Below are 72,089 nucleotides of genomic sequence, written 5' to 3' on the forward strand. Positions count from 1 at the left end.
ATCCTTTAATACTATCTTAATCACGTATCATTATTATAATCATCATCTTCAAATATTTAACTCATCATCTTTATTTATATACTCGTTCCCATGACCATCATCAAATCGTTATCATAATTATACTTTAAAACCAAATAAAGTTTAGCTTGTTGTGTTTGTTTATGAAATGAGCTGGCTATCACTATAACTTAAATAATCGAATATTTGTCCAAGGTAATATCGATATCACTTGGTGATATTTTATTAGCACACTAGCACAAATGGGTCCCGATTTATATGAGTAGAGTTTGACATCCAAACGTAAAAGAAAGATTAGAGCAGTAGGTGGGGTCTTGATTGGTAATCTGTCTTCAAAAGGTTACAATCAAACGGCTAGTAAAGGGTAGCGATTGTATAGGAATTTTAAATAAGTGGATTTCGGTTCTTTTCTGGTTCGAACAGTGGAGTAAATAATAACATAGCAGCAATATTATAATTGGTAGAGTTGTTACTGGTGGTTGTCGAGTTATTCAGGAATTTATAGCTGTTTGAAGTAGCAGAAGGTACGAAGAAAACTTAGGATAGCGTGGTGGTTCATGACAGTTATATTGAGGTTGAACAAAATCAGGAAACGAAATAGTAATGAATGGTGTGCAGTCTTTCGAATGGAAGTAATGAAATGGGTTTTACGTTGGTGATAGATGAGGATGGTTGTGATTAAGGTGGTGGTTGTGTGGCGGTTGCAGACAAAACCTGAACGCGACAGAAAACAGCTGGTTGGGACCGGTGGTCGATGGTTGAGGTGGTTTGTTTATCTTCGAAATAACAACAGTAGATCAGGAGGATCTCGGTTCGTGTTCTTGCTGAATAGAAAACAGAAATTGAAACAACACAAGTAGTTATACAGAGATCAAGTGATGGTGTTGGGTATTTTTGGGTGTCGGATGATGGCTCGATGATGGTTTAGGGGGTACAGTGTACGGAAACTAGTGACTGTAGCTGTTCGAGTTGTTTAAATGGGTTGGATTGGTGTTTTTCGATTGGTGCTGCAGGTTAGTTTTACAGAAACAGGAAATCATAAACTGCAGTTCGTCCAGGGTAGTGGTCGTCATAAAGTAGAGAGAAGAAGAGAAAGGTAAACGAAAATCATGAAGTGACAATCGATGGATGAAAGATTATGGTGAACGAAGATGTTGAAGGATAGTGGTTGTTGTGGGTTGTAGTGGTTGATGATGAAGAAGAAATCAAGAAGTGTGGTTGTGTTGATGTCTTTGATTGAAACAAAACAGAAACAAATAACATAATGAGATGATGTGTGTTTTCGGGTGATGCGATGCTTGTCGTTGAAGAGGTGATCGGTTGTCTAGTGAGGGTTATGGTGGTTAACCGGAGATGAAAGATGATGGTTGATGTTCAAGGAGATCCATATATCTCTCCCCATGATACATATATATATATATATATCTAACTTAAGGTTAATAATTTATTGATAATAATAAAAGATAATACTTAAAGTCTTCAAGTGAAATAGAAAACAGGAATTCTCAATTATTAAAGAGAACGTGCAAAAACACAGTATAGACACTACATTTGTATTTTATGCCGACACTTTTTACATGTAAAGTATGTCGTGCTCCGTTGCTAAACAGTTACGGATAGAAAGATCCCATATTTTTAAATTAACTATAATATATATAATTATATACACATAAATGTTCGTGAATCGTCAGGCATGGTCAAAGGTCAATTAGATATATATAAAACAGTTCAAAATTTTTGAGACTCAACCTTACAGATTTTGCTTATCGTGTCGGAAACATATAAAGATTAAAGTTTAAATTTGGTCGGAAATTTCCGGGTCATTACAGGTGTGACATACCGGTTTCTAGGAATCCACCCGCAAGATAGTTGGCAATGTCTACAAACCATGGATCATCAATTTTCTCAACTCTCATGAGATTTTCATCAGGAAAATTATCTTGGATAACTGTCTCATGTAGAACCCCAAGATTCGGGTTCTCTAGTCGAGAAAGGTGATCGGCAGCTAGGTTTTCGGCACCCTTTTTATCCTTTATATCGATGTCGAATTCTTGCAAAAGCAAGACCCAACGTATTAAACGGGGTTTAGCATCTTGCTTAGAAAGCAAGTACTTTAATGCTGAGTGGTCCGTGTAGACAACCGTCTTTGCTAGCACTAAATAGGATCAGAATTTATCAAACGAAAAGACGATTGCAAGGAGTTACTTCTCGGTGGTAGCGTAATTAAGTTGGGCTCCTTGCAGTGTCTTACTAGCATAGTAAATGGGCTTGAAATGTTTTTCAATTCTTTGCCCCAAGACGGCACCAATAGCAAAGTCACTGGCGTCACACATAAGTTCGAATGGTATTGACCAATTCGGCGATATGAGAATGGGTGATTCTGTGAGTTTTGCTTTAAGTAGGTTAAAGGCGGTAAGACACTCGTCCGTAAAGACAAATGGAGCGTCTTTCTCAAGAATTTTGTTCATGGGGGTTGCAATTTTGGAAAAATCTTTAATGAACCGCCGGTAAAAACCGGCGTGCCCCAGAAAACTTCTAACACCTTTCACATTCGTTGGTGGTGGTAATTTGGCTATTACTTCCACTTTAGCCCGATCCACCTCCAGACCTGCACAAGAAATTTTATGACCCAATACAATGCCATCTTTTACCATAAAATGGCATTTTTCCCAGTTTAGTACAAGATTTGATTCTTCACACCTAATCAACATACGCTCAAGATTTTTAAGACATGAGTCAAAAGAATCACCGAAGACTGAGAAGTCATCCATGAATACTTCCATAAAGTCTTCAATCATGTCATGAAAAATAGCTACCATACACCTTTGGAAGGTAGCAGGAGCATTGCATAAGCCAAAAGGCATACGCCGATAGGAGAAAGTACCATAAGGGCATGTAAAGGTCGTTTTCTCTTGGTCCTCGGGTGCTATAGGGATTTGGAAGTATCCCGAGAAACCGTCAAGAAAACAATAAAAATTCTTTCCCGCTAATCTTTCCAACATTTGATCAATGTAAGGAAGGGGAAAATGGTCTTTTCGGGTAGCATCATTTAATTTCCTGTAGTCAATGCATACCCTCCAACCCGTGATAGTCCTGGTAGAAATTAATTGGTCGTCTTCATTTGTGACAACGGTCATGCCACCCTTTTTGGGCACGCATTGGACCGGACTCACCCAAGGACTATCCGAAATTGGATAAATAAGACCCGCATCTAGGAGTTTGACAATCTCCTTCTTAATAACTTCTTGCATATTGGGGTTGAGTCGCCTTTGTCTTTGTACACATGGCTTATAGTTATCTTCCATTTATATCTTATGTGTACAATAAGAGGGACTTATACCCTTGATGTCATGAATTTTCCATGCTAGAGCCGTTTTATGGGCTTTTAACATGGAAACAAGCTTAGATTTCTCACTTACAGAGAGTTTGGATGAAATGATAACCGGGAGAGTAGAACCTTCTTGTAGATAAGCATATTCCAAGTGACTTGGAAGTGGCTTCAGTTCTAAAACGGGAGGTTCTTCAATCGATGTTTTACATCGGTACTCATTCCCTAAATCCAACTTTCTGTACTCTTCATCATTTGGCTCATACCCGTTAGCCATCAAAGTGGTCAACATCTCCACTTCTTCCACCATAGTTTCATCATCACCTTCCACAAAAATGCATTCTCTTGTACCTTGCAATTCTGGAAATTCCTGCAACAACTCCGAATACGTGTCTATGGTTTGCAAATAATAATATTGATCATCAGTAGACTCGGGGTATTGCAAGGCATGGTCAACGGAAAAGGTAACCTTCATATCCTCAATACTAAGGGTCAATTTCTGCCCATGAACATCTATCATAGCTCTAGCGGTATTGAGGAAAGGTCGACCTAATATAAGAGGCACACGTGTGTCCTCCTCCATGTCTAGAATTACAAAATCAGCCGAAAATACTAGGGTACCTACTTTTACTAACATATTCTCTAAAATTCCACGAGGGAATTTAACAGAGCGGTCTGCTAGTTGGATTGCCATTCGGGTTGGTTTTAGTTCCCCGGGGTTTAGCTTAACATATAATGAATAAGGCATTAAATTTATGCTAGCCCCTAAATCCGCTAATGCTTTAATGCATTTCAAATCTCCCAGGAGACATGGTATGGTAAAACTTCCAGGATCTGCTAATTTCTTTGGTATTTTGTTCATCAAAATTGCTGAACAATTAGCATTCATGGTGACGGATGAAAGTTCCTCCATTTTCTTCCGATTAGTAAGTAAGTCTTTTAAAAACTTAGCATACTTGGGCATACCCGAGATTACATCAATGAAAGGCATGTTTATGTTAATTTGTTTAAACATATCTAGGAATTTCGACCTTTCGGCCTCTAGCCTTTCTTGTTGTTGTTTTCTCGGGTATGGGAGCAGTGGTTGATATGGTTTCACTACGGGTTTTTCCCGTTTTTCCTTTTCAACCACTTGTTCCGGCTCCTTAACCGGTTCATCATTTTGGTTCAATGGAACACTGAATTCAGAATTTTCGGGCATTTTTGGAGCATCGTATGCTAAACCACTCCGTGTGGTGATAACATTGGCGTGCTCATTTCGCGGGTTTTTATTGGTATCGCCCGGTAAACTACCTGGTTTTCTCTCACTCAACAAATTAGCTAACCCACTCATTTGTTTTTCCAAATTTTGAATTGATGCTTGTTGGTTTCTAAATTGATGTTCGTTTTTCTCGTTGGTTTGATTTATGTTTGTGACAAGCTGAGTTTGTGATGTAATTAACTTTTTCAACATACTCTCCAAATTTGACTTTTTCTCTTCCTGTTGGGGTTTTTGATAATAACCCGGAGTTTGTTGTTGGAACCCACTACTTGACCCTTGTTGGTAATTAGAATTTTGACCTTGAGGGTTGTAGGGGTTGTTAAAGTTCCGGTTAAATTGGGCTCTTCCCTGAAATTGATTGTTATTTCTTTGGCTTATAAAAGCCACTTCTTCTTTTTGAGCCATGGTTAAACCGGCATCACAATCTTTTCCTAAGTGGAGACCACCAGAATATTCACAACCTACTTTCATACTATGTATCTCCTTGGTGATTTTGTCCATGTTTCGGACAACACCGTCTATTTTCACACCTAGGGAGCTTAAGTCATCATAAGCACCGGCGCTTTGGACTTGAGCATTTCGAGTAATTGGGCGTTCTTGATGCCACTCATGAGAATAATCGGCTAGTTTCTCGATTATATCATAAGCCTCTTGCTCGGTTTTGTCCATAATTGAACCTCCGGCTGCTTGATCAATGGAAATTCAGGTTGCAACTTCGCAACCCTTGTAAAAGATTTGAACCTGTTGAAAGGTATCCAAACCATGGTTTGGGCAACTTCTTAGCATTTTGGAAAATCGATTCCATGCTTCGTACAAGGTTTCCATTGGCTTTTGATAGAATTGGGTAATTTCGTGTTGGAGTCTCGCGGACTTAGAAGCTGGAAAATATTTCTTAAGAAATTTTTCCAACATACCATCCCACGTTCCTATCGTAGCCTCGGCCAATGAATCTAACCAACTTCGTGCTTCCCCTTGGAGTGTCCATGGGAAAAGTCTTAAAAATATGGCCTGGTCAGTTTCTGGTTTAAGTTTGAAAAGAAGACATATCTCTTCAAAGAGACGAATATGTTCGTTTGCGTCTTCATTAGGACCACCACTAAATTGACACTTGTTATTAATCATTTGAAGAATAGGTCCTTTAATTTCAAAAGTTACCTCACCAGTAGGCGGAGTAATAGCACTACCTTGTCCGGTTCGAGTTGCTTTCATCCTTGCTGCCATTGATTGTCTTGGTACCAACGGTCTTTCTCCTTCCATTTCAAAATTTGGGGGTTGAACTGGTTTACCAAAGTCTGAATATCGAGGCTTGGTTGTACTTGATTCTGAATCAAAAGTTTCTTGCTTTGATGAAGATTCAAAAATTTCAAGTACTTCTTTTGGAATTTTACCAATCTTTCTATCAGGTTCTGTAAACGGTGTAAGTAATGGAGATTCTGAACTTCGGGTATGTGGCATATGCAACCTATAAACTGTCAATCACACAACTAATAAAAACTATTACACATACCGATTCTATAAAATTAAAAATCAAAGACTATTAATAATTTAAAATAATTAAGAAACTACTTAATCACAAATTAGTTAATAATCCTATTTTGACACAAAACTGTCCCCGGCAGCGGCGCCAAAAACTTGATGTGCAGAAAGTGTCGTATAAAATTGTCTTATAAATTAATATGGAAAAATACCGATTAAAGATTGCTACACACTAACGGGCAGTGTACCCGATCGTGTAGTAGTATAGTAACTGGTTTAGTTCCGTGTATCGTTCCAAGGACAGTTATATCAGTCAAACTAGAATTAGAAACTATATTATGATTAACTAAGTAAATTAAAGTTAAAAGTACAAGTTTTATGTTTTGGTGGCTATTTAACGAATTAGCCAAATCAAAGAAGGTTAAATGTAAAAACAATATTTTTGGTCTTTTAAGTTTATGAGATACAAATAAATAAAGCAAGTAAGATAGTTTGGATTTAAATCAAAGAGATGAAATGTTTATCTAGATATTTTACCCTCGGTATTGGATGTAAGTTTTGATATTAAGTCCTGATTGAATAATTATGTGTGTAGTCATCTAATAGGTTCACTAAGAGTTCTCTCGGATAAACACGCAAACACAATAACAAGATCAAGGGTTCCCTTTTTACTATGGTTCTTGTATTTGTAATCAAATAACTATTATAAGTATGCTAATCACCTAAATCGACTCGCCAAGAGTTCTCTTTAGCAAGTACTCAAACTAGAATTACTAAGTGAGGGTTCCCTATTACTTAGACCTTTTCGTTTGTGACTAGTTGATTAACAAGATCAAAGACTTGAATAACAATTGTCTTTGCGTTCGCTCTACACAATTCATTCCTATTTTGTTTAACCGTTTTAATCTAGTTTACCCCCTTGGTCCGGTTTAGCAAACGATCAATCTAAGACAAGTTGATTGTAAATCAATATGATACATCAACAAGAGTTCTCTTTATCAACAACATATCAATTAACTAGGTACAAATGATTTTAACAACAATAAGCATGGTTCTCAATTCAAGCTTCAATCTATCACGCATAATACATTCAATCAATAAGATTACATCCAATACCTTGGTTATTAATCTAGACAAACATTATAGAAACTAGCCAACAATCATGGTAACAGACAACAATACAATCAAATTATTAACTGAAATCATTGTTGAGAAACAAGGAAATAACCTACAAGAACAAGAAGTTCTTGGATGAAGAAGGATTTGACCTTTGATTCCTTGATGTTTTAGCCTCTTCTAAGAGCTTGGAGTTCTCCAATTTGCTCTTCAAAATCGTCTCTAGACTCTCTGGTACGTAATGATAATGAAACAGTCCCTCAAAAACTGAAGTTTTAAAGTGGAGAAAGTAGGTAAAAAGCCAAAAAGTCGGCCAAACCTACTACGGGACGGCGTCCCAAAAGGCAGGACGGCGTCCCGTTTAATAGATCTAGACGGCGTCTTACAAACCAGGACGGCGTCCCATTTCAAAGGGAAGGACGGCGTCCCCCATTCCCTAGACGGCGTCCTCATTCACTAAAATTGGCTGTTTCGTTTTCTTTTTAATTTCCTTTCATTTGGACGAAGTCTAACATATCTGAAACCTTGTTTTATCATTTTAGAGTGCTATCTTGACTCTAACTCGTATCGGGATCAACCAATGTCATAAATCATCAAAATTCTTTGTAAATCATTTTTTCGATACAAATTTGTACATCTTGGCCTATAACTTGTAGAACACTTTCATCATCCTTGATTCTAGAGTGTTTTTAACGATATTGCGATAGATATATATGATGTTATTGAGCAATATCAGACACTGAATGATTTCTCATGTTTTGGCTTTAGTGTTAAATCTCAGTGTTATGGAGGACACTGAAATTGAACACCGAGTTCGGTGTTACGTACTTAAATCTCAGTTTATGAAGTTTATCGAGGACACTCAAATTGAACATCGAGTTCGGTGTTACGTCCTTGTACTCTTAAGACCACAGATAACGCAGCGGCATCAGCCGCTTTGCCATCCACATGGCTCGACAAACGCCACCACAAACGCCGAAACTGGGCGTTTGTCAGCCTGCGTTTGTCGGCCGATCAAGGGGGTGAGGGAGGGGCGGTTTGGGGAGGTGTCAAGTTTTGGTGGATGATTTATACCCATTGGAGGCTAGCCGTTGGCCTTTTTTTTGTTTTTTTTTTTCTATAAATACATACACAACTCAATCCTTAATTTGCATTATTCATTTCACACATTTCTCATACTTTCTACTTATCAATTCAATTTATATAAACATAAACAGTTTAGTTTTTATGAAAAAAATGGAGTTTTTAGCCGGTAGTGCAGATTTGCTATTCGATAGCACCTCGTCCGATGAAGAGGAAGAAAACCCACCTAGAAGAACTCTAGTGCAACGAAACCCACGACGTTTTATTAATAGAGATCGTGAACAAGCGGGTATTAATTTGTGGAACGACTATTTTTCGCAAACTCCGACGTATCCACACGACATTTTCAAGAGACGATTTCGGATGCGAATTCATTTATTTCTCCGTATCAAAGACGTTATTCTCAATCACTCTTATACTAATAATGCTCCTAAACACTTTGTATTCTTCCAACAACGTGCGGATGCACTCGGACGTCTTGGTTTTACTACGTTTCAAAAAATAACTTGTGCTTACGCCAATTGGCGTATGGAACATCCGCTGATATTTTTGATGAATATATAAAAATGACAGAGAAAACGGGATATGTTTGCTTAAATAATTTTTGCAAGTGTATAATTGATTTATATGGTCGAGAATATTTGCGGAAGCCGACGGCAACTGACGTTGCTCGGTTGTATTCGGCGCATGAGGAGAAACATGGTTTAAAGGAATGTTGGGTAGTATTGACTGTATGCATTGGGCTTGGAAAAATTGTCATGTTACATGGAAAGGTCAATATACTAGAGGTGATCACGGTCACCCTACGATCATGCTTGAAGCGGTTGCTTCATACGATATGTGGATATGGCATTCGTTTTTTGGGATGGCTGGTTCAAACGACGACATAAATGTGTTGAATCATTCTCCGTTGTTTGATTCACTCAAAAAGGATAGAGGACCGTCTCCGTTTGAAGTAAACGGACACGTCTATCCCTTTGGTTACTACTTGGCGGACGGGATATATCCTGATTGGACAACCTTAATAAAGGGATATTCAACGCCTATTGATGAGCCACGAGTCAAATTTACTAGATTTCAAGCGAGTGCTCGAAAGGACGTAGAGCATACATTTGGTGTTTTACAAGGTAGGTTTGCAATTTTAAAAACTCATGCACGAGTTATGAGCGTTAACAAGACTCAGTTTATTGAAACCAACCGAAATAGGACAATCATTTACGAATGTCTGATGTACGCAGGTAATGTGCTCCATCAAATGCTCCAATGAATTCAATACGTAAAATTTATGTATCTTAAATTACGTTATTCACGTAGGTACGTAGGTCTGATGCTTTGGCCTCTCAATGAGTTTTTATCGGTAAATTTTAAGGGCTAATATGGCACAATGTAATCTTATATCAAATTATATACAGTATTAGATGTTGTTATCCATGATTTGGACTCCTGGTTGTTGGGTTTTGTATTTTAGACTGTGGGTGTTGTAGATTTTATTGGTTTCTTATCGCGACGGTTTTTGGTGATTGATTTTGTAAAAGAAAATGAAGAACGTAGTTGAGAGGAAATTTTTTGGTTAATTTTTTTCTGGGTTTACAAAAAGTTGTAATCTTTGGGACGAATGAGATGTCTAGATTTGAGGGTGTTCGTGTTTCTGATCAATCTCTCCAAAATCAGTTCTCACAAGCTCAACTTCGTAGCCTTAAACCAAAGGTAAATTAGTTGACTTACATTTTATTTTGTCGAATGTACATTGGTTAGATAACTCATGCTTTGGTTTGTTTATTTGGTTCACAGTATTTACAATGGAAAAAGGGAAATGGTCAAGTTATTGTTGGTGACCTGCCACCATTGCTTGTGAATTTGAAGCCTTTTAATGTGATCTTTAAAGAGGAGGAAATAAGAGAGATTTTGTGTGAGCCCGTACAGATGAGGCTAACAAACTCGATTTTGAAAGCTTTCTTAGGGTAAGTACAAGCATTCTTTTGTTTTCTTGTTTGTGTTTACTTTACTTTGTCTTTAGCCCCTTTAAACTTTTTCACTTTATGCCTTAATGGTATAAGTATAACGAATTTGTTTAACAATCATGAGATCCACAAAATAAAGATTAGAGGGTAGTTTGCTTTAGATATATTAAAGTAGAAATTGGCATGCATATTTTTTGTTTTATAGAAGTTTGGATTGACTATTAATGGATTGGATGGACAGGCTTACATAAATTTACAAACGCAAGCTGCTAAGAAATTGGGTAATTCAAAGAATGCATCTACGTTTCTTAAAGCAACGGGAACAACACCACACACGGTGCATGATTCTGAAAAAGAAGTTTATGTTGCTCATATTAACTAGATGTTGGTCCATTAGCGCTTCGCTGCTAGCTGCCGAGTGGTTTCGATTAGGTTGTTTTTCGATAGATGGTGCTAAGTTGCTAGTGCTATATTAATAGTTACAATAGATGACAGTAGTTTTACAAAAGATGGCAATAAACTGCTAGTGTTATAGTTGTAGTTACAATGCTAATAGTTAGAAAAAGATGGTGGTAGTTTTACAAGGGATATGCTAATAATTACAAAAGATGATAGTTATTACATAAGGTGGTCCATGCTTTACTAATGGTAGTTGCTGCAAAGCTGATCCCAGCTTGACTTAACGACAGTGGTTACAATAAAACACCTTCAAGCAAATTGTAAGCAAGAACTTCAAAGCCAACAGGTAATCGAACTTGCACCTGCAAAAAACGAACACAAAAAAAACAGATGTTCTTTGTAAGTCATTGAGTTTCCATCATTGAGGACAACAGAATGATATATATAAAATCATTCATTTCATTCTGGTTGTGCACACATAGCATTAACTTAATGTGGTCTTGCATAACATATTGTGTTCAACATTTTGTGAAAGCAAGTTCAAATTTTGTTCCAGATCAAACAAAAAGGAAGAGATCAAAATTGACCTACACTCTGTTTAACAACATACATTGTCCTAAAAGTTGTTTTATAATTGGCTCACAACTGTAACATTATATTTTTGTTTTCACATTTGACACATCTATCATTCAATTCAAAACATAATGACAAGAAAGAGGTGTAACCAAACAAAATTACCCCTACCAGTTTGACCTGAACTTATAATCAACCCATTTTGACACATTAGTACATTACCCAATGCGCCTATTATGCTACCTCTTATAATTTTGGCAACTGAAGATTGTTGATCAGTGTACGAACATCAATTTACAATTATTTTAACATATTGTCTCTCTCACACTTGCTTCTACGGTTCAAAGTTACATGAATCGCAAAACGAACAACTGGAAGCTCCGGTGGCGATAATCCCCCTAACATTTCAGGTACTGTGTTCCTAAATAATGGGAATTTAAATATAAATTGGTTAACAAACACATTCGAGCCTTAAATTAATTAAACGTATTTAAACACGATCCACACGATAATTTAGCACGATCAAAGACCGAATATACGCACCAGTGTGCGAAAAACAATAATTGATAAAAAAACCCAAGTCCCAACGTTAGGTACTAACTACAAAGATAAGAACTTCACATATATGTGAAAATTTTCGCATAATATGTTTGAAGTTCTCTCACAATTGTAGGCTGGTTCTTCCTTCTTTCGCATAAAAGTCCTCTACTCCCTCAAACTCATCAATAATCCAAATAGTAAATACTAAGAATCCAACTATTATACCTTATTTGTGAACACATTAAGTTTCATTAATGAATTGTAGTACTTCTCATAGTCAACGGTATAACATCGTAGTCATCACCTTAAAACAGTCAAAATATAAAACTCCAAACTTAAAACTGCACTTATCATTTTTCTTCATGAAGTATACTTAAATCTTCTAATCAAATAATACTTTATACAGCAGTGAGTATCCATCATTCAGCACAACAGATTAATATATAAAATCATATATTTGAATGTAGTTGTGTAAACAAAGCATTAACTTAATGTGTTATAGCATAACGCCAGTTTTGTTAATGTTTTCTAACTCGCAGATACCAAAAACAAAGATAAACAACTCACAAAATAAACAAACCTACTACCTTTACCAACTAAGATACCAAATTGCAGCAAGAAAAGCACCTCACAAACAGCAAACAAAACTACAACAGAACCAAGAAACCTGCAACAGCAACTACATTCGTTTAAAACAAAATCGATGACAAATGCCATAAAACTAAAACATCAACAACACACCTTCAAGCAAAACCCTAAGCAAGAACTTCAAAGCCAACAGTTACACCTGCAAAAAACGAAAAAAAAAAATAAATAAATAAATTAATAAATAAATTATTACAATGAAAGTAGAAACAACAACAATCTAACTCGTAAATACCACAACGCTTTGCAGGTGAAACACCTCAAAGTAAAATACAGCAACTGGTTTTTACTTGTTCACAAGTGAAAGAGGATTAAATTACATTCGGGGACACCGACTAAAAGTCAACGTTTTTCGTCCTCCTCATCAGCAGCAGATTCCTTGAAGTAACCCCGATAGCATTGGGCACGAGAACTACAATGAAATGTCAATAAAGAAAAAAAAAAGTATGATCGGTGATATATAAGAAAAAAGTAGAATAAGATAATGCTGGAAACATGATAAATAAAAACCGATAGAAAAAAGAAAAGAATACTCACGGGCATCTTAAAAGGAAATGCGCTGTCAGCCATTGTTGTCTGCAATACATACATTATGTTGAATTCGAAAGAGTTAACACAATTAGGCAAGCAGGGTTTATATGTAGTAGTAATATAATGTAATTGAAACATTAACCATAATAAACTCACCGTTGTTTATGGGATTGAAGGGAATGGAATTTCAGTTTTAATAAATTAGGATTCCAATCTACAATGATTCAATTAATTCAATTTAATAATAATAATAGGAAAATATTTTAACAACTGGGATTAAGAAATAAGTATGCATTACCTCTACCTAAAAACTCCAGACAAGTCAAGAGAACCTGTTTCATAAGATTAAATTTATCCTCACTATACTCTTTCAAGTTGACGTAAAAGAAGTTGTAAACCTTATCCTCCGTCATTTTGGTGGTGAACAAGTTAACAACTTCTTCCATCATCAGGAAGATGAGGCTTTTTATCTTCAAATCAAAAGCAACCTGAAATGAAAACAGAAAGTTATGAAGAAAATTAATTAATTAAAGAAGAAGAAGAAAAAAAAACAGAGATAAATAAGCAAGGAGGATAGAATGGAAAATTAAAAAAAACGGGTAAAATGTTGTTGTGTTCATGAGATAAACAAAGGCTTGGCACGACAAATTATTAATTAAATTAAATTAATGATCCAAGAATAAATCCCTAACTAGGTGGTATTAAGGTTAAGGTTGTTGTTAAGGCATATGAGAAGAAGAAGAAGAAATTATAATAGCAAAAAAAGAATAGGGGTGTACAGTAATAAGTTCCAAAGCATAGGTCTGATACTCTTGGAGAAATTTGGAATTAAACAATTTCAAGGGTTTTGCTATTTCTTTCAAATCCTGTAATAATAACTTATGGAAATCTTCAGGAGGAGCATATGAATCCCGGATCTTCGAACGTCCCTCACAAAACACCTTAACCCTCTCAAGGGTTTCACTACTGCTTTCGACTTCCATGATGCCAAAATAGCAGCAATTGTAACGCGATCGGACCACTCTAGAGTCAATTTTAAAGGGCTCGGCGTCAATCACTACCCCGTCTGAACATTCGAGATGCACGCTATTTATGACTTCGTTATCGCTATCGCTATCGCTATCTCTAACGGAAACGCCATCCATCTCCGCCGTATAATCTTTATACTCAAGATTCAGGAAATCTGCTACAATCAACGGGATCAATCAATCAATCAAGTCAAGTTGTTAATAATAATAGAAAGAGTAATAATCGATATTCATTCTTATTCAGCTCTTCATATTCATATACTAGTAGTTAGTTGTATAGAAAGAAAAAGGATCAAAACAAATAACTATTTTTGTATATCTATCATGTGCTGTCTGTCTATATGGATGGGTACCTATTCTTCTTTTCATCTATTTTTTGGTTTGGGGGTTGGGTAAAATCATGTGCACTTTATATTTATCCAAATCCAGTACCAATATTTACTTATTTTACTCATCCTCAATTTCAATTTCAATTTCAATTTTCACTTTTCAATTTTCAATTATTTTACATAAAAACGACAGATAATGGCTTTTGACAATTCGTTATGTCAAAAAATTTAGGTCATGTACAAGTTCTATTTCTATTAAGGTATAATCAAAGCTAATAATAATAATAATTAATAATGCACCTTCTGTTGAGATTATGCAATCATCAATATCTGTTTTTCCTCCTTTATCCTTTGATCCATCACAAATATTTGCATTTCTGCCACAATAAATCAATCAATCAATCAATTTCATGTGTTTGTGAGTAAATTAAAGGGCCGATAAGATTCAACAGAAAACTCTTTTCGATCGATCGATCGATCGTTCCTATACAGAGAATCACAAAACTTTATAAAGTTTTGGGGAATCGATTTCATGTATTTGTTTCGTCTGTTTAAAATCAATCAATCAATGAATTAAAGGAACGTACCTGTTGTCACTTATCCCGATTTCCATCTGTGAAGAGGCTCTAATCGCGAGTTCCATAGTGAAGAAGAGTCTTCTTGATCGAACGAACGATTCGAGGTTGGGGTTACGGTTAAAATTGGTGAATGAATGAAGTAAGGTTTTATAACTGACGGCTTGTAAATTTTAGTAATCAGCTATTGGGCTAATGAAGTTGTTGGGCTTAATTGATTATGGGCTTAATTTGTTCAATCACTTATAACCGGAAAATTGGTCAAAATGCCCCTGTTTTTGTAAGTCTTTAATAATATGCTCTCAGAAATTGATTGTCTGGGCTTGATTTATTCAATCACTGTATCAATATCCCCTCTATACCTTAAAAGAGAAAAATATTAACTAATAAATCTTTTCAAAACTCCTTTTATAACGTTTAGATCAAAAAATGACAACCTACCTCTTATCTAATGGATAATATTCATCATCTTTCATTATTAACTAATAAATCATTTATTTGTGTTTAACTACCTAAAATACCCTTCAAAAAATGCAAGCATATGTTACGATCTAAACAAATCTCAATCCCAATCTCACTATCATATTACAAATTACAATCTAAAAAATACTACCAGTCTTCGGACTCTAGTAGGGTCCTAGTAGGGTAGTAATTTTTTGATTTTTAATCGCGGGCCTAGATCTTGTTATCACTTTCTATGGTAGAAAAAGTAAGTTGACCTAGGGTCGTGTTTTTGAATGGTTTAATGAATTGAATTTCAAATGGATAACTGTCTTTGATTAAATTGACTGGATAAAGATAGTTGGTTGAGTTTTATCTATAGTTCCTAAGTACGGAAAGCAAAAAGGTGTAGGAGTACCGAAGTATGCAGATCAAGGGAATGTTGTCCAAGATATACGCTTAGGCTAGGAAAAGGTATTTATGGGGGTGAACCTCTAAGTAATGTAGTATAGATTTGATCAGATGAGCCAATCGTACAAACCTACCAGTCTTTGGACTCTCGGAATTATCTTTAAGCAATGGCTGATATGTTATTAGAGTTGCCATATCGGAGTATTTCTAAACCTAGGGGGTATCCTTAGTAAAGCACTCTGTTGTGTCAGAAGATGAGCTCTAATCCTAACCTCAGTTATCTGTTAGGAAACAAAATAACGACATGTTATGTTGAACATAATCACAATAGGGGGGACCTACCAGACTATGTTGACAACAATGTTTAAGAAACTAAATGACCTGATGTGTGTAAAAGTGTGTGCAGTAGTGATTAGCTTGTTCTCAACTTTTAAATTTATATTATCTTAACTTTCACTTTTAACACCCTAGCGAGCAACAAAACCCGATCAAGGTAATATAGGCTTAGTAATTAAACTATCGTCCTAAGAGAGTGTAGAAGCATACAATAAGTTGGATTATTATTTAGTCTAATTCTATTTAAGATATGATTCAACATATGGCGCCATCCGTTCTAAAGAATCACCTCATCTAACAAGACGACAAAGGAAATTCCCTGATGAATTAAATAAATTTCGTAAACATGTTGTAAGTATAGAATACTTCGCATATCCAATTCAGTATATCAATATATTTGAATTTATTAATTTTTTTGATTTAATTTATTTAGATCAAGATAACCAACCTCACATCAAAGAGCAGGCGTTGGATAACATTGAAAGTTTGACGGCAAACTAATGCCACTAACGCGGCGTTAAGGGGTTAAGGGTTGGTGTTAGTGGTTGGCGTCAATCACCTAGGTGACGAAAAAGAAAATTAGCTGTCAATTTTTTTCTATCCAATTAAAATGTGCCACATAATATAAATATTAACTTTTTTGAAAAAGCAGGACAATTATATTACATTAATATGAAAAGTGTAGAACGAAGAGGCTTCGCAATTATAGCCCAACCAAGCAGCTAGCAACTACCAAGCTAGAGAATATACATGCTTCGTACATAATACACGAAGTATAAAACATGACATGAAATAGGTAGCCGGATAGGTGAGGCGCAACCCAACAATCTATAGTTAGACTAAGTATGCATCCGGCTTAGATACCGACTTTGAATCCGGGTTAGATACCAACTTTCAATCCAGGTTAGACTAAGTATACATTCGGGTTATTATTTCTTTATTCACCATTTAAATCAACTTTCAATCATATTTTACAACATATTTTTCACTCAAATGACTCGATTAACTTTAACATTTATCACTATTAACATTGTCACACATCAAAGTAGTGAAAACCCGTGAAATTTTTAACCCAAAACAAAGACGAGTTGCGTGCTCGATCTAGCAATCTTGGGCGACTACTACTTCTCAAAAAATTACTAGCAAAATTTGAATATACCTACCGTCAAGGTTAAAAAAGTGATGTGGAGGCAACTAGTGGAAATACACGTAATAAAATTGATCCGATACCTGGTTCCGCGCGTAAACACAAACAAAAAACAGATTCATCAAATCAGCAAAATCAAAACCAACATAAATCGATATGACATTCTCTCCGGTCATTTTTTTCTTTCTCTTTTGTATCCGGTGCCTCTAATTCATGATTTGAGAAAAATCCTTCGTTAATATATGGACGTTTTTGGACTCAGTTTATTGAAATCAGCCGAATTAGGACATTCATTTACGAATTTCTGATGTACGCAGGTAATGTGCTCGATCAAATGCTCCAATGAATTCAATACGTAAAATGTATGTATCTTAAATTACGTTATTTACGTAGGTCTGATGATTTGGCGTCTCAATGAATTTTATCTGCAAAATCTTAAAGGCTAATATCTATGGCATTATGTAATTTTATATCAAATTATATATCAGAGGTTATCGATGATTTGGACTGCTGGTTGTTGGGTTTTGGATTTTAGACTGTGGGTGTTGTAGATTTTATTGGTTTCTTATTGTAACGGTTTACGGTGATCGATTGAGAGGTAAATTTGTGTTTAATTTTGTCTGGCTTTGCAAAAAGTTGTAATCTTTGGGACGAAGGAGATGTCGAGATTTGAGGGTGTTCGTGTTTCTGATCAGTCTCTGCAAAATCAGTTCTCACAAGCTCAACTGCGTAGTCTTAAATCAAAGGTAAATTAGTTGCTTTACGTATTATTTTGTTCTATGTTGGTTAAATAACTCATGCTCTGGTTTGTTTATTTGGTTCACAGTTTTTACAGCTGAAAAAGGAAAATGGTCAAGTTATTGTTGGTGACTTGCCACCTTTGCTTGTGAATTTGAAGCCTTTTAATGTGATCTTTAAAGAGGAGGAAATAAGAGAGATATTGTGCGAGCCCGGTACCGATGAGACTAACAAACTCGATTTTGAAAGCTTTCTTAGGGTAAGTACGCGCATTCTATCGTTTTCTTGTTTGTCTTTACTTCCCTTTATCTTCAGCCCATAAAACGTTTTTCACATTATGGGTACCTTAAAGGCATAACGATGATGAGACCCACGAAATACTACTATCATTTAAGGTAGAAATTTGTGCACATACTTTTTTGTTTTATAAAAGTTTGGATTGACTTTTTAACTAAAATGCATTGGATGGACAGGCTTACATAAATTTACAAACACAAGCTGCTAAGAAATTGGGTAATTCAAAGAATGCATCTACGTTTCTTAAAGCAACAGGAACAACACTACACACGGTGCATGATTCTGAAAAAGAAGTTTATGTTGCTCATATTAATAGCTATCTTAGAGATGATAAGTTTATGAAGCAGTTTCTTCCTATTGATTCATCCACCAATGCTTTGTTTGATCTCGTTAAGGATGGAGTTCTTCTATGGTACTTAACCAGGGTCTGCTATTTGACTCTACTTTATTAATGCAACTAGGAGCTCATTGATTTCGGTGGTTTTGATAAATCAATATGTTATAATGCAGTAAACTTATTAATGTTGCTGTGCCCAATACAATAGATGATCGAGCTATTAATACCAAAAAAGAATTAAATCTTTGGGAAAGAAATGAAAATCATACTCTTTGCCTAAACTCTGCAAAGGCTATAGGTTGTACCGTAGTCAATGTTGGCAGCCAGGATCTGGCTGAAGGAAAAGTAAGTTATTTTACATTTATGTCAATAATTATAATTAATTCTCTTATAGCTATTTATTAAATTATCCTAATCTAAAATATTTGAAAATAAATTGTTAAGAAACTAAGACCTATATTAGTTTATACCAAACACTGAAAACTAACAATTCATGTAACGGACCTCCAAAGACACTCCTTAGTTGATGCATTATGTAATCTCACTTTTATTTCTATGCAGCCTCATTTGGTACTTGGCCTAATTTCTCAAATCATAAAGGTGAGATTTTTGTTTAATATATCCTATTATATTAAACAGACTTCTTGGTTACTTATGAATTAACCAAATCATTAGATGTTATATTTAGTTATAATTAATAACTAAAGTTGTTAGCCTACAAAGGCGAATTTATGCATAGGGGATATCATTTTTTCAACTCTAACATTTATAACTTGCAATGGTGGCACTACTAGATCCAACTCTTGGCAGATCTCAACCTTAGAAAGACACCTCAGCTTCTTGAATTGGTGGATGATGATGATGTAATTCTTAAACCTTCTTCTCTTATAGATAATAAGGATATTCAACGTATGCTTATTATCTATATTCTTTATAGGATGTTGAGGAGCTCATAACATTATCTCCCGAAAAAGTCTTGTTAAAATGGATGAACTTTCATCTTAAGAAAGCAGGCTACACAAAAACTGTAACAAATTTTTCTACAGACTTAAAGGTAATTACTAACCACTGTCTTTTCATTGAGCTCTTAGATAATTGTATGGTTTAACAATTATCATGAATCATGAATATTCGACCTTTTTTATGTTCTCTAACAGTGTTATATACTACATGTGTAGGACGCAGAAGCTTATGCTTACCTGCTTAATGTTCTTGCTCCAGAACACTGTAGACCCGGCGCACTTGATACGGAGGATCCTGTTGAACGTGCCAAATTGGTACTTGAGCATGCTGAAAGAATGAAATGCAATAGATACTTGACTACAAAGGATATAACTGATGGCTCAACAAACTTAAACTTGGCATTTGTTGCACAACTATTCCATGAAAGGTTGGTGACAATCGTTTAACAAGATCAAACTGCTCAGTCTTGTATGTAATTCATTCATTTGACCCGTTCCCTTTAAGCTAACTTTTGGATAGGACCCAAATTGGCCCTTTCATTAGTAAATGGGTTGAATGCCAACTATAGTTATAACTTATAACCCCATAACATGCTTTTATATGACATAATATATCAAACTTATGGAGATATTATACGTGTAGGAATGGTCTATCTAACGATAGCAGCAAGGTCTCTTACGCCGAGATGATGAAGGATGATGAGCAAGTGTCGAGAGACGAGAGATGTTATAGACTCTGGATCAATAGTCTTGGAATTTCGTCATATGTTAATAACGTGTTTGAGGATGTCCGAAACGGGTAAATATGTCTTTTTATTATTTTAATACAGCAATAAAATAAGACAAAATTTTGCCGTTGGTTCTCCAACTTTGTACCAAACGTTGTAGGTGACCTTAATTTTTTTTTTTTTTTTTTTTAACTTCGTTGACCACCAACTATCAACATATCTCACGGATAACCTTGGAGGTAACGAAAGTTACTTTTGGCCGTTAAGTTGAAGCACGTGCACAACACGCGAGGGCATTTTAGTCAGTGTACGTTTTGTGTGGTTCCCTAAAAAACTGCCATTTTCATCTTAAACCGTAAACCAATTCCCTCTTTTAAAAATCAAACATTTTAAAAACCCTCACGTACACCGACTAAAATACCCTCACGTGGTGTGCACGTGCTTTAACTTAACGACCAAAAGTTAACTTTCGTTATCTCCAAGGCCATCCGTGAGATATGTTGATAGTTGGAGGTCAACGAAGTTAAAAAAAAAAAAAGTTTAAGGTCACCTACAATGTTTGGTACAAAGTTGAAGGACCAACGGCAAAATTTTGTCATAAAAGAATCACTTCCCTTGCAAAAAAGAAGCATAGTTTTGCTTTTGAGAATGGGTTATAAAAGAGATAAAAAAAAGGTCTAATTTCTCACAAAATGCTTTCCATGTTTTACGGTAGAAAATCAAAATTCAAACAGTTTGATGGAATTAAGGGAGTAATATACAACATTGTTTCCCATTTTGTTGTAGATCGAAATTCAGAAACAGTTGATTATGAATCTCTTATTCATGCAGCTGGATTCTTCTTGAAATTCTAGATAAAGTTGCTCCAGGTTCGGTTAATTGGAAGCAAACAACAAAACCTCCAATCAAAATGCCATTTAGACAAGTAGAGAATTGTAATCAAGCTGTTAGGATTGGAAAGCATTTGAGGTTTTCGCTTGTTAATATACAAGGAAACGATATCGTACAAGGGAACAAGAAACTCATACTTGGTAACAACCTAATGATACTGTACTTGTTTAGTTGCATGAAAGATAACATTTTTTTTATATGTATTTTTCTTCCTTTTCAGCTTTCTTATGGCAGTTGATGAGGTATAATATGCTTCAACTTTTAAAGCACTTAAGATCTCGCTCTCATGAGATAACCGATGGTTATATTTTGAGATGGGCGAATAGGAAAGTGAAAGACGTAGGTAGAACTTCACAGATGGAAAGCTATAAGGTTGGATTTGAATTAAAGGGCATTTTAGTCACTCATTTCTTTATTTATTATTCTATCACAATCATTATTTGATTGTTTTACATCAAAAAAAAAATGTTCATGCAGGATAAAACTCTTTCTAATGGCATCTTCTTCCTTGATCTTCTAACTGCAGTGGAGCCCAGGGTTGTAAATTGGAATCTTGTAACCAGGGGTGTAAGTGGTATGGGCTCTTACCCTGATAATATCATAGTCTTTAGATAAAATTGTAGTTCCGTTAGCTATAACATATAAGCCCAAATTGACTCACTTTCACATAAAGTGGTTAAAAAAGGCCTCTCTTAGCATCATAGTCAAAGTCCTAAGTAAGTGTACTTTACCAAAGGGCTTCTGGCCTAGCGGTATCAACGGAACTCATCAACTCCGAGGTTGTGAGTTCGAGTCCCGTCGTCGACAAAAAGGGTGTTTGTGTGTGTTTGATGTTCCAAAAAACAAAAACAAAATGTTGACTTTGGTTTTTTATACCCACCGTCTTCATGATACTAAAACTAACAGTGATTGTGCTGATAGATGATGAGAAGAAGTTGAATGCAACTTACATTATAAGTGTTGCGCGAAAGCTTGGTTGCTCGATCTTCTTGTTGCCTGAAGACATCATGGAGGTAATTATTATTTAATTTGAGAGTTACTATTTTTACCTATCACTAATTTACTAATACAAAAAAAAAAAAAAAAAAAAAAATGGATGGGGGCACCTGCAACCCCATGGTCTCCAAAAGTCCATTTCATAATATTGGAGTACTCATATTTTTGATATTTTGACAGGTGAACCAAAAGATGATGCTTATGCTAACAGCAAGCATCATGTACTTTTACTATCAGCAATGTGACGAAGAGCCTGAATCAACACCGTCGTCAGTTGCAGTCACACCGGATGCATCCCCTGCGCTTTCTATTAATGGTGATGAAGAAGGTTCAGTTAGTGGAGAATACTTCAACATGACTATGGATGATGCTGCTTCTGATACCACATCAGTTTCAAATCTTGAAGACATTTCTTCCCTATAATCTATTGGGTTACATACATAATTTAACTAGAATAATAGTGAAATTCTTTATTCTTTCTTGTAAGTGTTTGAATGTTGAACTATTATACTTTTATAGTTTGACAGTTGTTTTAATGGCAAACTCTTTGAGGTGTTTGGAGACTGTTTATAAATTCTTATGATTGACATCTCAGTCACATATAGTCTTGGTATCACTCACTTCCATTGTTTGTTCATAGTTTATTTTAATTTACAAGAAATCTTTTTTGACGAAAAACAATAATTAAATTAATGTAGATCAAAATGATTTGTAAGTGTTACAAATTGAGTCGTCTTATTGATAGATCCCACGATCTATTTGACCGACCTAATGAAATTATATCAAGTTACAATTCCTGACTTTGCACAAATACAACCTATTGTACACAAACACGAGAAACGTACAATTGAAACCTCTCTTAAATTCCTAACAAACATAACACTGATTCGTATTCAAGACCGTAAACAACCATAAAACAGATTGCATCCGTACACATTAGCCACCGCAAAACCCAACCAAATCCGAACAAGGAATTTACCCGAAATACATCAATCAACAAAAAAGTTGCCGTCATTGACCGGTGAGAACCAACAGATTCCAACTCGGAGAGGTGAACCGGGCCAAATCATGAAATCGTCGCTGGTGTTGAGACCAACAAATGGATGCCTGAACAACATCCTTGAATCTCACGATCTGCAACCGAAAGTAAATCCACAACACAAGAAAAGCCGACCCAGCAAAGAGGTAGCGTCTAGAACGAAAAGCAGTGACACAAGGCAGATTGCGACAAAGGGAAACAAGAATGAATGAGCGTCGTATTTAGATGAAAAAAGAAGTTGTTACCAAACAATATCATATACCAAACTGTTACAAAACCGCACACTTGACCCAAGTTGTAACCAAACACCACTCTTGAAGCAAGGTGTAATCAAACACCACCCTTAAACCAGCCTATAATCAAACACCACCCTTGAACTTGAAGCCAAATTACAAAACGAAACCACAAAACCGAATACTAGGGAGTACTACTCTTGAAACAATTGAACCAAACACTACATTTGAACAAAAAAACCATACCAGCCTTAAACATAAAAACAGCTCGTTAGTAATTTTTTCTTCTCGCCTTAGGTGGTAGAAACTCCAATATAACCCACGTGTATCACCCTTGAACCTTAGCCAAACAATCACCTTATCACCATATGAACTTAACCAACAAAACTATCTTGAACCTTAGATATGATATTTAAGTTAATGCATCACATATTTGACTATACTAGTTAAAAAAAAAAAAAACTACAAGCTGACAACTTATATTAATAATATTAACTTTTCAAAAAGATAAAAATAAATATTAACTTTTCCAAAATTAACCAATTAACCTTATAGCTATCAAACATTGAGTTGTAGCTCCGCTGGGCTGCAACATTGCACTCAATGTTATCCCTGACCTGAAGTATCTACCCATGTTGTCTTTCGCTTAGTGCGGGGGCAGCGGGGAGGAGGGGTTTTACCGGCCATGCCCTCGGATTGGTCCGGTTTCCTCCAGGGCAGTAGTTGGGGGCGGGTTATGCAACTACGGGAGATGAACGCGTGGATGGTTAAGTCCTCCTGGGTGATCCCAAACTGATGTCAAAAAAACCTTATAGCTATCATCAACGTCTATACAACTTTATACATACCCGTTAATTATTTATTTTATTGTGATCAGTATGTAATAGTACAATTAATACAATAATTATCCACGTGCTAACGACAACCTATACGACTGTATCTAGAAAAATTCTAATTTGATGATAATGATAAAACAATAACAAATGTATCTGCAACTAGTATGTAAAGATTGTGCGTTGCACCATTTGTCCCGCATTATATTATAATATATTTGATATTTGATATTTATATTTATATTGTGAGTGGTTTTATAATCCGGTTTGCTAGTATCCTAGATGAGGCCGGGGATGATGTTAATTTGCCATCCATGGTAGTGACCATATTTTAATGCCTATTTGTTGGACATAGTCTAAATTATTGACAAACATTTATGTTGTCAAATTGGAATTGAAGTTTGCATGCTAAACAAGTGGCTATGACTATTATATGCTTTCACATGCTTGCCTAACTTTGTTGAAGTCAAAGGAAAAGTTTGATTTGTATTTTGCATCTTCACATGTCAAGTTGGTTATTGGTTTCACATATAGTTTTCACATGTATATGTTGATCTATAAATACATAGCATGAAGAGATGAGAAGATCATCCAAGAGTGGGATTAAGTGATCCAAAAGAGAGAGAGAGGATCAAGATATCACAAATGAAAGAAAAACATAGTTGATAGGGTTTATCAACGGAGTGTGTTTATTTATGAGGGTATCACAAAGTAGATAGGGAGTTGATCGGTAATATCAACGGGAACCTTTCTTTGTGAGGTTGAGAGTTTTATTCTTGTAAGGAGTGTACGAGAAACTTAGATTTTATACTAAAATCTAAGGGGCTTGGGTTTGAGTTTAACTGATAGTGTACTTTTTCTTGTACCGGGTACTTTTATATTATAAGAATAAAGGAGACTCTTGGGGTGGATGTAGGCAGGGTTTTGCCGAACCACGTTAAATCGTCGTGTTATCAGTTACTTTATTTTGCATTCTATTATTTCTCGCAAGTTTGCCTCAAACAATTATATCCACGCTTCCGCTGGTGTAGGTGCGCTAGGCAAATTGTCATAACACTATTGATAAATTCACTAATTCTTTTGATCAATCCATTCATCCTTTTACTAATTCTACTCATATATATGCATTACAAACTTATATTATATAAGCATAATGTTGTGGTGTTGTACGTGGGAGGGGGATTTTTGCTGACGTGACATTTTTGTGGTATCGAGAGGGCGCTGTGGTAAATGTATTGTTGTGGTGTTGTGAGTAAAATATAATGAGTATTAGGTACGGAGTAATTAATATCGTATTTAAATAAATGAAAAGAAAAACAGATCGGTTGAAACCATCGTTGTGAGCCCGTGGTTTGCCCTTACTACACCACAAACATTTATCCCCATAACAGCCCCACAAAGCCCGTTGTGATGTTGTGGGAGGTGCCACGTCAACAACGACAAATTCGTTGTGTAGCATAGTCTGGCGATTCTAGAAACAGAACTTAATGGAGTCCTGAAATTTTTTTCCAGTACTAATTATATTTAAATATGGAGTACTATTTTAGTGGTTTTTTACCTTTAAAAAACTACAAATTCGGAAAATATATGGAGTCTGAGTAGTTAAATTTAGTCGTGTCCTATACATTCTAAAAGAAAAATTATAAATTTGATAAAACATACGGGGTCCTACAGTTAAATTTAGCGGTGTCATATACAATTAAAAAGATATTTTACTAAAAAAATTCAAACTAGTGGTGTCCCGTGACTCCACGAGTCATAACTCATAACCTACAATCGCCACTGAGCATAGTGATTGATCTTAGTCTATTAGTTTACCTATCCATACCCAAATATGTAAAGAAGGTTTAAGATATGTGCACCTGACATTTTTTCTTGCATATATACTTAAACTTATAGTTTTTTTTTTTTATTTTTTATTTTTATTTTTTCCTATTGTCAGAAAAACTTGACGTGTTACTTGATGTTTGACTTCTAGCCTTATGTATTATTGTTTGTTATTGAGCATATGTCTTGAATTTGATGTACGGACTATAAAATAACTCATACTATGTACTCCGTAATATGTAAGGGATTTTTTCTGTTTAATCACGTATTAATCAAATCAATGTAAGAAACCTGTTTCTTATCATTATATTTTATGATTTATGATTATTATCATATATATCATATATGTAAATTATGGGGTTTAAAACATACATCTTTTGTTAGAATGTTTTTCAAAATATTTTGCTAATGCATGCTCCAGTGACATACATTAAAGTGTATTTAATAAATTCGTAATTTTCAAAAATATCATAAATTCATAATTAATAATTAGTAGACGCATGAAAATGGAAATTGTTTGATTGAATTAATGTGTATGAATTATAAATTCCGATAGTTATGGAAATCACGAGTTCATAAATGCACCTATGTTACACAGATATAAATTAGCAAAACCCTTTTTCAAAACATCGTAGTTGGAAGCTAACAAATTTTGGCTTATTAGAGAACTCCCAACGGTTACGCCCTCCACTTCGCCCAGGGTCTAGTCCAGGAGGACACCAATGGCAGCAAGGTGTCCAGCCTCTAGTCCAGGCTTTAGTCCACTCTTAGTCATTGTTTAAGTCCTTTTAAATCACAAGTCTGGACGGAAGACATGTACAAGTTTTTTGTTTTCAAACTTGTACATTTAATTAATTAATGGAAAGAATGAGTGTCATTGTTGGGAGTGTTTAGTCCTGAGTTAGTCCTGAGAAGGAAGTGCTGCGGTGGCGCTGATGTGGCGGACCTGGACTAAAGTGTAACATCCCAGGTAACACGTTCCCCGTAGCATGATATTGTCCGCTTTGCCCGTAGGCGCACGGATTTTTCTTGGCGACCAAACACGACGAGCACTTTCCCAGGAGGTCACCCATCCTGGTAGTGCTCTCGCCTGAGCACGCTTAACTGCAGAGTTCTCATGAGATCTGCTGCGCTTGTGGTCCCAAAACGCGTCATGCTAGGAAAGGTCTCCACACCCTTATAAGGCATGCTTCGTTCCCCTCTCCAACCGAAAGTTGGTATCAGAGCTGGTATAACGCCGTCCATGTGTGGCGGGTTAGTCGTAAAGGAGGTTCTCACAGTGTGACCTGTGACGAAGCATTGGCTCTTACTCCTTGCGATCCCTTACAAGGGTTGGCAGTAGCCGAGAGGCAGACCCTAAAATCAGTATCTGAGGTACACTCAGTGATTACCAGGCGGTTAGCTGGGAAGGCACTGAGTGGGACGGTGGTTGTCCCCACTGTATCTACAGATGGTATCAGAGCCAGACCCCGGACCAAACGTGCACAGCGAGGACGCTGTGTCCCATTAGGGGGAGGATTGTAACATCCATCCCACATCGGTTGGAGAGGGGAACGAAGCATGCCTTATAAGGGTGTGGAGACCTTTCCTAGCATGACGCGTTTTGGGACCACAAGCGCAGCAGATCTCATGAGAACTCTGCAGTTAAGCGTGCTCAGGCGAGAGCACTACCAGGATGGGTGACCTCCTGGGAAAGTGCTCGTCGTGTTTGGTCGCCAAGAAAAATCCGTGCTCGTCGTGTTTGGTCGCCAAGAAAAATCCGTGCGCCTACGGGCAAAGCGGACAATATCATGCTACGGGGAACGTGTTAACTGGGATGTTACATAAAGCGGAGGAATTACTCCATTGGGAGCTCTCTTAATATGTGCAATTATTGCAAATAATTCAAGAAGTTACTAAGATTATACACAAATAAAAAACTTTATTAAAAGTGTGTAAATGTTAGATATTGACACAATAATATAAGAAAAATATTGAAACAAATTATTACTCTATTATAGAAGTTTACGGTTTATTGAATTTTTTTTTAACGTAATTTCGCAAATTCGCTGGTATTAAACTGAATTTTTTTAATTTACTGAAAAAGTATTAACAGAGGGTTATTTTTTTATTTTTATTTTGAATCCAATATAAGTTACCTAAAATAAAATAAAATAAAAAACGATTCCAATATCTGTAAAATTATTACGTAACAGAATTTTATTTTGGGCTATAACATAATTTTCTTTTATATATTACGTACGAGAACTGTACATATACGTGTATATAAAAAGTCAAAGTTATAGCATGACTTGCATAAAATCCTAACCCTCGGATGAAAATAGAGTCCTATTTATTCATTCACGTTTAACTTCGCCATCTACTGCAAATTTACCAATTCTTCGTCGATTCACTTCTTTCGAAACCCTAATTCAAGATATCCAGGTAAGGTACGCTATAATTATATATCTATGTAATTAATTGTTTTTGATTTTTTGATATTCACATATATATGATATGATGCGTTTATCACAGTAAACCCTACCTAAACGAATTCCGTGATTATTATCTAATTATTGTTATTATTTGAAAATTGGGGGCGTTACAATTATCTTACAGATTAGTTTTGTAAGGAATTGAATTAAATTATTCGTATTTTGATTGTTTCTGATTTTAGAGTAATGTTATGAATTATTTGTTGGATGCATAAATGTGTGTTATGTAGGATATATGTTGTTCTTGAATACCTGAATGGATTGTAAGATACGGAGTACAAATAATTGAGTTTACCTTGTGTATACATACATCTATATGCATGTATGTCTTGCTCTAGTCTAGAATTGAAAACAAGAAGTTCTTTCATGATTCATGCATTACATAAAGTCAAGAAAGATTAAACCTATGAATAGTGAAAAGAAATATATGCAAGTTGTTTTGCTTTATTGTTTTGCCATTATATCAAACCTGGCTATCTGTTTTTCCTCTGTTAAATATGTCGTTTGCATGATCAAATATATACACAACTAATCTGGATCATTACTTACATGCTGATCTCACCCTCTTATTGAAAATCCTTACTATATTAATAGGCTGCGTAATTTTGTGTCTTACACGAGGGTGTATACATTGAGTGTTTTTTTTAATAATGTGTGTATGTCTATATTTGTTTTTAGGTAAGAGCTTCTTATCGCTAGTGAAGAAGCCTAGATAATGGCATCTTCAGATGATGAGGGAGAGACATATCCGGATGTTGTCTCCGACTACTATTTCGCTGATGGAGATAACGAACCCCTTTCGTTTTCAAAGTTACCTGTGCAATGGAATGAGAGTGAGAGTTCAAGTACTATCGAGGGGCCCATTTTTATGAGTGGTAGCTTTGACAATGGCCTTCGAAAGTTCTATCAGCAGGTTAAAGCTTGGAAGTTTGATTTATCGTCAGCTACTCCCGAAATTTCAGTACTTTCAAAAGATAACCACTGGATTAAGCTTCAAAAACCCAGGAAGAGTTACATACCTTTGGTTAGAACAATATTAATCACCATACATTCCCTATGTTTTCTTAGAAGAAAACCAGAGGCGTCTGCGCAGTCATTATGGGACCACCTGTCGAAAGTTTTTAGGTAAATATAGTTGTCAGTGTAGTTGGGATTTTTACTTTTTTATTTTTATTTTATTCGTACAAGTATCTTATAGTTCATATGTTTTTGTAGTTTGTACGATGTCAGGCCTTCAGAGAATGATCTAAGAGATCATATAAGTTTCATTAAAGAAGTTATAAAGAAGGATGAAGCATTGGCAAAATCCAAGGTGTGTAATGTATTCCGTTTCTATTTTTTACTTTATTCGTATTATATCTAATTTTCTTTGTGATATTGGTTTGTGATCTAACTTTGCTGACTGTAACAGTTTCTGACTTCATTTTTGGAGAATCCCAGAAAGAAGAAATCATCTGATGAGGTATTATGTGGTTTCTGATGTATCTTTGTTTCTTTTTCATTGGTTTTGTCATGTTGTTTTGACATTTTGGAGGCTTGTAGGATGTTGGAACTGGTACAAAACCCAGCTTCATAGTTGATGACACTGATGAGCTCCAAGAGGATGACTTCATAACAAAACAGACTGAAGATAGCGACTCCGATGAGGATGATTATACTGATTTGGTTTGTGCAATATGTGATGAGGGTGGTTCACTGATTTGGTAACTTCTTTATACAAATTATACAAATTTATGGCACGTGAATACTTTATACAAATTTATGCACAGTAACTTCTTTTCATATACATATACATATGATGTGTGAATCATTTGGAAGACTATAGAAAAATATAGTTACAAATCATTTGGAAGACTATAGAAAAATATAGTTACAACTTTTCTGAATTGATTGTTGGGCTTTTATCTGGTGATTCAAGGCTGTAAAGCTCTAAAACACATGTTAAATATACTTGAACTAGCTTGTGCAAGGGTCAAACCTCAGCTTGTGCAAGGGTCAAACCTCAGCTTCAGTCTTTAGGAAATCTCTACTGTGGGTTAGACCACTTCAATAGATAATTGTTCAGAAATTTTTAATGTCCATAAGAATACATATAATTTCCTTAGAGCTTAACGGTTTAGATGATATTTGCATCTTCATATATTTACTTGAACTAGCTTTTCAATTTGATTTTCTTCTCCCCTTTGGGTCGAAAAATGATCTCCCTATTATCCTAGGCGCTACATCTCACCCTCCTCGTACCTCACGTTTGTGGGATCGAGTGTTGTTGTTGTTGTTGTTGCTGCTGTTTTTGTTCTCTCCATGGCTGATACATTTTCAAGTTTATGGATAGATTTTGTATACATTTGCTTTAATTTTCATGCAGCTTACGCTAGGAAGTAAGGTGACAATTTTGACTTATTAACTTAGTCATGGTTGATTAACGTATAGTTTTTGTTTAAATCAAATGCATAAACTTTACTAGTTATAAAAATTGTAACTTGGTCGGATGGGTGGGACAGATTGAAAGTCACTAAAAGTTTGTATTGGACTGCCTCTGACCTTGCTCAACCTACCTGTTTGCAACTTTTACTAAGAAGCTATTGTATGTGTTATTTTCATTTGATCGTTTTCTTATGAATTTTGTCTTCTGTTGCAGTTGTGATGGGAAATGTTTTAGGTCATTTCATGCAAATAGAGATTTCGAGGAGGCTGAGGATTCCAACTGTGAAACTCTTTGCATAAATTCTCAAACATTAGAGGTTTGTTAGTTTGTATGAGCTTTTGATGATGTCCATGTACAAATGTTTTTTTTCTTCATAGCTTTCTTTATGCCTTCGATTTTTGCATTGGTTATATACAGGCCCAGGATCAGTTTAAATGTGAGAATTGTCAGTATAGTCTACACCAATGCTTTGTTTGTGGTGAACTTGGTTCTTCTGATAAATCTTCGAATACAGAGGTATGTAGCACTTTGAGGCAATTGATCACTAGCAAAATGGTGTGCTCTGCTTGAGAGAGTTATTTATATATTTAGTAGTTGACTAATTTGGTCTCCGTTTTTAAAAGGTCATTTTATGTTTCTCATTTTTATATCCTTGTGCAGGTTTTTCAGTGTAGTTCTGCAACGTGTGGCCACTTTTATCATCCTCAATGTGTTGCAGTTCTGCTACAGAAGAATGATAAGGTTGAGCAACAGGCTCTAAAAGAGAAGATTGCTGCAGGTGATCCCTTCATATGTCCTGCTCACAAATGTGCTGTTTGTAAGCACACAGAAAATGAAAAAATAGAAGACATGCAGTTTGCTATTTGCAGGCGATGTCCAACTTCATACCACCGAAAATGCTTACCAAGGTGATTTTTCACTTTCATTTTATAGCTATATGCTATCATCATCTCTTTTATGTAGTTAACATGAACCTATTTTTTTTTCCCTTTAAACAGGAAAATTGTGTTTGATGAAGACGCTGGTGATGATGATGAAATCAGGGCTTGGGATGGGCTGCTTCCTAAATCCCGTGTATTGATATTTTGTTTGTAAGTCTAATCCCATGATATCGTTAACGTTGTAAATTTCTAACTAATTGTAGCACTGTTTGTGTGTGAGTGGGATGGGTGGATTCATATTATCGTTCACTATTGTAGCAGGCCAAACAAGTAAATTAAATAAGTTGGCTAAAAAGGATAACATGAAGTCTTTGCTAATCTATAAACTGCCTACATAGCTACTAACTGGGTTACAATTGAAGTATTATATAAAGTCAAAGCTTTTCAAGAAAGACTTGAAAAGTCAAAGCTTTTCAAGAAAGACTTGAAAAGTCAAAGCGGGACAGTAATTTTGGCACTAGTCATTAACAAAAGAACAAAAGTTTTGGACAACAATTATTATGGATCAAATGACCCTAGCCCATTTTGATCTCAATTTGATTTGGCTAATTACTCAAACTGTCTGACTTGCATGCTGTCGAATATTCACTACAAGTAACATTTTTTTATTTTGATATATTATACAGAAAACATGAGATCGATCCAGATCTGTGTACTCCTGCAAGAACCTTAATTTTTCGCAATATCCTAACTAGCAAGACGAAAAGACCATCCGAACAGATAAGGAAGATAAAAGTTGCATCAGTTAAGGAGACAGGCGCAACTTTAGAAAACTCATTGAAGAAGAAGAAGTGTGCTGCTGAAATATCATCTGCTAAAAAACCAGAAGGTTCTTTCAAGAGGAAAGCAACAGTATTATCCGGTGGGCCAGATTCTGTAAAGAAAAAGAAAGTAGCAGATACTTCTTCTAAGAACCCTTTAAAGAGGAATTTATCAACAAATAATAAGAAACCCGTATTTAATGATAATCAACCAACTATAGGGAGTCGATTGTACGATTTGTTGTACACAGGGACAGAATCAAAAAACTTGGAAAAGGATGGCACTTCTGTTGATAACAAGAAGCAAGTGGTGGCACCCAATTATTTAGAGAAGGATATTTTACCACCTGTAGATGATGATTCAAAACAGAGGTATTATTTTATCTTTTTATTTTTTTTGCTTGCTTAGCTTTGATTAAAGAAACCAGAGGTGGAAATATCTGGGTATGGCCAGAAAGATTAGCGTAGACAAATGTGGTCAAATGGGTCAAACTGGTTAAACTTGTAAAAAAAAGTTGTCCAATGTATTTTTAGTGCATACAATCTTTATAACAGTTCCATCAAAAAATAAGGCTGGTTGTATAGATATAGTTATCATAATCACCCTGTAAAAAGATTCTTGGCCAATTACCCTCCCTGCCCATTTCGCCACCTGTAGGGTAATTGTATTTAAACTATACTTTATATATTGCAGAATACTTGCATTAATGAAAGATGCTGCTTCGTCTATTACACTTGAGGATATAAAGGAGTACCACCTAAGGAAAGTACCATCTACACATGCACATTCATCAAGAGTTGACAAATCCATTAGATTGGCCAGGGTTGAAGGTTCTGTGGAGGTATTTTTTATTTTACTTTGGATAAATTGGATAGTACTAGATGTGCCACTTAATACAATAGATTTAGTATCTTTTACTTTTTTTTAGGGTTAAAAGGAAATCAAAACGGGTCAAAAGTCATCCGATTATAATTTAAATGTACATAATGCCCTAAATAGCCAGCCTTACTCACTCTTTTGCCAGTTGTTGTAAATACCATGTCTATGATCTAAACTAAACTGTATCATTAATACTGCAGGCTCTTAATGTAGCTTTAAAGAAGCTTGAAGAAGGATGCAGTGTTGAGGATGCAATGGCCGTTTGTGAGCCTGCTGACATTGCCCAACTATTGAAGTGGAAGGTAAAGTGTTCTTCTTATATACTAATATACATATGTATGAGTGTAATGCATGACTACTTAATATAGCTATTGGGAAAAAAATATCCAGTGAAGTAACACCTGTATACTATGAAAACTGATCAAGTGTAAAAGGAAGTTTGTGTCTCCTGCATTGTTATATGCATGTTGAAACCTAAATGCAGTTTTTTTTTTGTGTGTGTCATGTAGGAAAAGCTCAGGGTGTACCTTGCACCATTTCTGCATGGAATGCGGTATACTTCATATGGTCGCCATTTTACCAAAGTGGACAAACTGGAGGAGGTGACTAATGTTGACAATTTACTTGCAAGTGCTTAATTATCTATTGCCTAAAATGCTTCATATTTTACAATTGTTACCTTTGGGTTTGGGTTCTCACTTCTGTTGGTGTTATGTCATTTCTTTATTTATTTTCTTGATACGCTGATTTTTGAACATGTAGATTGCTGACAAGCTTCAATGGTATATTAAAGATGGTGACACGGTATGAAGTTGCTACCCGTGGCCTCATAAGATTATGATTTTTTTGGATGTTATTAATAGCCTTAGTGTACAATGGATTATATTTTAGCTTTGTAACACATAGGGGTTATTTTAACTTTGTGCAGGTAGTTGATTTTTGCTGTGGTGCAAATGATTTCAGTTGCCTTGTAAAGAAACGACTTGATGAGATGGGAAAAACAAAGTGCTCATACAAAAATTATGACATCAAAATACCAAAGGTAGACACTTCCTCGTGTGATAGTTTTAGGATTTATTGCTATGTGTTTTTAAATCTTTTGTTTGAATTTGTACAAAAGCCAATGTATTATTGCTTTTCATATCTAATCCATCTCATTTTTCTCGCCCTGCATGAAATCTTTTGGTAAAAAATGGTTCATAAGATAAATTACCGAATTAAGGGTTTTGTACTTGAGATATATATTATAACACACTTGGTTGTGTTTCTAATCATTATTTTCTTGTTTTGGCAGAATGATTTCTGTTTTGAGAAGAGAAATTGGATGATGGTTAATCCAAAAGAATTGCCTTCTGGGTCTCAATTGGTAAAATGATACACTCAGCTTTGAAATCTGTTACCGTAAATTTCCTTTTTTTTTCATGGTTTTTTACTTTTTATACTTTTGTGTTGATCAGATCATGGGTCTAAACCCTCCATTTGGAGTAAATGCTGCTCTTGCAAACCAGTTCATAGATAAAGCCCTTCAATTTAAGCCTAAGCTTATTGTTCTCATTGTTCCCCCAGAAACCGAAAGGTATATACTCTTTATCCCTCTCATATACTGATATACGTACTTTTGATCAATGTATCTAAATGCATATATATTTACACATAATTGTCTGGTCTTTAACCAAACCAGGTTAGATAGTGAAAAGAAGAGAGTTCCATATGATCTCATGTGGGAGGATGCTGAATTGCTATCTGGGAAGGTACATTTAGTATTTTAGTTAATTAATCTTAAAACTAACTTAATATTGACTTTGGTAAGTTAATCTTAGTCTTACCTTTACGAGGTAACCAACTTCAACCAAGTGGAAACGGATCAAATGGGTAAAACTGAAAAGGTTGGCTAGCAATAAAATCTGTCAAAACGTTTAAAAATCGTGAAACTTAACATAGTTGGATGGCTGTTATATGTTTAATAAAACTTGCATCTTATTTGAGAATTGAAACGATCCTAGACACTAATTTTTATCCATTTGATCCAAACTTACATCAATTTTGTTATCCAATCTGCCCTTTTATCCACATATATTGTAGCCTTCTTTGTTCATATTCTAAGATTGCTTACATTCATTTATTTAAGCCTCACAAGACACTTTTTTTTTTATGCCTAATGTTGTGTTTTCATTGCGTAGTCATTTTATCTTCCGGGATCATGTGATGTGAATGACAAGCAAATGGAACAATGGAACAACACTCCACCACCACTATACCTTTGGAGCCGCTCAGATTGGACTAGTAAGCATAAGGCTATAGCTCAGCAACATGGCCATATACCCGTTACTAAAAAAGAACAACAACAATCTGATGAAAAAAATGTTACTGCACCGGTTGTGACCAATGCGGCTGTCAATAATAATGATCATCCTGTGGGCCCCCCTGTTATCGATCTTCCTACTGTAAAAAAAGATCCCGAACAAACCAAAGAAAAAGCAAAAAAACCCAACAATAGAAATAGAAAGAGAAAAGGAAAAGCAGCTCACAGTAATGATGGAGCTAAAAATAAGCCGATGAGTAAGGAGGAGGAAAAGCCTAACCAGAATTCAAATAAGAGAAACCGTTTGCAACAATTGGACAAACGTGATCAGGAAGCTGATGAGAAAGATGACCACAAAAAACCTCGGTCTGAAGATCAAGCTCAGAAAAATGTCAAAGTTCAGGCTAACTCTCGTGATGATCAAGTTTTGAATAAAGACAACACCCGGGCTCCTCGTGATGATCAAGCCCCGAACAAAGACAAAGACAAAACCCGGTCTCCTCGTGATGATCATGCTCTGAATAATGACAAAACCCGGGCTCCTCGTGAAGATCAAGCTCTGAATAAAGACAAAACCCGGGCTCCTCGTGATGATCAAGCTCTGAATAAAGACAAAACTCGGTCTCATCGTGATGATCAAGCTCTCAAACAAGACAAATCCCGGGCTCCTCGTGATGATCAAGCTCAGAATCATGACAAAACTCGGTCTCCTCGTGATGATGAAGCTCTGAATAAAGACAAAACTAGGTCTCCTCGTGATGATCAAGCTCTCAAACAAGACAAATCCCGGGCTCCTCGTGATGATCAAGCTCAGAATCATGTCAAAACTCGGTCTCCTCGTGATGATGAAGCTCTGAATAAAGACAAAACTAGGTCTCCTCGTGATGATCAAGCTCTCAAACATGACAAAACTCGGGCTCCTCGTGATGATCAAGCTATGAATATGAATAATGACAAAAATCGGGCTCCTCGTGATGATCAACCTCTGAAACCCGAGAAAACTCAGGCTCCCCGTGATGATCAAACTCTGAAACCTGAAAAAACTCGGGCTCCTCGTGATGATCAAGCTCTGAATAATGATAAAACTCGGGCTCCCTCTCATGATGATCAAGTTCTGAAACCTGAGAAAATTAGGGCTCCCTCTCGAGATGATCAAGCTTTGAAACCTGAGAAAACCCGGGCTTCCTCTCGAGATGATCAAGCTCTGAATCATGACAAAATTCGGGCCCCGTCTCGTGATGATCAACCTGTGAAACTTGAGAAAGTTCAGGCTTCACCTCGTGAATATCATGGTCAGAAACTTGAAAGATCTCAGGCTTCCCCACATGAATATCGAGCTCCATCACATGAAATCGAAGCTCGGAAACATGATTTCAAGTATAATAGTTCAGCTACCGTTCGTGAAGATCAACCTCAGAAAGTTGACAACACTTACAACCGAGCTCGTGAAAATGACATGCTGAAACTTGAAAGTAAGTATAATACAGGCTCTGCTCGTGTAGATCAAGTTCATGAAACCCGCGATGCAGATTTTAGCTTTTTGAATGATGTACGTGAACAATTGGCAGACCAAAATTTGGAGATGAGGTATGATGATGAGTCGACTTTTAGCTTACAAAATGATGTGGCGCCATCCTTTGATCACTATTTAGAGAGGAAGTACAACCCTAATGCTGAGGATCCTTATTTGAGTTCCAGTTATAATAGACGAGTAGATGGTCCTAGTCATCATCATCATGCAAATTCTAGCTATTCAATCAGACCTGATCCGGTTCAGTATTCTGGCTACGATAGAGGAACCAGGGGTTCGTATTATGATGAAATGAGTTCACGGGGTGGTAATGGTAATTATCCGGTGACCCATCATGAACCTGGGTTAACCAGATACGGGCCTGCTGATACGACACCATATAACAGGGCTAGTGCATCTGCGATGCAGAAGTACGCACCAAGACTGGATGAGCTGAACCCAAGGATGAACAACGTGGGACGTTCTGAAATGGATGGGCTGAGTCATACAAGGATGAACGGTTACGGAAGGCCCGAACCGCCTATGGGAGGTAGGGGCGTTGGAGGTTATGGTCCGCCCTTACATGGACCGGGGTATCGTATGGATGGGTTTGCACCGGGTCCGTATAATCCGTATTCACAGCATAACTCGGGTGGTTGGCTGAACGAGTGATCCATGTTTTGTTGGCTTTTATGTTACAAATAGACATTGTGCTTGTAGTTTGGTGTTTTTAAAAATACATAAGAATCCTGGATGGTGATACATTATGTAGCTTTTGATCTTGACTTTTTGTAGTTGCTCTTGATAAATGTGTTGGAACACATAAGTTATGATTTAGTCTTTAGAATGGTCTAAGTTCATCAGGTTGAATATGCTTCGGAGTCTCACTTATTTGACTTATTTCTTTAAGAGTTCATTGTCAATGGGGTAACTGCTAAACTAATAACCAAGTATTTCTTTGAGTTCATTGTCAATGGGGCAACTAGTAAACTAATAACCAACTAGTAAACTAATAACCAAGTAGTGTAAGTATAAGGTTGTGTTTGATAAAACTAGATATTTCAGCGATGAATTGTTCATAAATAGAATAATTTAAAATCTTCGAGTAATAAGTTGTTTGATACTCATTATAAATTTTTTTTTCGGCGAAATATATATATATATATATATATATATATATATATATATATATATATATATATATATATATATATATATATATATATATATATATATATAGGGCCAGGATCAATGGGGAAGTAACCAATCGGGGGGAAGCGAGGGAAGCAAAATTTTTTTTTTTTTTCGTTTTTTTTGAATTTTTTTTTTCCGGCATCAAGATCACACAAAAATATGAACATTTAGAAGAGACACTTCGTGATGAATGTTATTATTTAGGCGGGAAAACGATCGACAAAAATAACATTCAAGATAATATTGTTCGTGAAGAATGTGAACGTTTTTTTTTCCATGTTTTGTGAAGTAAAATTTAGCCCGATTTAGAGTTTAGGGTTTGGTGTTTTGGGTTTTAAACCCTAAACCCTAAACTTTAAACCGTTCGTGTTAAAAACTCAATCTAAATCCTAAATCGAAACCCTAAATCTAAACCCTAAATTTCTAAACCCTAATATCTAAACCCTATAAACCCTAATATCTAAACCCTAATATCTAAACCCAATAGCAAAAATATCAAAATACGCTCGAAAAACACGATAATTGTTATATATTACTTCTTCGAGCGTTTTTCCGCCAAAATAAAAACATTTATCACAAAGTATCTCTACTAAATGTTCATATTTTCATCTCATCTATAATGTTCGTGAACAAAGTTTTTTCAAAAAACGAAAAAAAAAAAATAGTTTTTGCTTCCCCCCGCTTCCCCCCGAATGGTTACTTCCCTCTTGATCCTACCACTATATATATATATATATATATATATATATATATATATATATATATATATATATATATATATATATATATATATATATATATATATATATATATATATATATATATATATATATATATATATATATAGTGGTAGGATCAAGAGAGAAGTAACCAATCGGGGGAAGCGGGGGAAGCAATTTTTTTTTTTTTTCTTTTCGTTTTTTGAAAAAACTTTTTGTTAACGAACATTATAGATTGGATGAAAATAAGAACATTTAGAAAAGACACTTCGTGATGAATGTTATTATTTTGGCGGAAAAATGCTCGAAGAAGTAACATATAACAATTATCGTGTTTTTCGAGCGTATGTTGAGGTTTTAGACATTAGGGTTTAGATATTAGGGTTTAAATATTTAGAGTTTAGGGTTTAGATTTAGGATTTAGATTGAGTTTTTAACACGAACGATTTAGAGTTTAAGGTTTAGGGTTTAGGGTTTGGTGTTTTGGGTTTATGGAATAAACCCAAAACACCAAACCCTAAACCCTAAACCCTAAAATCTAAATCGGGCTAGATTTTACTTCACAAAACATGAAAAAAAAACGTTAACATTCTTCACGAACAATATTATCTTGAATGTTATTTTTGTCGATCGTTTTCCCGCCAAAATAATAACATTCATCACGAAGTGTCTTTTCTAAATATTCTTATTTTCATCCAATTTATAATGTTCGTGAACAAAGTTTTTCAAAAAACGAAAAAAAAAATTTGCTTCCCTCTGCTTCTCTCCGATTGGTTACTTCCCCATTGATCCTGCCTATATATATATATATATATATATATATATATATATATATATATATATATATATATATATATATATATATATATATATATATATATATATATAAGATCGTAAAGATCCGGTGGTACACAAGAATAACAATAATTGAAAGGTCTCGCTCTACAACGTCTTACACGAAAGACGATAATTGAAAGAGAGCGAGCACATTGAAAATGTAAGATACAAATGACTATGATTGACAATACACGCGTACATACCACCAAACCTAAATCTACAACAAATATAAAACCAAGCTTGTATCCAACACCGAAATCGACGCTACTCGAAAGCCGCACAACTAAATAGAACGTCGGGCACTCCAGCAGCACCTAACCCGAGGCCTGCAAACCAAAATAACCTCTCGTACCCGACAAAAGGCCGTCGATGTAACATCCCGCATTTTTCCGTTAATTTATTTTAATGCCCGTCTTTTTTTTTTGTAGATAATATCTTTCGTTATCTAAATTCGTATCCCCCGTTAATAAGTGTTTCCAATATTTTCTTTATTTAATTATAACATCTCTCGTTAATTTGCGTTTTTAAAATAATTCGTTTGGTTAATTCACGCACCCGCTTTTAAACTCGAGGAACCAAAGTTGTCTAGTGGGCAAGTTGACTAGGTCAACTAGTCAACCCACCATCCCCACCATTCATTCCACTTCACCTCCTCATCATCTCTTTCTCTCTAGTTACCAAGAACCCATTTTTAACATCTTCAAGGATTCATCATCTATTTCAATTCAAGCAAGCAAACATCAAAACAAATTACATATTCGTGATCCTCTCTTCATCCTCTTCATTTTGGTACTAATTTCACTAATTGGGGTAAGGTTTCTAAAAACTCTAGATTTCTCTAAATTCGTTTTATAGACTTGAAATGATGTTAATTAGTGTCTATGGCTCGAGTCTAGCATGAATATGTGATTTATTTGCTCGATTTTGTTATTTTACATAAACTAGCATGAACTTGAAAAGGGTGTGTTTAATCTTGAGTTTTGGTTGATTAAATGTTGTTTAAATGTTAAAGGTCATGTGTTAAATGTGTTACTAGCATCATTAGCTTCGTTTTGGTATGTAGGTTGATTTAGAAAAACTTCATTAACAAAATTGTTGGATTCATGATTCTTGGTTAGGGTTTGGTAGCATTTAAAATGAACTTTTGATGTTTTGAATGTTATGAAATGTTGTTAGTAAGTGTTTAGTTGCAATGTATGTTTAATTACCTTCGAAACGGCATATCGTATATGTAAATTGGATTCCCGAATCACCATTTGCATTTTTGTGATTGAAACGTTAAATAATGATCATTCAACGAGGTTTTCATTGTTGTTAATGATGGATTTGATTGATGATATGCGTTTAGTTGTATTCCTCGTTAAATTACCTTTCCAACGATATAAGATACGTGTTTTGAATATTTACGGTTCATAAGTTACGTTTGTTTGAAGTTTGGTTCGAGCCTACACATGAAACAGCCCAGACTTCTGACCAAGTGTTAAGCCGCGGCGCGGCTCCTCTAGCCACGGCGCGGCTTAAAGCGTGGGAAAAGGGCTGTCCAAAATTATCAATTTTCGTTTAATTCTAACTATGCTACGCAACTCCGATTGACATGAAACTTGTTCTAACATGCTCATATATGATTATGAAACTTAGAAAAATTATTCGTGACCCGACCCGAACACGTTGACTTTTTTGTTGACTTTGACTTGGACCAAAGTTGACTTTTATTCAAACTTAACCAATGTTTTGTTTAATCGTTATAACCTTTCTCTTATACTTAATTCTTGCATGAAACTTGACAACTTGATTCACATGCTATATAATCGAGTCGTAACGAGCCATAGGACTAATTGAACACATTTCGACCGACCTTGTATCTTACCTAGTAATTGATGCAACTTATTTGTTTTGGTCAAGGCTAAGCAACTTTCATTTGCACAACGTTTAATTTCAAACACTTTGGCGTGCAACTACGGTGAGATCATTGTCCCATCTTTTCAACAACTTTTATACTTTTAAATCATGTGATGAGAAACATATACGGTTTATACTTTTATACTTTAAATACAAATACGAATACAAAGATACGTACGAGTTAGAACAAAAATCCTCAAGTCCAATTATCATTAGTTACACTTGTAGGGTGTAAGCGATAACTTATGTTGTTTGGCCATACGGGTTTGACGAACCCTCATCCGGATGGATGAAACGTATTTTCGGGATATATCGTAGGTTCTAACATTATGATGTAGAGGTACGATTCAGTTAAGCTTTGGTAATTGGGTGCTCGTGATACAAACAACATCTTTTGGGATGTAAATGATTTGGATAATCAACTGATACAAAATCTTGTGGTTCAATACAATATACTTACTAAACCTATGATTTCACCAACGTTTTTCGTTGACAGTTTTCTATATGTTTCTCAGATTCATACCTGGCTACTTGATACATGCTTCCGCACACTTTGATTACTAGCTTGGGGTCAAGCATACATGCATACGCTAGGGATAGCACTTTTGGATTCAAACTTAAAGCATACATACTTACGCTATTTATAGCAACCGTGATTTTCAACTTATTATGTCGCAAGTTGCTTCAATTATACTTTTTACTTTTGTAAACTTAAACTTGTTGTCGAACCGTTTGTGAAAGGACCCGTTCATATACATTATAAACGATTCACAATAGATGATTACATCACGAGGTATTTGACCTCTATATGATACATTTTACAAACATTGCATTCGTTTTTAAAAGACAAACTTTCTTTACAACGAAAGTTGACGGCATGAACACCATTTCATAATACATCCAACTATAATTGGCTTAATAATAATCTTGATGAACTCAATGACTCGAATGCAACGTCTTTCAAAATATTCCATGAATGACTCCAAGTAATATCCTTAAAATGAGCTAATGCACAGCGGAAGATTTCTTTAATACCTGAGAATAAACATGCTTTAAAGTGTCAACCAAAAGGTTGGTGAGTTCATAGGTTTATCATAACAATCATTTTAATATATTAATAGACCACAAGATTTCCGTTTATAAATATATGTACACTCGCAAGTGTATAAAAGTATTCTATAAGTTGTAGGCACCCGGTAACAAGCCTTAACGTTCATGTTTTACCCTCTGAGGTACACCAGATCAGGTGTGTTTAAAATAACCTCGAAGTACTAAAGCATCCCATAGTCAGGATGGGGTTTGTCAGGCCCAATAGATCTATCTTTAGGATTCGCGCCTACCGTACATAGACAAGTAGTTTAATGTTACCAAGCTAAGGGTATATTTCTGGTTTAAACCCACGTAGAATTAGTTTTAGTACTTGTGCCTATTTCGTAAAACATTTATAAAAACAGCGCATGTATTCTCAGTCCCAAAAATATATATAAAAGGGAGCAAATGAAACTCACAATACTGTATTTCGTAGTAAAAATACATATAACGTCATTTAACAAGTGCAAGGTTGGCCTCAGATTCACGAACGTATCAATATTGAGATTCAATATTGCAGGAAAGTACGTAGACGCAACGGAGATGATAAACACTAGATTGACCTCACGAGCATACCCATGAACCATACCCATCACCTCCATAGCTATAACCCATAATTTTCTTAGCTTCGACTCATTCAAAAAAACTATTTTGAAATCACTCGGACAGCACTCCGTCGTAATATTTTATATATACTAATAATATCTTGAAATAATACAGAGCAAATATATATATATATATATATATATATATATATATATATATATATATATATATATATATATATATATATAAATAAATCAATTGAGAGAGTTTAGAGAAATATATTTTCAAGTTTCTATGAAATAACGAAACCTATTGAATTCTATTTATAATAGATTTTTGAATTATTAAAGTGAATTATTAAAGTATGAATTATTAAAGTGAATTATTAAAGTATGAATTATTAAAGTATGAATTATTAAAGTATGAATTATTAAAGTATGAATTATTAAAGTGAATTATTAAAGTATGAATTATTAGAGTGAATTATTAAAGTATGAATTATTAAAGTGAATTATTAAAGTATGAATTATTAAAGTGAATTATTAAAGTATGAATTATTAAAGTATGAATTATTAAAGTGAATTATTAAAGTTAAAGTAAAGTAAAAGTAAAGTAAAGGTAAAGTTAAAGTATAGTAAAATTATAAAAACTATGTATGTATAATACGCGTATAAATATATATAATATTAATTTAAATCGTTATATATATTTAATGAAATAAAATATAAATATCGTTATATTTATTATACTGGTTAAGTAATGAGTTGTCAAAAGTGATTCTAGATATTTATAAAAGTTATATACGTTTTAATAATAAAGTTCTTTTTTAAACTGAAAACGTCTTTGTACGTTTGAAAATAGATTAATAGAATATTATGGAAACCAATTCTCCACTAACTTTTGTCTAACTTTCGTAAATGACACTTTTTGTTTTTATTTATAAATAGCTTTACAAATTATTCTGAATATCGTTAAGAGGAATAGATTTTCTCAAATCATAGTGGACCTCTCAACAGAGACTTGTAATCATAATTCAATGTTTCTGATAATTCAATCATTTAATATATTTTTTTTAATTTCGTCAAAAATCATATTGAAACAAATACGTTCGTGTAAAGTATTATACGTTTAATACTTTATTAATATTCTCAAGTTATAATATATATATATATATATATATATATATATATATATATATATATACATATACATATCTATTTATATATAACGGTTCATGAATCGTCGGAATTTGGTCGAGGTTAAAATGAATGTATGAACACAGTTTAAAATTCTTGAGATTTAACTTAACAAACTTTTCTTATAGTGTCAGAATAATATAAAGATTAAAGTTTAAATTTGGTCAGAAATTTCCGGGTCGTCACAGTACCTACCCGTTAAAGAAATTTCGTCCCCGAAATTTGATAGAGGTCGTCATGACTAACAATGAGAATGTTATTATAACGATTATAGAGTTTTATCATGTTCAAGAAAAATGGATAAAATAATTCGATTACTCGAAGCGTGTGAGTGAAGTTATCGTAAATGAATGAAATAAGATAATAGTGATTCGTCGTATCTTTTGACGTCATCACGATTGATCTTCGAAAAGAAAATCTTTGTAATCTATATTGGATTTGATTATTCGGCGATTAAGGAAATTATGATCCTCTTCGAATTAATGCGATAATCCATTTTGATTTCTCTGTCGGATATTTCACTATAAATCCACCTCATTTGTTTTCTTACAACTCACACCTTCTCAACTCATATTTTAAAGTATTTGTCAATATGCTTCATCCAGTGCTGATTCTTGATATACTCCTCATTTTCATATCTGTCGCTCTTCTTTTTCATCTGCCTCAGGAAGAATCTATTTACTTCTACTATACTCTTGGTTTTATAGTGTTTTTAGTTCTCCTGTGTCTTTATATTGCTATATGCATTGATATATACAGTTTGTGATTTCTGGGTTGTTGTTGGGTTTTATATCTTCCCTTATATTTCAAAGTCCTTGCTTCTTCTATAATCATTGTCATCCACAGTTAATGCTCTCTTCTATTTGCTATGATTTATACTCACATTTCTAGTTCGGAGCTTTGTCCTTTCGTTTCTTCTTCTTGCGATTAAGCACCGCTTGTAATGGTCCAAAATTCGCAGATATAAATTTCGGAATGAACATTGTTAATGTTCTAGGAAGGAAATTGTAATGGCACGATCTTGACTTGTCAAATTACCAGAATACCTCGGAAAAGGCCGAATCATCAAGAAATATTTTCTTGATATTTAGAGATCAAAGAGAATATAAGAGTCGTGTAACATAGCACATGATGACGTTATGATCTGTGAATCATCATGTTCCATTTAGAAACTCAGCATGAATTACTGTAATATAATCACGTTGATCAAGTGTCATTATATTATACTAACTCATGCTTCAGCTCCCAACACTTTTTCAAGAATATTCCTATTTTAAACTCGAATGTTTCAGAATTTAGAAACTAAAATAGTTTCTTTTATGATATAATACAGATAGCGCGAAGAGGTAAATGATTTCAGATAAGAATAATTATAAAAATATCTTAGAATGTCTAATATCAGAGGATGATGAAGGATATTGTCCGCAGGGGTTTAGAGTCAGGAGCAAGGTATTGGTTAATGACTTCAGCAAGTACTGAATCATTTGGATTCTTTAAAGGCAGGTTCAGCCTTTGTGATTTGTCCACAGCCTCCTTTATACTTTGCTCAATTCGTTTTCCAGTTCCAAAGCTTCTCTTTTTCTGAGCTTTGCCAATATACTATCCTTTATCATCCAACTTTTTACTGTTAAGGTCGTTTATAGTTTTTGCTGCTTCATCAGCATTTTTCAAAATTTCGAGAACTGGCTCGCAGTTTAGGGTGTTTTTCAGAAATTTCTCATTCAAAGAATGTAAGTCTTGGAGGTAGACATTGTGTGTATATGTAATTGTTGATGTAGACATGCTGCGAGGTTTCAAAATACTGATTGCTGATTCTCAATAATTGGTATGGCAATTCTTGTTATAAGGTACGAATGAGTATATGATAGGGTTTCGATAATTATAATGATTTTTTTTTTGGAAAGTCAAAGATCAGTGAAGTTGTTGGTAAGTTTATTGCTAATGTGGTGAATATAAACGATTCCCCGGTAACGTTGGCGAAAGGGCAACGTATCTATCGAGGTTATAATAAGACTGTTTTGATTGAGAAGTCGAAGTTGACTTGCTGGAGCTGTGACAAAACTGTCTATTTTGAAACGGAATTGAAAAGTTATTTTAGCTAGTAAATGCCAAAAGGGTCTAACACGGATACGTGTCGAACTATGACTTGGGTTTTGAGAGTTTTTCAGGTGTATAACTGTGGGTAACATGTGGTTGGATCATCATCTCGATTGTTCCTTAGTTGAAGTGTCTTCAGGAATTTCGAAGGGTTTGAGCACATATTGTAATCGTTAATACATATGATGTTCTAACACAGTTTTGAAGTCAAAGTAGAGCTTTAAAATATATAGGAATCTAAGAGTGATGATACTGGTTATATTTTGAATTGAATTATGCGATTTCAAAATCAGAATATGTAATTGAATTTGAATGAGTATGATTGTTTTGATTTATATGAAAGAATGGATATTGTTGTGAAAGTAGGGAGTATAGTTGATGATTGCTGAATCAGTTTCGAAAAATGTAATATATTAATTGTGAATTTATATATCTCTCGGGTATTACCTACCCGTTAAAAAAAATTTCACAATTAATATTTTGTACAAAAGAAGTTTATTACAGTCTTTATGAAAATATATGTGTATATTTTCTTTAGATGTAATATAGATTTAATGAGTTAATATTAAATTAAACTCATTTGTTTTATGGTTGGAACTAGAATTGAGTAATCCCTAAAACTTTATAAATTGCATAAGTATTTCTTCAATAATATTGAAATTATGAATCATTACTTTGTTATTTGTTGGTTTTCGTGAAATTCTTGTGAACTTCGCAAGGTACGAATGATGTTATTTGAAAAGTTTCGAGTACATCGATGATGAAAGCGTAAAAACAAACATATATTCGAATAATACACTTGATTTATTATAAATTGGATTTTTTATTGAATTGAGACAGAGATTGTAATTAACGATGGTTAAGTTGCGGACGAAGGACGTACATCATTGCATATTTGTAATATGAATTAACTGAGTAGTTAAGATTCACACATAATAGCTTAGTACGGGAAGATTTATTATGGTTTAAAAATTTATACATATAAAATATACATATAAATCTTTCGATTGGAAATGAGTTAATACTTCATAACTCGTTGATACAATATATTTGTTGTTGATTCGTAATGATGTCCACAATGATTCTTGAACTGACAGAGTTTGTGATGTTACAGGTGCTGTTGATTCTGACGATACTGACGGCACTGACTGTGTTGATGATGCTACGGTCCTGTTGATGCTGTTGGTAAAAAAATTCTAGCTTGTAAATCGTACACCATTTTCGATCAAAGTTTCTACTCTACCATCTCCGTTCACTCATCCGATTTACGGTCAGAATTAAATAATCTCTAAGATTTTGGAGATTACATAACTGCCGCAGAGATATCTCTTCAATGAAGTTTATGAATTAATACTTCATCGTTTGTTGTTGTTGATATTCCTGGATATTTACAGGGCGTATGACGTTGATGTTTGAGATACATATTGTGATGTTGCGGTGTGGGATGTGGATGTTGTTGTTGGTGGTGGTGATGGTACTGTTGGTGTTGCTGATGGTGGTACTGTTGGTGCTGCTGGTGCTGCTGCTGGTGTTTGTAACCTTTGCACCATATTCTCCAAAGCCACTACCCGAGCGCGAAGCTCGTTGACTTCTTCTATTACACCGGGGTGATTGTCGGTTCGGACGAGCGGATAAATAAAATCTAGAATTTGGTGTAGTATGTAATCGTGACGAGATACTCTAGAAATAAGAGAGAAAATGGTGTTTCGGATAGGTTTGCCGGTAAGTGCTTCAGGTTCTTCGCCAAGAGGACAATGTGGTGGATGGAAGGGATCTCCTTCTTCTTGTCTCCAATGATTAAGGAGGCTACGAACCCATCCTCAATTCATTCAGAATAGATGATGACTAATTGGTTGATCCATTCCGGTCACACTGCTTTCGGAACTTGAGTGGGATTCCATTTCGGAATCCGTGGGACTTGAACTAATGACAAATTCCATTTCGTACGATTGAATAAAGAATTTTTCGATATGAAATGATTTTTCAGCTATCGGGTGGTGTTCTAATTATATAGAGCAAAAGGTTTCGTAGATTACAGAGGAATTTACGGAATATGTCAGGCAAAGTTTACAGTAACAGATACGCTAAGATATGAATTTTGTCTATACACTATTCATGCAATCATTGCAATAAGATGTGTCTAGACTAAGAATGATAAGCAGGTAATTTTAGACAAAAATGATAAGCAAAACTTTTGACATGCAGACACGGTCAAAGTCCAGACTCACTAATGCATCCTAACGACTATCTGTTAGACACACTAATGCAGACCTGGTTCGCTAAGACCACCGCTCTGATACCAACTGAAAGGACCCGTTCATATACATTATAAACGATTCACAATAGATGATTACATCGCGAGGTATTTGACCTCTATATGATACATTTTACAAACATTGCATTCGTTTTTAAAAGACAAACTTTCTTTACAACGAAAGTTGACGGCATGCACACCATTTCATAATACATCCAACTATAATTGGCTTAATAATAATCTTGATGAACTCAATGACTCGAATGCAACGTCTTTCAAAATATGCCATGAATGACTCCAAGTAATATCCTTAAAATGAGCTAATGCACAGCGGAAGATTTCTTTAATACCTGAGAATAAACATGCTTTAAAGTGTCAACCAAAAGGTTGGTGAGTTCATAGGTTTATCATAACAATCATTTTAATATATTAATAGACCACAAGATTTCTGTTTATAAATATATGTACACTCGCAAGTGTATAAAAGTATTCTATAAGTTGTAGGCACCCGGTAACAAGCCTTAACGTTCATGTTTTACCCTCTGAAGTACACCAGATTAGGTGTGTTTAAAATAACCTCGAAGTACTAAAGCATCCCATAGTCAGGATGGGGCTTTTCAGGCCCAATATATCTATCTTTAGGATTCGCGCCTACCGTACATAGACAAGTAGTTTAATGTTACCAAGCTAAGGGTATATTTCTGGTTTAAACCCACGTAGAATTAGTTTTAGTACTTGTGCCTATTTCGTAAAACATTTATAAAAACAGCGCATGTATTCTCAGTCCCAAAAATATATATAAAAGGGAGCAAATGAAACTCACAATATTGTATTTCGTAGTAAAAATACATATAACGTCATTTAACAAGTGCAAGGTTGGCCTCGGATTCACGAACGTATCAATATTGAGATTCAATATTGCAGGAAAGTACGTAGACGCAACGAAGATGATAAACACTAGATTGACCTCACGAGCATACCCATGAACCATACCCATCACTTCCATAGCTATAACCCATAATTTTCTTAGCTTCGACTCATTCAAAAAAACTATTTTGAAATCACTCGGACAGTACTCCGTCGTAATATTTTATATATACTAATAATATCTTGAAATAATACAGAGAAAATATATATATATATATATATATATATATATATATATATATATATATATATATATATATATATATATCGATTGAGAGAGTTTAGAGAAATATATTTTCAAGTTTCTATGAAATAATGAAACCTATTGAATTATATTTATAATAGATTTTTGAATTATTAAAGTGAATTATTAAAGTATGAATTATTAAAGTAAATTATTAAAGTATGAATTATTAAAGTGAATTATTAAAGTATGAATTATTAAAGTATGAATTATTAAAGTGAATTATTAAAGTATGAATTATTAAAGTGAATTATTAAAGTATGAATTATTAAAGTATGAATTATTAAAGTGAATTATTAAAGTATGAATTATTAAAGTGAATTATTAAAGTATGAATTATTAAAGTGAATTATTAAAGTATGAATTATTAAAGTGAATTATTAAAGTTAAAGTAAAGTAAAAGTAAAGTAAAGGTAAAGTTAAAGTATAGTAAAAGTATAAAAACTATGTATGTATAATACGCGTATAAATATATATAATATTAATTTAAATCGTTATATATATTTAATGAAATAAAATATAAATATCGTTATATTTATTATACTAGTTAAGTAAAGAGTTGTCAAAAGTGATTCTAGATATTTATAAAAGTTATATACGTTTTAATAATAAAGTTCTTTTTTAAACTGAAAACGTCTTTGTACGTTTGAAAATAGATTAATAAAATATTATGGAAACCAATTCTCCACTAACTTTTGTCTAACTTTCGTAAATGACACTTTTTGTTTTTATTTATAAATAGCTTTATAAATTATTCTGAATATCGTTAAGAGGAATAGATTTTCTCAAATCATAGTGGACCTCTCAACAGAGACTTGTAATCATAATTCAATGTTTCTGATAATTCAATCATTTAATATATTTTTTTAATTTCGTCAAAAATCATATTGAAACAAATACGTTAATGTAAAGTATTATACGTTTAATACTTTATTAATATTCTCAAGTTATAATATATATATATATATATACATATACATATCTATTTATATATAACGGTTCATGAATCGTCGGAATTTGGTCGAGGTTATAATGAATGTATGAACACAGTTTAAAATTCTTGAGATTTAACTTAACAAACTTTTCTTATCGTGTCGGAATAATATAAAGATTAAAGTTTAAATTTGGTCAGAAATTTCCGGGTCGTCACAGTTTGGTAAACTAAACTTTGTAAGTTTTATACGTTTCAAATGAATGCGACATAATTTTGGTCAAACGCGTCTCATTTAGGGACTATGACCACGTAACAGGACCTAAGTTAACGACACCGTCAATGACGATTTTGTTGGGTCGTTACAGATGGTATCAGAGCGTTGGTTGTAGGGATCTAGGATATGTATTAGTGTGTCTGACAGAGTCGTTAGGACGCATTAGTGAGTCTAGACTACAACCGGATAGTTAATCATTGCATTCTGACTTGCATTTACTATAGATAGCACTTACTTGACTACTTGTGCATTTATACTTGAATCTTACCTAGGCAAACTTCTTAATTGTACCTAACCTCCGTCATGCGAAACCGTACTCTGCCACTTTCGGGTAACACACGTAAATTCAAGATTCATACGCGTAAGGATAACAACGCCTTCATTCGTCAACTAGTTGGGAAATTCTGTCTTCCCATATTATTTGCCGCCGTCTCGGCTTACTACTTACCAGTGTGGTAAAACTTTCACAACCATTGCGGTCACTACTCACTACTCACTACTGATATTACACTAGCGCTCCTCACTATACATCACTATTCGTTACTACTGCCACTACTATTGATGAGTATCGTCATCACTACCTATCACTACTGTTGTGTACTACTCGTTACCACGACCCATTATTCTCTTTATACCTGGGGTACCACTAATCGACCTTGAACATTTTGACATGAACAATCAGTTATACATTTCTCGCGGGAAACACATTTTCATAGATTACACTAACTCTTTCGATTAAATACGAGTCTTGTTAAAGATGTCGTTGCATCTTGTTCATTTGCAACTTACACGATTACACAAACTTAACCATGTGGAGAGGTGTTGGAATGGAGGTATGAACTAGCGAAATATAACGACACTTGATCGATGTGGTTATATTACGGTAAGTCATACCAAAGTCCCAATGGCTCAAAATGATGGTGGATAAAGAATTCAAAATCTATTTAATACCTCTAGACCTAGAAAACTTCGGTGTAATTTTCGGTATGGATTGGTTAGCCAAGACAAAAATCCAACATTCCTTGTGATCTTAAAACCATTCGTATCCCTATAGAGAACGGTGAACCCTTGATCGTTTATAGCAAAAAGAGTTGCACCGGGCTCAACCTCATTTCATGCCTCAACGTTGAAAAATATCTTCGTAAGGGTTGTTTTTGTGATCCTAACCCACGTTAAGAAAGTTGAGTTCGATGAGAAGCATGTCGACAATGTGCCAATTGTTAGTGACTTTTCCGATGTATTTCCCGAAGAATTTCCGGGTATTTTACCTCATCGACCGGTTGAATTCCAAATCAATCTTATACCGGGAACTGCACCCGTAGCACGTGCAGCTTATAGGCTCACTCCATCCGAAATGCAAGAATTACAAAGACAACTCCAAGAACTACTTGATCGTGGTTTTACTCAATCTAACCATTCACCATGGAGAGCTCCAATCCTATTCGTTAAGAAGAAAAATGGTTCCCTAAGAATGTGAATCGATTATCGTGGACTAAATAAATTACCGGTTAAGAACCAATATCCTCTTCCCCGTATCGATAACCTCTTGATCAATTACAAGGCACTCGTATGTATTTCAAAATCGACCTCTATCCCGTTTATCATAAATTGACGGTTAAGGGAGAAGATGTCTCCAACACTGTTTCTCGAACTCGCTACGGTAGTTATGAAATCCTTTTAGTGCCGTTCGGTTTAACTAATGCCCCGACCGTATTCATGGATCTTTTGGATCGCGTATGCAAGCCTTATTTAGACAACTTCGTCATTGTATTCATCCACGACATCCTAATATACTCCGAAGGAGAAAAGAACACGAACAACATCTCCGTCTTACGCTCAAGCTCTTGAGAAAAGAGCAACTCTATGCAAATTTCTCCAAGTGTGAATTTTGGTTAAACGAAGTCAAATTCTAGGCCATGTTGTTAGTGGTCCAGGTAATAAAGTCGATCTAGCAAAGATCAAAGCCATACGTAATTGGGAAACCCCCATGACTCCGACTCATATTTGTAAATTTTTGGGATCTCGTCGGTTATTACCGAAGATTCATTTCAGACTTTTCCAGTATTGCTCGTCCTTTAACCCCGTTAACTCACAAAGGAAAGAAATTCGTTTGGTCCGCCGAACAAGAGTCGACATTTCGAATCTTAAAGAAGAAGTTAACCGCCGCACTGATCTTATCTCTTCCTGAAGGCAATGATGATTTTGTGGTATTTCGTGATACCTCCAAACAAGGTTTTGGGTGTGTGTTAATACAAAGAAAGAAAGTTGTTGCTTACGTTTCCCGACAATTGAAATTTACGAACAAAACTACACGACACACGATCTTGAATTAAGAACCGTTGTCTTTGCACTTAAAATGTGGAGACACAATCTTTATGGAATCAAAAGTACCGTTCTCACCGACCACAAAAGCCTCCAACACATTCTCGATCAAAAATAACTCAACATGAGACAACGACGATGGATCGAAACTTTAAATGATTATGATTGTGAACTTCGTTACCATCCGGGTAAGGCAAATGTTGTAGCCGACGCCTTGAGCCGAAAGGAAAGAATTAAACCTCTCCGTATCCGAAACTTGAACGTGATTATCCACACCAACCTTACTAGCCAATTTCGTGTAGCAAAAAATGGAACTCAAATATGAAAATATTTCTAAGTGAACACCTAAAAGGCCTCCTCTCTCAACTCGAAATCAAAGAAACTGAAATTCGTTGTTTTGCCTAAAGGAACTGGATACCTAATTATGGGCTCGATCAACCTTCTCATCACCACGTGCCATGTTACTTAACTCTGTTATTTTATTGTTGCCGTCTGATATTACCGGGACCCAAGATAACACAATCCAAGCATACCTTCTCCTTCATTGACTTATCATCCTTATGCTTCTGATAAATAGCCAACTACTCCTCAACTCCAAAACATATATAACTATGTGTACTATCTCATTTCCACCGAGTCTCAACTTTTGACCACAAGATGCGCGATGTGACTATACCAAAATGAAAACTCCTCCTATCATTTCGCTCATACTTCCGTTTAAGGAAATCTCATCATCCGAACTCTTAATGGAGAGAGATTCTTCACATTATACTACTATTCTCCACGAGGGTGAATAGTCCTAACGAACGTTTTCAAAAACCGATAAGAAACGTGTTCCAACAAATGTTTTTCAGAAACTGACAAGATGGGAAAAACTTGTACAACTATACATTATATGAATTCTATCTCGACAAGGTGTACCATTGTCATTTATTTCGGATCGAGATGCTCATTTCACTTCTAGACTTACAAGAAGCCTTGGGAGCACACTTAGACATGAGTACCGCGTGTCATCCATGAACCGACGGACCAAGCAAACGTACAATTCAAACCTTGGAAGATATATTACGAACTTGTATTTTTATTCTAAGCCGAATTCTCTTAATACAATAGCTATCATCCGAGTCTTAACGTCACACCTTTTGAAATCTTATATGACCGGAAACGTCATTCTCCTTTTGTAGAACCAAGTAAATGATAATCAAATTGCCAGACCCGCACTCATTCATGAAATAACCATTAAGATCGTTCAAATTCAAGAAAGGCTCAAGACAGCCTGTAGTTGCCAAAAGAGCTATGCCGATGTTAGACGTAAACCTCTCAAATTCCAAGCGGGCGATCGCATAATGTCAAAAGTCGCACCTTGGAAAGGTGTAATCCGTTTCGGGAATCGTAGAAAGCTAAATCCGCAGTATATTGATCCTTTTGAAACCCGTTGCATACCGTTTAGATCTTCTGACTCAATTAAGTTCCGTTCATCCTATATTCCATGAATCAAACTTGAAAAAGTGTCTTGCCAAACAAGAACTTGTTATTCCCTTTGACGAGCTTACTATCGATTACAAACTCCACTTCGTACACTTATTCGTAGAATTGACAACGCAAGGTCTCGAGGAAGAGACATCGACTACTACTTCCAACTAAATTTCGGGATGAAATTTCTTTTAAGGTGTAGGTAATGTAACATCCCGCCTTTTTCCGTTAATTTATTTTAACGCCCCTCTTTTTTTTTGTAGATAATATCTTTCGTTATCTAAATTCATATCCCCCGTTAATAAGTGTTTCCAATATTTTCGTTATTTAATTATAGCATCTCTCATTAATTTACGTTTTTAAAATAATTCGTTTAGTTAATTCACGCACCCACTTTTAAACTCGAGGGACCAAAGTTGTCTAGTGAGCAAACTAGTTGACTAGGTCAACTAGTCAACCCACCATCCCCACCATTCATTCCACTTCACCTCCTCATCAGCTCTTTCTCTCTAGTTATCAAGAACCCATTTTTAACATCTTCAAGGATTCATCATCTATTTCAATTCAAGCAAGCAAACATCAAAACAAATTACATATTCGTGATCCTCTCTTCATTCTCTTCATTTTGGTACCAATTTCACTACTTGGGGTAAGGTTTCTAAAAACTCTAGATTTCTCTAAATTCGTTTTATAGACTTGAAATGGTGTTAGTTAGTGTCTATGGCTCGAGTCTAGCACGAATATGTGATTTATTTGCCCGATCTTGTTATTTTGCATAAACTAGCATGAACTTGAAATGGGTGTGTTTAATCTTGAGTTTTGGCTGATTAAATGTTGTTTAAATGTTAAAGTTCATGTGTTAAATGTATTACTAGCATCATTAACTTCATTTTGGTATGTAGGTTGATTTAGAAAAACTTCATTAACAAAATTGTTGGATTCATGATTCTTGGTTAGGGTTTGGTAGCATTTAAAATAAACTTTTGATATTTTGAATGTTATGAAATGTTGTTAGTAAGTGTTTAGTTGCAATGTATGTTTAATTACCTTCGAAACGGCTTATCGTATGTGTAAATTGGATTCCCGAATCACCATTTGCATTTTTGAGCTTGAAACGTTAAATAATGATCATTCAACGAGGTTTTCATTGTTGTTAATGATGGATTTGATTGATGATATGCATTTAGTTATATTCCTCTTTAAATTACCTTTCCAACGATATAAGATACGTATTTTGAATGTTTACGGTTCATAAGTTACGTTTGTTTGAAGTTTGGTTCGAGCCTACACATGAAACAGCCCAGACATCTGACCAAGTGTTAAGCCGCGGCGCGGCTTTAAGCGTGGGAAAAGGGCTATCCAAAATTATCAATTTTTGTTTAATTCTAACTATGCTACGCAACTCCAATTGACATGAAACTTGTTCTAACATGCTCATATATGATTATGAAACTTAGAAAAATTGTTCGTGACCCGACCCGAACACGTTGACTTTTTTGTTGACTTTGACTTGGACCAAAGTTGACTTTTATTCAAACTTAACCAATGTTTTGTTTAATCGTTATAACCTTTCTCTTATACTTGATTCTTGCATGAAACTTGACAATTTGATTCACATGCTATATAATCGAGTCGTAACTAGCCACAGGACTAATTGAACATATTTCGACCGAATTTGTGTCTTACCCGGTAATTGATGCAACTTATTTGTTTAGGTCAATGCTAAGTAACTTTCATTTGCACAACATTTAATTTCAAACACTTTGACGTGCAACTACGGTGAGATCATAGTCCCATCTTTTCAACAACTTTTATACTTTTAAATCATGGGATGAGAAACATATATGGTTTATACTTTTATACTTTGATTACAAATACGAATACAAAGATATGTACGAGTTAGAACAAAAATCCTCAAGTCCAATTATCATTAGTTACACTTGTAGGGTGTAAGCGAGAACTTATGTTGTGTGGCCATACGGGTTTGGCGAACCCTCATCTGGACGGATGAAACGTATTTTCGGGATATAGTGTAGGTTCTAACATTATGATGCAGAGGTACGATTCATTTAAGCTTTGGTAATTGGGTGCTCGTGATACAAACAACATCTTTTGGGATGTAAACGATATGGATAATCAACTGATACAAAATCTTGTGGTTCAATACAATATACTTACTAAACCTATGATTTCACCAACATTTTTCGTTGACAGATTTCTATATGTTTTTCAGGTTCATACTTGGCTACTTGATACATGCTTCCGCACACTTTGATTACTAGCTTGGGGTCAAGCATACATGCAAACGCTAGGGATAGCACTTTTGGATTCAAACTTAAAGCATACATACTTACGCTATTTATAGCAACCGTGATTTTCAACTTATTATGTCGCAAGTTATTTGATGTTATGCGAGGTGTATATAAAATAGTTATTAATTTTAGCAGAAAACACTATTAAATACGATACAATTTTACACAAGATATTTATTTATTTATAGAATGGATATACTTAAACCTTGCTACAACACTTATAGGCAGTGTACCTAATCGTACAGTAGTGTAGTTTTTAGTAAGTCCGGTTCGTTCCACAGGGAAATCTTTAAACAAAGCTCAACGCTATATTAGTTTACTTTTATAAAAATACAAACATATATATAAGTAATATTATTATTATAAAGGGGGGTTTTTACCGTTTAAGGACCGGTTTGTCGATTTTAAGACTTTAGTCGCAGTTAAAACCTAATGTAAAATATTAAATAAATAAAAGACTTAATTTAAAGCGTAAAGTAAATAACGATAATGAAATTGCGAATAATAAAAGTGCGATAAAATAAAATTGCGATAATTAAAAAGTACGATAATTAAAAGTGCGATTAAATAACAATAAATAATAGTGCGATAATTAGAAGTGCAATTAAATATAAAATAAAGGAAATTAAATATGAAATAAAAGAATTATGCTTATTTAAACTTCCGTAATCATGATGTTTGACGTGTTGATTTTAGTTTTATGCCCATGGGTTAATTGTCCTTTGTCCTGGATTATTTAATATGTCCGTCTGGTTTTTGTCCATAACAGTCCATCAGTCATAAATATAAAGTGCGAGTGTCCTCATCAAATTATTCTTATACCCGAAGTTAAATATTCCAACTAATTGGGGATTCGAATTGTAACAAGGTTTTAATACTTTGTTTTTAATGAATACACCAGGTTATCGACTGCGTGTAAACCAAGGTTTTACTACTTTGTTAACAATTACACCAATTACCCTTGAATATAATTTCACCCCTGTTTTAATTATTCTAGTGGCTATTAATCCATTCCCGTGTCCGGTTAAATGAACGATTATTCGTACATATAAATACCCCGCCCATCGTCTCCGATTGAGTGTATATGGTAATTTATAGGGACGCCCAATTGTAAATCTTTATATTAACATTAACAAACTTTCATTTAGTTAAACAAATATAAAGCCCATTAATAGCCCATAGTCTAATTTCCACAAGTGTCGTTCTTTTGTCCAAACCCCAATTATGGTACAAAGCCCAATTACCCAATTTTAGTAATTAGCCCAACATCATGATTACTTCGTTTTAAATAAGCATAATAATAACTTAGCTACGAGACATTAATATAAAAAGGTTGAACATAACTTACAATGATTAAAATTAGCGTAGCGTTACACGGACAGAATTTCGACTTACACCCTTACAACATTCGCTAACATACCCTTATTATTAGAATTATAATTAAAATTAAAATATAAATTATATATATATATTTTACGTATATATGAGAGAAGAGAGAAATAGAATATGAAAAATGATCAGAATTCGGTTTGCTTTATAGCCAGAGTTGATTTTTGGGGCTCCGCGACTCGCGGCAAAATCCTCCTCAAACTCCGCGAGTCGCGGAGAATGTATTTACAGCTCACACCCTTGGAGTCTTTCTCTGCCGACGGTTTATAATATATATATATAATATATATATAATTAATATAATTAATTATATATTATATTATATTTATATACATAGTTAACTTGTAATTTTTAGTCCGTTGCGTCGAGCGTTAAGAGTTGACTCTGGTCCCGGTTCCGGATTTTCGAACGTCCTTGCGTACAATTTTATATTTTGTACTTTGCGTTTTGAATCTTGTACTCTTGTAATTTCGAGACGTTTCTTATCAATAATTGGAACCTTTTTGATTGTCTTTTGTACTTTTGAGCTTTTTGGTCGTTTGCGTCTTCAATTCGTCGAATCTGTCTTTTGTCTTCACCTTTTATTATTTAAACGAATATCACTTGTAAATAGAACAATTGCAACTAAAAGCTTGTCTTTCTTGAGGAATAATGCTATGAAATATATGTTCGTTTTTAGCATTATCAAATATTCCCACACTTGAGCGTTGCTTGTCCTCAAGCAATATCGTCTTGAAATACTAGAATCACTTCTTTATTCTTCACACTTTGTACATCAGTGATTTCTATACGGCGGTATAAACAATGGTAGTAACGATATGGTTTACAGTCCCACATGACTATAAAAATTTAGATCCATTAAGGAAATTGGATCTTTATGAAAACATTTGATCTTTTGAAAATTAAATCTAGTTTTTACCCTAGATAAGTTTTCCGGGATAACCCTTTACCGGTGTTTGCAAAATATTTTTGTGGGTTTGGTGGGTTTCAGATTTGAAAATTTTAGCTCAAAACTTGCGGTTTTGTGTCACCCACTTGCTAACCTTGTATTTGGAAAGCAACACGTCCAGTTTACTTGTCCCGTATATTACCTTTCGGCAAACTACCGTCCGGTTTGTAAAGGAAAGCGTTGAACAAGCAACTGTTAAGGCAATGTCCCGTGACATGCTTTTGATTATGGTCTATAACGTGTCGGACGCAATTACTATCCTTGGTAGGAGCAATAGTAAAGCTCACCCTTATAATTTTTCGGTCTGGCACAAGGTCCTGTCTTTGACCACTATGCAACCACCGTTCTTACGGTTGACACCCGTTTTAGTTCAGGTGACCTAATGAATTCCAGGTGAATTCCTAGGATTTTACGTTCAATGGTAATGAACGCATTGAAAATAGGGTTTTCAGAAAACAAATCGGTTTGTAATTTTGATCAAAATATTTTCTCGTTCAAGCTCGAGTTTAGATATCATTGAATTCCATGAGTTTGAATTCTCAATCTTTAAGGTCAATCTCTAGGATTGAGTAATATCAGTCTTAAAAGCTGATTTTTAATTTTTAAGGAGATTATCCTTTCTGGGGATCTGATTCATTAGTCTTATCCAGCTAATTTGCATGGTGCCCCCCCATTGAACGAGATAAATCCTTCTCATGGTTAGGATAAATCTGACCACATGGCGACCCTGTTTAATGCTGAGGTCCGTGGATTTCCTGCTGATTTTAGTGATGACTTTTCTAGATTTTTCGTCAACCTACAGCTGGTCTGGACGACAACTTCATGACCTAAATCAAGAAGCGCGTGTCTTTTTTCGGAAGACTTTACTTCCTTTTAATGATGGAATTGATTCATCGTGTAGATTCATCTCTTCTTTTCTTTCATTGGGTAAAACAGTTTAGTTTAGTTCAAAGCAAAAGTATTTTCAGTTATTTGTTACAGATATATGTGACATATGTTTAAGATAACTTGGTAAATTTTCCCACACTTGGCTTTTATTTTCCTTTTTATCGTCCTCTATTCCATTTTAAATGAATTTTAACATTTTAGTTTGTTTCTTAATTTATGTCCTTTCCGAGGTAACAATAATTTCGGTGTTAAAACCTAGTTTTATCATTCATAAATATGTATAAACATGATTTTGAATTCATTTAATTGAAAATTTTGAAAAATTTTACTAGAATTGGGTAGTCAGTATATAAGACTAGGGCTGTTCTTTATTATCAGAGAGCACTAGATTCTAATATAACTACTGCTTTACTAGTATTTTTAATGGTAACCAAGTGTATAAAGTAAAAAAAAAATTAAAATCCGAAAGAATTTAACCCCTTCCCACACTTAAGATCTTGCAATGCCCTCATTTGCAAGAAATCAGTAACAATTTAAATTATTGAGGGTGATTAGTGTGAAAATGATTAAATTTTACCAAAGTTTCCAAATATATTGGCGTTTGTTTGCTGAATGATAAATGGTGCACATCATTTGTTCATTCCGTCTTGTTGTTATTTCACATATATTTTGCATCTTGTCGTCAAAATTAGTTGCTTTTGCTGAACTTAATGCCAGTCTTTGAAAATGCGTTGTTTTACCCTGTTGTGTACATAAGATAAACTGCAAACATATATACATATTTTTGAAGTTTGGTATATTACCCCACATTCAAAAATTATTAAAATCTAAGAATAAAAGTTAGATAATTATAAAAATGATTACAATATTAACAAAAGTATTAAACGTATCAATAATTACAAATTACAAAATAAAAAAAATAAAAAGTAAACTAAGGATGATATTGGTACCAATAGGGGTTCCAGGCATAACCATAAGTGCTATAGAATGCTTCGGCAGGGTCATACGTAGGATATGGTGGCTGCATCTCTATAGACCAAGGAGGGAAGATGGGTTTCGGTGTAGGAATATAGTTTCTACCTATATGTTGGCAATGAGCTATGATTTGGTTCTGATGAACTTGCCAATCTTCAAATGCTCTCTGTCTAGCATTTTCGTATTCCTGAGAAGCTATAAACCTATGCATTTCTTGCATCTCATTCCCCCCTCCTACATTACCTTGTTGCTGGTTTCTCTCCACCTGTGGATGTCTACCATGGTATCGTACTGCGGCGTTATTTCGCCTCTTCAAAACTTTCGCACCATGGTATACATTTAAACCTATAGTGTCGCGGGGTTCCGGCTCTTCTAGTAATAATCCCCCCCGAATTATATCCACACCGAGATATTCACCAATCAAAGTAATAAAAATACCACCTCCTATTATGCTATGTGGTCGCATCCCCCGAACCATAGCTGATAAATAATAAACCACACAATATGGTATACTTACAGAGCTTTGTGGGTCTCGAATACACATATGGTAAAACAAATCTTGTTCATTTACTTTTTCTTTGTTCTTACCCCTTTGTGTAATCGAATTAGCTAAAAACCTATGTATCACTCTTAATTCGGCTCTATCTATATCCAAATAAGAGTAGTTTCCCCCTTTGAAACGGTGATGGCTTGTCATTTGACTCCACACACCGTGTGTATCAAAATTCTCATCTATCTTTCTACCGTTTAGTATCAATCCTCTACAATCGACAGACGCTAACTCCTCAGGCGTATATATACGTAAAGCCTGAGCCATGTCCAGTAAAGACATGTGGCGCATCGAACCGCCTAACAAAAATCTAATAAAAGAACGATCGGTTAAACTAGCTACCCGATCATTCAACTCTATACTACATAACAATTCTTCACACCATACTTTATATACAGGTCTACGTATGGTGAATAAACATATCCAGTCATTAAAAGAAGAATTACCATACCTCTGTACAAGTAATTCCCTAATTGGCCCGGCCAATTCTACAGCTTCTAAGGGTCCCCATTCTATGACCCTCGGTACCTCAACAACCTTAGAATGAAGAGTATGCAAACCCCGTTGATATTTTGGATAATCTATCCAAAGTCTGTCAAATCTCAGGTTCGGGTGCAACTCTTCCAAGTGCATATCGGAAAAGGTCATGACTGGATGAGGTATATCCTGCTTGTAGTAGTTATCCACCTCCTGTTGTTCCAAATTCTCAGCAGGAGCATTGCGGGCTTGGGATGAAGATTCACCCCTTTCATTCTGCAAAACACATCAAACACAATTTTTGTGCATCCAAATATGCATTAGTGTCAGCAAAATCATCAATCAAAATAATTACAATGACATTATCAATTTATATCAAACTTAAGCTTATTTTCACATTTTTATCAAATCTACAATTTTTCAAATAAGCATATACGAAAATTTTCGCCAAGTTCATAAGCATTCAACTCAAATAACATGTCAAAATAATCATTACTAGCAATTAAACAAGTCTCAAATGGCATTATCTTTCAAAAATCAAGTTTATGAATTTTAGACTTGAAAAAGTCCACTTTAATTCTCAAAATCATGTTTAGGCTCAAAGTTTGGATCATTTAACTACCTAGACATGTTACACTACTCAATTTAGCAACAATTCATGACAAAAATCGGCCATAACCTGTTTATATCAAAAAGCCCCAAATTTGCTCAAGAACACAAACCCTAGATTACTCAAAATTTGAAGTTTAAGGCTTCTAATCATGTTAAACAGCATCAATCTAGGTTATACAAGCATAATACATAAACAATTTAAGTCTAATTACACTAAAAAGCATCAAAATCAAATTGGGGAAAAATTTGCTCAAGAACACCAAATTTCGGATTAAATGGTGTTTAGGTGTAGAAATTTACCGTTTTTCTTGAGTAATTCTTAGATAGCATCCTTCTCAACATGATTTTAGCAAAAAATTTGGTGATTAACGGTTAAAAATTGGGATTTTTGGGGGTGTTTTTCGGGTTTTTCGCAGCTATTTTCGCTGTTATTTTTCGCAGTGTTTGAGTTGTGCGGTGCACTGATCGTTCAGCTCTTTTTATTTTTTTCTGATTTTCGGTCCCTCCGCGAGTCGCGGCGAAATGCACTCCAAACTCCGCGACTCGCGGAGTTTGGTATTTTTTATTTTTTTTTTTTATTTATAATCATTAACTTATTAAAACAATTAAGTAATTAATTTTAAAATTTTGTTTCCCTTGTTATTTAGGACGAGGTCGTTTCGGATCGATGTCCTAGTCCGTCTCTCGACAAAATTTTAAAATTAGTCTTTTTGTAGCGATTGTTTTAAAAGCTAAGATTTTTGAGTTTTTTAATGTTTTTTGCATACTTTAAATCAATAAGATTAAAAATAATGATAATAAAAGTTCTCGTCCCTCCCTTGGGTAAAGCAATTTCGGTTCAAAGACCTAGTCTTCAACTTACGACGAATTTTAAAAATCATATTCTTAACTTAATGAGATAAAGTAAATTTTTGTTTTTAAATTCACACAACTTAAATATAAAATTCAAAATTAATATTAAAAATTCACACCAAACTTAAAATTTGAAATGCATAAAATTAAATATTTATATTTTAAAAATTAAAAATTCACACCAACTTAATAAATTCATATCAAACTTATATTAATTTTTCAAATATTTACAATTTTAAAAATATTGATATTACAAAGTTTACAATATTTATAAAGGGTTCAAATATTAATTTTTAAAAAAAAAAACATGGTAAAAATAAAATTAAAAATCTTTTTGTCTTTTTATCCCACTTTAATCAATCAAATATTATCAAAAATATGCGCCCCTCTTTTCGGTAAAGTAATTTCGGTTCCAAGACCTAATTTAACTCATGACGAATTTTTGAAATATTTTGGTTTGATTGATTAAAGATATTTATACCTTAAGAATAAACGTTAAATTTCGCAGTGATGTAATAAATTTTTGAATGATATCAATAATTTCGGTCGCCAAACCTAATTTTATTCAATACCAATTTAATACTTTTTAGCGAACAAATTAGCGTTTATTATCAAAAGGTTAAAAATAAAAATAAAAATAAAAACTGTACAGACATACCTGTGAAATGGATTTCTTAGTTATATGATCTATCCCATTCATAAGATAGTCGGTTTAATTGGTTTTCCATGGCTACATAGGCGTAACCTCGAGCATTCAGTGTCTTTTCTTCTAAACATATGAACAGTCCGTCTCTGCATAAAGTAACAAATTCGGTATTTGAATAGGTTTGATTATTTGAACATTTACCTCCATGTGACCATTTTCCGCATTTGTGACATCTTTCTAGGTGTCGTGCTCTTCTTTTCGCTGCGGATTTTGATTTTCCTTTACCAAATTGTAACTTATTATCTTCGCATCTGGATTCTTTTCTAACTCCGTCCATTCTTTCTCTGATTACTGATACTATTTCACTCGGGAGTATGTCATTATTACGTTTAGTGATCAAAGCGTGTAGCATTAGACCATGGTTTAGTTCACAGGCAGTCTTCATTTTGTAAAAACCTAAAAAAAATAAAAATTCAGAATGGGGGGAGAAGACTAGTTCTTTAGGGTCTGCTAGGGAAAGACCATTCGGGTTCCATTTTCGAGAACTACACGAAAACAGACAATCTAACTCTAACAGAAATACATATTATCCTTTAAAGACTTGATTCTCCCCACACTTAGTTAGCTGTGGTATCGAAATTGTGATTAACTTCGTTGTCGACTTCCATCGGACCATGTAATGTAATGTTTAACTCTGTGATCATTAACTTTAAATTCAATCCCATTTGAATTTATCAATTCTATCGTTCCGTATGGGAAAACTCTTTTGACTATGAATGGTCCAGACCATCTTGATTTCAATTTTCCAGGAAATAGCTTGAATCGTGAATTGAAAAGAAGAACTCTGTCTCCTTCTTTAAATTCTTTTGAACTTCTGATTCTTTTATCATGCCATTTCTTCGTTCTTTCTTTATAGATTAACGAATTTTCGTATGCTTCATGTCTTAATTCTTCTAATTCGTTTAGTTGACTTAATCGTAGACGTCCGGCTTCATGTAAATCAAGATTACATGTCTTCAAAGCCCAAAATGCTTTGTGTTCAATTTCTACTGGAAGATGACATGCTTTTCCATAAACAAGTCTAAAAGGTGTGGTTCCAATTGGAGTTTTGTAGGCTGTTCTAAAAGCCCAGAGTGCATCCTCCAATTTAATGGACCATTCCTTCGAATTTGATCCTACGGTTTTCTCTAGAATACGTTTTAAAGCTCGGTTGGTATTTTCAACTTGTCCACTTGTTTGTGGATGATATGCGGTGGAGATTTTATGAGTTACTCCATATCTTTTAAGAACTTTCTCAAGTTGATTATTACAGAAATGAGTACCCCGATCACTTATTAAAGCTTTCGGTGTTCCAAACCTTGCAAAAAGACGTTTTAAAAAGTTGACTACAACTCGTGCATCGTTAGTTGGGAGAGCTTGTGCTTCCGCCCATTTAGATACATAATCAATGGCTACGAGTATATATAGATTATTATTAGATTTTGGAAATGGACCCATAAAGTCAATACCCCAAATGTCAAATACTTTACATACTTGGATGACATTTTGTGGCATTTCATCACGTTGACTTATTTTTCCGGCCCTTTGACATGCATCACAGGATTTGCAAAGAAGGTGTGCGTCTTTGTAAATTGTAGGCCAATAGAATCCAGCTTCATAAACTTTTCTTGCTGTTAGTTGAGGCCTATAATGCCCTCCTGTTGGTCCTGTGTGACAATGGTTTAAAATTTTACTAGCTTCATCTCCAAATACACATCGGCGTATTATTCCATCGGGACAACTTTTAAACAGATGTGGATCTTCCCAGAAATAGTGTTTTATATCACTGAAGAATTTCTTTCGTCTTTGGTACGATAATCCTTTTTCAAGGAATCCACAAACTAAGTAGTTTGCATAGTCTGCAAACCATGGGATTTCTTTATAATCTATCTTCAATAGATATTCATCAGGAAAGTTGTCTTGTATGGCTGATTCATTTAGAACTTCTAATTCGGGATTTTCAAGACGAGAAAGATGATCAGCGGCGAGATTTTCTGCTCCTCTTTTATCTCGGATTTCAATATCAAACTCTTGTAAGAGTAAGATCCAACGGATTAATCTTGGTTTAGCATCTTGTTTTGAAAATAGGTATCTAAGAGCAGAATGGTCGGTATAGACCACCGTTTTTGCTAGAACGAGATATGATCGAAATTTGTCAAAAGCAAAGACAATAGCAAGGAGTTCTTTTTCAGTAGTTGTATAGTTCGTTTGTGCTCCTTGTAATGTCTTACTAGCATAATATATAGGTTGAAATCGTTTTTCAATCCTTTGTCCTAAAACGGCTCCCATTGCAAAATCACTTGCATCGCACATTAGTTCAAATGGTAGATTCCAATTTGGTGTTATCATGATCGGCGCATTAGTGAGTTTCTCTTTAAGAATATTAAAAGATTTGATACACTCATCTGAAAAGATGAATGGAGCATCCTTTTCTAGGAGTTTATTCATAGGAGTGGCAATTTTAGAAAAATCTTTTATGAAACGTCTGTAAAAACCGGCATGCCCTAGAAAACTCCTAACTCCTCTAACATTTGTGGGATGTGGAAGTTTAGCAATTACATCTACTTTAGCTCTATCCACTTCAATTCCTTCTTTTGAAATTTTATGTCCAAGAACGATGCCTTCTTTAACCATGAAATGGCATTTCTCCCAATTAAATACTAGATTTGATTTTTCGCATCTAATTAGCATTCGTTCCAGATTAACTAGACATGATTTAAATGTATCACCGAAGACTGAAAAGTCATCCATGAAAACTTCCATGCATTCTTCTATCATGTCATGAAAAATCGCCATCATACACCTTTGAAAGGTTGCAGGGGCGTTACAAAGTCCAAATGGCATGCGTTTGTAAGCAAAAGTACCATAAGGGCACGTGAATGTTGTTTTCTCTTGGTCCTCGGGTGCTATTGGAATTTGAAAATATCCGGAAAATCCATCTAGAAAACAATAGTAACTATTTCCGGCTAATCTTTCCAACATTTGATCTATAAAAGGTAAGGGAAAGTGATCTTTTCTGGTGGCGTCATTTAATTTTCTATAATCAATACATACACGCCATCCTGTTACAGTCCTAGTAGGAATAAGCTCATTTTTCTCATTTGTAATGACAGTCATGCCACCCTTCTTAGGCACGCATTGAACTGGGCTTACCCATGGACTATCAGAGATTGGATAAATTAAACCTGCATCTAGCAGTTTAATAATCTCTTTCTTAACTACATCTTGCATATTAGGATTTAGTCTTCGTTGGCGTTGCACATACGTTTTATGACCTTCTTCCATAAGGATTTTATGTGTGCAATACGAAGGACTTATTCCTTTAATATCATGAATCTTCCATGCAATGGCTGGTTTATGAGCTTTCAACACAGAAATGAGTTGTGATTTCTCATTTTCAGTAAGAGAAGACGATATTATTACAGGTAATTCAGATTCACCATGTAAATAAGCGTATTCCAAATGGTTTGGAAGTGGCTTTAACTCTAATTTCGGAGGTTCTTCTATCGATGATTTATATCGATATATGTCTTCTTCTTTTAGCATTTGAATTTCTTCTGTTGTTGGTTCATATCCATTAGCTATAAGTGTAGCTAACATTTCAGCTTCATCAATTGGTTCATTACCTTCTCCTAAAGAACATTCTCCTGTTCCTTGTAATTCTGGAAATTCTTCTAATAATTCTGCATGTGCATCTATAGTTTGAATATAATAACATGTATCATCTGCAGATTGTGGTTGTTGCATTGCTCTATCAACTGAAAAGGTAACACTCTCATCCTCTATACTTAGGGTCAGTTTCTTACCAAACACGTCTATCATTGCTTTAGCCGTGTTTAAGAATGGTCTTCCTAATATGAGAGGAACTTGAGAATCTTCTTCCATGTCCAAAACAACAAAATCTACTGGAAATACTAAAGTACCAACTTTAACTAGCATGTTCTCCATTATCCCTCTAGGATATTTTATTGATCTATCGGCTAGTTGTATGCTTATTCTGGTTGGTTTCAATTCTCCAAGGTCTAGTTTAGCGTATAGTGAATACGGCATTAGATTTATACTAGCACCTAAGTCTGCCAATGCTTCTATTGAACTAAGACTACCCAGAAAACATGGAATTGTGAAACTTCCTGGATCAGATAATTTTTCTGGTATCTTATTCAACAGCACTGCTGAACAATTAGCATTCATAGTAACAGCCGAGAGTTCTTCCATTTTCTTTCTATTTGAGATTAGATCTTTCAAGAATTTAGCATATCTTGGCATTCCTGAAATCACATCAATGAAAGGAAGATTTACATTTATCTGTTTAAACATATCCAAGAATTTGGATTGCTCGGCTTCAAGTTTTTCTTTCTTCATTTTACTCGGGTAAGGAAGTGGTGGTTGGTATGGTTTAACATAAGGTTTATCCTTAACTGTGTTATCTTCATTAACCTTTTCAACTACCGGTTCTTTTTCCTTATCTTGATCAGGTTGTGGTTCTTGTGGAGTAGGAATAGTTTCATCAGAAGTTACAGGTATTTCAGGTGGTTTAAGTGTTGTACCACTTCTTGTGGTAATAGCTTTAGCTGTTTCATTCCGGGGGTTAGCATTTGTATCACTAGGTAGACTTCCCAGTTTTCTTTCACCTATTAACCTTGCTAGGTTACTTACTTCTTGTTCCAGATTTTGAATAGAAGCTTGTTGATTTCTAAATGCTTGAGCATTTTGTTCATTTGTTTATTTTTGAGATGTGAAAAACTGCGTTTGAGTTTCAACTAGCTTCGTCATCATATCTTCTAAATTTGGTTTTTTATCATCGGTTTGTTGTGGTGGTTTGTTTTGAAAATTAGGTCTTTGCTGATTGTAAGTATTATTGGATACTTGTTGATTGCTAGGACCTTGTTGGTTGTTGTATGGAATATTTCGGTTATAATTCTAGTTTTGATTGTAAATCGGTCTTGGCGGTTGATAATTATTCTGATAATTATTTCCAGGCCTTTGGTTTATGTATGAAATATTCTCTCTTTGTTCCATTGTTAATTCAATACTGAGACAATCTTTTGTCAAATGTGGTCCTCCACACTGCTCACAACTAATTCGTATTGAGTGAATATCCTTAGTCATCTTTTCCATTCGTCTCTCTACAGCATCTATCTTTGCGGAAATGGAATCTAAGTCATGACTAGAATCGGCTCTAGCTGCTTTAGATGATCTAATGATATCTTTTTCTTGGTGCCACTCATGTGAGTGGGAAGCAGTATTATCAATAATTTTGTAAGCATCAGTTTCGGTTTTCTTCATAATAGAACCACCAGCTGCTATATCTATATCTTTCCTTGTAGTGATGTCGCATCCTTGGTAGAATATTTGTACTATTTGACAGGTGTCTAAACCATGTTGCGGACATCCTCTTAATAACTTTCCATATCTTGTCCACGCCTCATATAGAGTTTCATTTGGTTTCAGTGTGAACGTAACAATTTCTGCTTGAAGTCTTACGGCTTTAGATGCAGGAAAGAATTGTTTAAGAAATTTGTCAATTAAAACGTACCATGTATCGATCGCCCCTTCAAGTAACGATTCCAACCAATCTTTGGCTTCTCCCTTTAAAGTCCAGGGAAATAACATGAGATATATCTGTTCATCCTCCACTTCTCGTATTTTAAATAGTGTGCAGATCCTATTAAAGGTACGTAGATGTTCATTTGGATCTTCCTTCGGCGCACCACTAAATTGGCATTGATTAGTCACCATGTGTAGAATTTGTCCTTTGATTTCATAATCTGGTGCATTAATGTCTGGATGAGTAATTGCGTGACCTTGGCCAGTGCGTTTAGCTCTCATTCGGTCTTCCATACTTAAAGGTTCCAGATTCTCCATAATTGAATTTGTTGAATCGGTATCACTAGATGATTCTGATTTAATGGTTCGTTCCTCAACAATCTCTGTTTGAATGATTGGTGGATCCGGAGGAAAGTTTAATGGTTCAGGATCTACGAACCGTTCCTGAATATTCTCTGGATTCCCAATTGTGATGTTGGGTTCAAAAAATGGATTATCGGAAATTTGAACTGAAGTACTTGGTTGACTAGATGACGATTCTAAAGAAAAATCAACGGCGGTTATATTTGTTAAACGATGTCTTGATCGAGTTACAGGTGGTGAACGTACAAAAGGTGATGAACGTCTTGCTCGGTGCATTCACTGAATATCCTATTAGTTTTAAAAAGGAAAGAAAAATTATAATAAGTTATCCAATTAATAGACTTTTCTGATTTTGCCCACGTTTTGAATAGCCAAAAGATGCAGCAGAGGGGCAGGATTCGTTTGGTCTCAATATAATTGAGGACTGTTTGGCTCCAATAACCCGGTCCACGTACAAATCCAACTATTACTACGAACCAGAAAATTTTGATGTCTATCAATTTAACCACTCAAAATAAATTTTCGTAATTTTAAGAAATTTAGATAAGAAGTAGAAAAAATTCTAAGTCCTAAAAACTAGAATGGCGAGAAATAAGAGAGAAAAAGAGTTCGTCGCAAAAGGTCGAAAAAGAAAAAAATGGTTGAAAAATAAAAGGTGACGGAAAAATAAAAGAAACTTATAAAAACTTAAAAATACTTAACTAACCTAACCTTATTACTACAACTAACTTAAAATTATAATCGCAAATTGAAATTACTAATTGGAATGACAATTGGTACATAGTAAAAGTTGTCTAAAAATATTAAAGCTTACAGGAAAAACTAAATCCCAAATGGAAATAACTTAAAAAGAAACTAAAACTTAAAAAGGCGTCGCAAAATTCTAAAGCACCTAAATCTTAGTCTAAAGAAAAAGCACTTAAGGAATTCTACGGCAAAGCCTAAAAATCTAGGAGTAAAAATAACTATAGCAAAAACTAAGTTTAAAATTAAAAATGAGAGAAAAATACAAATATTACGCTAAAACGATTAAAAAGGGACAAAATATAAAAATATACAAAAAGTTGTAAAAAGTACAATTTTTATAAAAATATTATTTTTATATTATTTATT

General features: G+C 34.6%; 2 protein-coding genes across 3 annotated transcripts; both read left to right on the top strand.

Moving 5' to 3' along the window:
* The first annotated feature begins 17,597 nt into the window (after positions 1 to 17,597).
* Positions 17,598 to 22,635, top strand: LOC139857026 (fimbrin-1-like). The gene is made up of 14 exons (XM_071845737.1): positions 17,598 to 17,944; positions 18,025 to 18,195; positions 18,410 to 18,645; positions 18,744 to 18,915; positions 19,132 to 19,170; positions 19,365 to 19,433; positions 19,508 to 19,624; positions 19,749 to 19,960; positions 20,176 to 20,331; positions 21,092 to 21,291; positions 21,372 to 21,523; positions 21,629 to 21,725; positions 22,073 to 22,164; positions 22,328 to 22,635. The coding sequence occupies exons 1-14, from the start codon at positions 17,858 to 17,860 to the stop codon at positions 22,568 to 22,570; spliced, it is 2,043 nt and encodes a 680-aa protein (XP_071701838.1). The 5' UTR covers positions 17,598 to 17,857; the 3' UTR covers positions 22,571 to 22,635.
* A 5,753-nt stretch (positions 22,636 to 28,388) lies between these two features.
* On the top strand, positions 28,389 to 38,241 carry LOC139858270 (protein ENHANCED DOWNY MILDEW 2-like). 2 transcript variants are annotated; one of them, XM_071847136.1, is made up of 19 exons: positions 28,389 to 28,503; positions 29,232 to 29,678; positions 29,769 to 29,865; positions 29,965 to 30,015; positions 30,096 to 30,256; positions 31,192 to 31,294; positions 31,396 to 31,494; positions 31,639 to 31,886; positions 31,977 to 32,069; positions 32,546 to 33,052; positions 33,375 to 33,522; positions 33,761 to 33,862; positions 34,070 to 34,162; positions 34,323 to 34,364; positions 34,489 to 34,602; positions 34,855 to 34,926; positions 35,018 to 35,136; positions 35,242 to 35,311; positions 35,741 to 38,241. In XM_071847136.1, exons 2-19 carry the CDS (start codon positions 29,269 to 29,271, stop codon positions 38,042 to 38,044), a joined length of 4,833 nt encoding a protein of 1,610 aa, XP_071703237.1. In that variant the 5' UTR covers positions 28,389 to 28,503; positions 29,232 to 29,268; the 3' UTR covers positions 38,045 to 38,241. The 2 variants fall into 2 exon arrangements, with proteins under 2 accessions (XP_071703237.1, XP_071703238.1); XM_071847137.1 differs by having other exon boundaries at positions 28,400 to 28,508.
* The last annotated feature ends 33,848 nt before the right edge of the window (positions 38,242 to 72,089 follow it).

Source organism: Rutidosis leptorrhynchoides, chromosome 7 (genome assembly GCF_046630445.1).
Source record: "Rutidosis leptorrhynchoides isolate AG116_Rl617_1_P2 chromosome 7, CSIRO_AGI_Rlap_v1, whole genome shotgun sequence".
In the NCBI taxonomy this organism is placed as follows: Eukaryota; Viridiplantae; Streptophyta; class Magnoliopsida; order Asterales; family Asteraceae; genus Rutidosis; species Rutidosis leptorrhynchoides.

Excerpts from the sequence above, each read along its gene's own strand:
- LOC139857026 (XM_071845737.1), top strand. The coding sequence starts at position 17,858 with ATGTCGAGATTTGAGGGTGTTCGTGTTTCTGATCAGTCTCTGCAAAAT. Across the intron at positions 18,646-18,743 it reads AAGGATGGAGTTCTTCTATG|TAAACTTATTAATGTTGCTG; the intron begins GTACTTAACCAG and ends GTTATAATGCAG. Across the intron at positions 22,165-22,327 it reads TGCCTGAAGACATCATGGAG|GTGAACCAAAAGATGATGCT; the intron begins GTAATTATTATT and ends ATATTTTGACAG.
- LOC139858270 (XM_071847136.1), top strand. The coding sequence starts at position 29,269 with ATGGCATCTTCAGATGATGAGGGAGAGACATATCCGGATGTTGTCTCC. Across the intron at positions 31,495-31,638 it reads ATAAATCTTCGAATACAGAG|GTTTTTCAGTGTAGTTCTGC; the intron begins GTATGTAGCACT and ends ATCCTTGTGCAG. Across the intron at positions 33,863-34,069 it reads CCCAACTATTGAAGTGGAAG|GAAAAGCTCAGGGTGTACCT; the intron begins GTAAAGTGTTCT and ends TGTGTCATGTAG.